At 39.0% G+C, this 72,089-nt stretch overlaps 2 protein-coding genes across 3 annotated transcripts; both read right to left on the bottom strand.

The window, feature by feature from the left end:
• Positions 1-15,514: 15,514 nt before the first annotated feature.
• LOC139724432 (uncharacterized) lies at positions 15,515-19,930 on the bottom strand. Its single transcript, XM_071635576.1, has one exon. It carries the CDS (start codon positions 19,928-19,930, stop codon positions 15,515-15,517), a length of 4,416 nt encoding a protein of 1,471 aa, XP_071491677.1.
• Positions 19,931-24,704: 4,774 nt separating this feature from the next.
• LOC139724416 (ubiquitin-associated domain-containing protein 2-like) lies at positions 24,705-56,309 on the bottom strand. Of its 2 annotated transcripts, none has more exons than XM_071635560.1 (9): positions 56,268-56,309; positions 51,237-51,364; positions 50,191-50,310; positions 42,256-42,362; positions 38,227-38,350; positions 36,335-36,649; positions 34,503-34,584; positions 31,641-31,795; positions 24,705-26,169 (listed from the first exon to the last, which is right to left on the bottom strand). In XM_071635560.1, exons 1-9 carry the CDS (start codon positions 56,296-56,298, stop codon positions 26,062-26,064), a joined length of 1,170 nt encoding a protein of 389 aa, XP_071491661.1. In that variant the 5' UTR covers positions 56,299-56,309; the 3' UTR covers positions 24,705-26,061. The 2 variants fall into 2 exon arrangements, with proteins under 2 accessions (XP_071491661.1, XP_071491662.1); XM_071635561.1 differs by having other exon boundaries at positions 36,335-36,559.
• Positions 56,310-72,089: the final 15,780 nt, after the last annotated feature.

Raw genomic sequence — 72,089 nt, 5'->3', positions numbered from 1 at the left:
ACTGCTACAAGCGCCAGTGACAGTGGTGCGTGTAGTAGTCTTGGCGCGCGCAGACTTTTTAACGACCAACAAGGTCTTGGTCACAACTAACGTGGCCATTTTTACGTAGTGAGTTTTCTAATTTGAGACATTATAACTCCTGAACCGAAAATGGTACTGACCCCTAATTTTCTCCAAATATTAATTATATGTCAAACAAAACTCTTGAACCGTTTTAAGATAATCCTTCAGTCTTTCTCTGATTTATGTCGAATCAAGCATTTTCATGATTTTCCTTTTTTCAGAAAAATATCAAAAAATGAGTGTGTTTTTCTTAAAATCTCAATCCAATTTTCACAATAAACCACAAAAATGGTATCAACTTGTAGAAAATTTTATTCTCTTTCATATGACGTCACATTTGTTGAAATCTGATGTTTCTATCGAATTCTATCATTTAAATAACAAATTCAGTAAATATGGCGGCCATCTTGGACGCCATCTTGGATTTGGAGGCTTTCGCAACAAATTTTTTGAGGTAGACCAGTGGAATGTTGTTTGTTACAATTAAAACTTGAAAATAAGCATGATCTACTTAGTTTGTAGAGAGAGTGCAACTCGACCTCTGTTTTTAGCTTTTGGCCCCCCGGTTATAATTGAAGATGACCCACTCAAGGGCAATCAGGAAAAAGCCTACTTATTCCTTCTTCATTCTGTGTTATTCCAGAAATATATCAAGCAAACCTTAAGTGTGTAAATTTAAGGCCAACAAACAAGCTTGTGAATAGTATGCCTGGTAGGGTGACCGTAGCATTTCTTGCCATTGCGAGACTTTTCCTTGTTTGTCTTCATTCTCTTGAGGCAGCATGAAGTTTTTGAAGATCACCTTCAATTGCATCAATGCTTTTGTACAAATATTCATTGACTGGGATTATATATAATCATTAACGAGGTTCCACAACGAAAAATAACGTGTTGCCTGAGAGGCAAAAACGAATCGTATTAGCGCGCATTTTGCGAACCGCATACCCGCATGGCTATATGGGATGTAACGCTAACACGCTTACCCACACTATCGGACAGTGGTATGCCCCCTCCCCCCCTCCTCCCCCCCCCCCCCACGCAGTTTTTGCCCCTCAGCATCTCTTGATGACGTAATTAGAACTTCATCCTTACATTTTGAATTGAGAGATGGCTGTCATTCTGCTTGAACTGGAAATAAATTCAGTCTAACTAGGACAATCTTTGACACATTCATCCAGAAGGTGCTTACCACAGTATACTGTAGTAGTCCGGGAGCCAGCGGGGGTCAGCCTAGCTGAAAAGGTTACCAATTTTTATGTATATAGCAATTTAGTACATATGCCCCTAAGTATGGAAATGCACGTCTGGCTGGTCATCGGTGGTGGGTGTGGCCAGGAGGGCCAAAAAAAGGACCCCTCAAAATTAGGCTAGCTTAGCTGGAAAAGTAACCCCATGAAAACAACTGGAACTTGTTCGTTACACTTACAGGATAAATGAATGACCATTGCCAGACGTTTTAAGTGGTGGGGGGTAGCCGCCAGACGCTCTTAAAGGCCCAACTCCAGCTATAGTCTAGCCTAGCTGAAAAAGTAACCTAATGAAACCAACTGGAACTTGTTCGTTACACTTACAGGATAAATGAATGACCATTGCCAGACGTTTTAAGTGGTGGGGGATAGCCGCCAGACGCCCTCAAAGACCCAACTTTTTCCAGCTAGGCTGGCCTAGCTGAAAAAGTAACCTAATGAAACCCACTGGAACTTGTTCGTTACACTTACAGGATAAATGAATGACCACTGCCAGACGTTTTAAGTGGTGGGGGTAGCCGCCAGACGCCCTTAAAGACCCAACTTTTTCCAGCTAGGCTAGCCTAGCTGAAAATTTAACCTAATGAAACCCACTGGAACTTGTTATTTACACTTACAGGATATATGCATGGCCGTTGCCAGACGTTTTAAGAAGTGGGGGGGGGGGGGTAGCCGCCAGATGCCCTCAAAGACCCAATTTTACCAGCTAGACTATAGCCCTGGCTGGAAAAGTAACCTCCTGAAACCCACTGGAACTTGTTCTATGTTTGTATCTCACCTGATAAACACTGTCGACATAGTATTCTGGTGTTCTTTCTATAACTTTCCACACTTTTGAGCTATATGACCACCAAATTCACTCCTCAGATCATCTAATGATTGCTGTCAAGTGTTAATATTGGTGAAGTCCGACTACGTCAACGGTCAAAAAGTCAATGAACTAGGCCTATGCCATTTGAAAATCTCTGTAATCACAAAGTCGATACGTGGACGAGACATCACTTCGCTTTTGCCTTGTTAGATGGTGAATATTTGTAAGCTTCCGTTTCTAATTCATACAGCACCGGCATACATGTCTGAGAATAGCTGTAAAGAAGATTAGAGTCTTTGGCAACAAGTGCAAAATTGAATTCTGTGCCTTATTTGCTAAACAAACGTGGTAGGAGGACAACGACCTGTTAGGCAATATGGCGGACCAATAGCTCTATATTATTAGTATTATAGAATAAATGACAATGCAGGGGCGGATCCAGGAATTCCGTAAAGAGGGGGCGCGTGTACAAAAAGGGGGCGCACGCACCCCTCCCCCATTTTTTTCTTTGTATTTCTTTTGTTTCAACAAAAAATAAAGGGGGCGTGCGCCGGTTGCGGTCCTCCCTGGATCCGCCACTGCAATGATGTATATAGTTCTGAAGCATACTTTTCATTAGATGCTTTTGCAATGACTCAATGTATACTTTTAATCGAACTAAGTATATATCCATGACTTGCTCATGAATTACGGCAGAATGATTCGGTGAGGAAAGTTTTCTGTCATGTCATTACGGAAGAAGTGAACGTGTCAATATTTTGCTATTTGTTCCATTATCATTTCTGAAGTGGTTAAATGTATTTTCCTAAAACATTTTTTCTTTTATATAATACCTACATCCAAATGCCTATTCGTTGAAAAAATGCGGGCCATGTATTCAAAGGTCAAAGATCATAGGTTAATGGAAGTAGGGCATACATTGTACAACATTTCACTAAGTTGTTGGTTGTTTTTTTGTGTGTGTTTTTTTGTTTTGTTTTGTTTTGTTTGTTTGTTTGTTGGTTGGTTTTTTGTTTTTTTTTTTTGGGGGGGGGGACATGATTCAAAGTGTCCTAAAACCTTGTATAATACATGTATTTAGTTTTGTAGTCACGACTCTTGCTATGTATGATGCCAAACTCTTCCCGCTCATACAAATGCAGCCGTTTCAGGGAAATAATTATGATAATGATTGGTAATGCTGAAGTGGTTCATAACATCCCATTGATACTATGTATAGAACAGAAAGTGAATTTGACAATGGTATATGATATCCGCAATTTACTCTTTGAGAGGTTCTATCATCCGATTAATAATGTATAAATTGAATATACAGTAGTCCCCTATTCAGTAACTACAGGTTAAGTTAGATAAGCTGCATTCATTTTGCTCGCGACCATGGCGTTATAGCCAAAGATGATTGAATTCTGTAAATCTTTGTGCGCCTGCACAGGATTGCAAAACGAAACAACTTTCTGTGTAAACAGAAACTGGTGCATGCATTATTCTTAGTCACTTTGTTATGCATAATGATGGTTTGCTCATTGCAGTTCCGGAATCTCAGCTCGAGGGACTCGAATTGATCCCAAATCAGGCGGCATGCGTGTATCACCCAAAACAATATCTGAGCACAATTATAACTACAGTCCTCCATAGTCTGTATTGGTTGCCGATAAGGGCTGGTATCAAGTTTGATTTTCATATTATTTACAGTACCTTGTATTTAAATGTTTTCATCGAAATGCCCGTACGGTATGCGTATCTCAGTTAACTCTTTAAACCATAGTTGTAATCTACGTGCCAAGAATCTCATGTTTTCAATAAGCGTGAACTCCAAGACATGTCGTGATTAAGACTTTAAGACAATTGGCATCGTCATTATAAAACGAATTCCCCTTTTACAAGACACGTTTTAGATTTTAGATAGAAATATGGATGCGTTTGAATGCATACAAACAGCTTCTTAAATCCTCTTACATTTTGTTTTTAAGATATGGTGTATACTTTAGAAGTGTAAGAAGCATGCTCTTGTTTTAGAGGCTTTGAGTACTGGTAAGAAGCATATGTTATTCTTATAGATTATGTGAATAAGTACGCATTCAAGAACGTTTTGAATAAAACGTATCCAGACAACTGCATAATCATATTTTCACCTCTTCCTTCATGCAGACGTATACTCTTGCCGAGAAGGTTAACTGTTTGATAGATATAGTGCTCACCTTATTGAAAAGGTAACTGGGTAAATTTTTGGTTTCAGTATATTATTCAAACACAACTAAGTTAACTTTTACATTAACATTTTCACAACTCACAAATTCCACACGCACACACATTTTTTCATGATTCACAAGATCCACGTTACACTAATCCTATTTACTTTGCAGAGTGCAACAACAACATAAGTTATATACTGAGCAAATAGGCTTACATCAGTTCGCACTATTCAAGGTTTAGAGTAGTTAAGGAACTAAATCGTACCCGATTATGTGATGCTAAGTTGCACCTTGAGATGACGGGCAATGTTACCCCTATAAAGGAGCAGACAGTGACACTGACTTGCTCCTTTAAAGGAGCAATTTTGCAGCAGTCATGGAGCAAATAAGCACCACATAGGGGCAACATCATACCAATAAGGCACAAGATTGCACCCTCAACAGAGGGTGCATTCTTGCATCCTTCGGGCATAAAGTTGCACCTAAAGGTACGAGGTTGCGCCTTTTTCAAGGGGGCAAAGTTGCTCCCGAGGGTGTAACTTTCACCCTTTCTTGCGGGTACAAAGTAGCACCCAAAGTTCCAAGATTGCACCCTCAAAACAAGGCACAATCTTGGAACTTTGGGTGTTTCTTTGCACCCTCACGAAAGGATGTAAAGTTGCACCAAGATGTAAAGGCTACACGGGGTGCAAAGGTGCGCCGAAAGGTAAAGGGCGCAAGATCGCACCCTCAAGAAAGGTGCAACCTTAGCACCACTTAGTGTGGGTGGAAAGATGCACCCTCAAGAAGGGGTGCAATCTAGCACCACTTAGTGTGGGTGGAAAGATGTACCCAAGGGAACATTTTCGCACCCTCAATAAAGGGTTCAACTTTGCACCCTCTCTGCAGTATTATTTCATACACACGTGAATTCCTTGTTCCTGTGAGCTACGTTTAATATGAGCGTGACCCAGTATTAGAAACGTGTCAAGCCTTTGCAGACAAGTAATTTTTTTCTTCATATTGTTTAAAGGTCATTTAAAACAAATTTAAATATATATTTATTTCTTTTAAGTTAAGAGGAGCAAATGTGGAGATCATGACCTGTGATACATGTTACGGGAAGTCTATATTTTTATGTGTACTCGTTTTTTTTTTTTTCAACTACAAGGAATTACCTATGAGCTAATTGGATAGAGAAGCTGAGCATTCCTTTTTTTTTCATCAGTTAATGTCAGTGCTGGTGTATTATTCTTGAAAAGTTGGCATCTAAATGTCCTCCAAACCAAGTACTTACTGTATGAAATTATATTCCTGTGAGTTACGTTTCTTATGAGCATGACAGATCTGTAGACACGTGTCATAGTGGTTACAAACACTAAATTTCCTTTGCTTTCATCGTTATCAAGAAGCGATTTTGAACAATTTCAGATGTTCTGGTTTTTTCAATTTCGTTACGAGAAGGCAATAATGATTTCATGTAAAACATGTTAAGGAAAGTTGATAGTTTGGTTATTTTATCATTACTCATCTTCGTCTTCTAAACAAGAAGATGATACACATGAGCTCATTCGCTAAAGAAGTTGAAGGATGTTTAATTGCTGGTAGCCACGTAGGGGCTTTTGTCATAACATTTTGCATCTTAACCCCTCGAAACTAAGTACATTTGTACATGCAGTATTAGTTTATAGATAACATATTTTTGTTGTTGCTGTGAGCTTTAATATTCATATGAATTTTAGACATGTTTCTCATATGTTTCTGTCATATGCTTTACTGAAGAACAGCAAATGTTGAGTTTATTGGCAAGAGAGGTTGATCATTACGTTACATTTAAGTTCATTGAAGTGCCGGAGCATAAACTTGTCTTGAAATATTAGCATCCAAAACCCTCCAAACCAAAAACGTGCAATACTAGACACGACAGGAATTCCTTGTTGTTGTGATTTATGTTTCTTAAAAACACTGATTTTTCTGCTTTTGCAATGTACTATGTTCAAAAACACTCTTGAACAATTTTCAGATTTCGTTTCTCTCTTAAGAGAAGAAAACGGTGAGGTCATGTGAAGCATGTTCCTATACGTTTTATTTCGTTAATAATTTTTCTTTACCCATCTCCTCAACCGTAAGGTGATACTGTACCTAAAAAGTCATAGGCCAAAGGTGTTGAGCTTTACTTCCCCTTTTTAAAGTAAATTTAAGAGCTGGGGCATTATCTTTAAAAAGTTGGCATTTTAAGCTATGTACACCGAGGACGAGTCTTACTGAATGGATTTCTTGTTGCAGTAGAATTGTATTTTTTATGAGCTTGATGGAGTATTAGACAATTGTATAAAGTGTTTGCAAAAACTGTTAATGTATTCCCTTTTGCTAATGTCCAAAGAGTTCATTTGCCAAGTTTTGATTGTCTTTTGTTTTAATCATCAGGGGTTTGCTTTATCATGGTCATAGAGGAAAGAAACTTAATTATAAAAAAAGCCTTCACATAAGAAGAGATACTGTAGGACACAATTTCATCAAAAGTTGTGATTTTCAACATTTCCAAAATGCAATTGATGAATATTTCTCCCCAGGGCACAGAAAGAAAGTAGTTTTTGGTCTTGTTTTTTTTTTTTTTTTTTTTTTCACGTCAGTATGTTATAATACCCGCGGGTTTACGCCCATCCCACCAATTTCCATCCGGATACTGTACCCGGCCCTGTTTTTTGTTTTTTGTTTTTTATTTTTGTTTTACACTGCAAAGAAAATGAGAACACTGATGTTTGAGAAAAATCCCGACATGTTTGATTGGGCAATTCTTTTTTGATGTCTATTATTCTTTCCAAATAAGTTTTTTGGTTATCACTGAGGACAAATACAGATACCCTATTTTTTCTACCAAAACCACAGCACTGTATATTTTCATATTTCTATTTCGTCTCAACACTTGCCCTATTGATATTTCAAAGCATGTTTCCCTGTGCGCTCAAGAAACTCCCCCATTAAAGGAGACCTCCGGGTGATTCTCAGATTTTTACATTTGTACAACTATGAATTAGTTATACTGAGGACAGAGTTTCAGAATTTGTGATAACATTTGGGATGAAGAATAAGAATATTTTCAAAAAATAGAACAAATTGCAATGAACAAGGATGATGACATGGGAGAGTCACCATAAGAATGCATGAGTTGGGGCTCAAGGAAGCAGAACAAAAGAATAAGTTGGGCCTTTAAGAGCGTCTGGCGGCTACTCCCCCACCACTTAAAACGTCTGGCAATGGTCATTCATTTATCCTGTAAGTGTAACGAACAAGTTCCAGTTGTTTTCATGGGGTTACTTTTCCAGCTAAGCTAGCCTAATTTTGGGGGGTTCTTTTTGTGGCCCTCCTGGCCACACCCACCACCGATGACCAGCCAGACGTGCATTTCCATACTCAGGGGCATATGTACTAAATTGCTATACACATAAAAATTGGTAACCTTTTCAGCTAGGCTAACCCCCGCTGGCTCCCGGACTATAGGCCCTAATCATGTTTGCTATGGTGGCCATCTTGAATTTCAACATGGTGGCCTATCTAATGATCCACAATTAGGAAACAGCTGTACTGGACCGTTGGACACCACAAGCAAGTGCATTCTTGAAAATTTGATGCTTCTGCAATAATTGCAAACTGAGATATGGGTAAAAACGTTATGGCGGCCATTTTGAATTTCAAGATGGCGGCCTACAAACTGTACAAAGCAATCCACAATATCAGAAAATGATGTATCAGAGTGTCTGACATTATAACGATGTATTTTGCACCAAATTTGATGTTTCTACAATGCTCACTTTATGAGATATGGGTAAAAATACAGCTTGCTATGGCAGCCATTTTCAAATTCAAAATGGCAGCATACAAATTGTATCAAAACAATCCACAATATCAGACAAAGATTTATCAGAGTGTCTGACATCACACTCATGCATTTTGCACCGAATTTTAAGCTTCTACAATGCTCACTTTATGAAATATGGGTCAAAATACAGTCTGCTTGGGCGGCCATTCTGAAATTCAAAATGGCGGCTGAAGACGTGGTCAGAAAAAAAGGAACCAAAGTTTTTTGGATTCAGCACCCCCAAATTGACAAAGTTAGCGAGAAAAAAAAATCAATTTTGGCACGAAAATCTCACGGGATTACATGGTAGCCTCTACTATATGCTGAATCTTATATTATGCCCTTCAAACATCGTTTAGCAAGGGGTATCATGATGATAATACATATGATAATCTATTCCCTTCCATTGCTTGGTACATGTCTAAAATTCCTGGGCATAAAGAATTTTTGTGAAATATTTGAGAACAGTTTTTGACTGTGCATTACATGTATCTTCCTCTCTCTCTCTCTCTCTCTCTGCCTCTCACGCAGAGACTTACTTGATCATTTGTGGTACAGTATGTAATGTCAACTTCCAACAAATGCTTGGTGTAAAAAGAACTTGGACTACAAAATCACCCTGGTAGGTCTTTAAGTACATGTACTTCTGTCATCTTATCAGATTTATTACAACTCATATCAGATCATATCAGATTTATTACAACTCATATCAGATCATATCAGATTTATTACAATTCACACAAGAGTCATTTCCATTAAAAATCTTATACATGTACCCGGCATGCTTCTCTTAGTTCTACTGATTCTACATGTACTGTGAAGCCCACATGAATGTACAGTGTATTTGCACCATGGACTCATTGAGTTTAGATCATATCAGATTTATTACAACTCACACAAGAGTCATTTCCGCTAAAAATCTTATACATGTACCCGGCATGCCTCTCTTAGTTCTACTGATTCTACATGTACTGTGAAGCCCACATGAATGTACAGTGTATTTGCACCACGGACTCATTGAGTTTAGATCATATCAGATTTATTACAACTCACACAAGAGTCATTTCCGCTAAAAATCTTATACATGTACCCGGCATGCCTCTCTTAGTTCTACTGATTCTACATGTACTGTGAAGCCCACATGAATGTACAGTGTATTTGCACCATGGACTCATTGAGTTTAGAGTCAGTACAATAAAAATGTATTTAAAATTACATAAAAATCATCAAAGCAACTATACACATCATCACATAGGCTGGTGTTTAGACTGATAAATGTTAATTCATAATTATATTAGTCAACTGACCTCGCATCATAACGTCCTCTTCTCTTTAGATTCTTTTGATTTTAATCCCTCAATAAGTCAAATTTTCTCTAAGTCAAAGCTATTTCTTCAGTCCAAATAGATTTGACTTAGGCAAGACTGACTGTAATTGCTATCCCAAAATTGTTTTGACTGCATGCCACTCCATCATCAGACAGCCCAAGATTGAGAGACAGAATTTTTCATAGAGTTGGGAAGTGACTTAGGATGGTTCATGACAACTTATGCTAAAAAAAATAAAATAAAATAAAATAAGACTCTAAAATGCTCTCACAACTTCACGTATAACAACTTGTGTCAAAAAGCTTTGCACTCCCCCCCCCCCCCCCCAATGTTTCATTAGAACATCTGCAAAATTTGTCAACCCATTGAATTCCAGTGAGCACCTACAGAAAGCCATCGAGGTGTAGTAACACATATTATACTGCCTGCTAGTGTTGGATGGAAACTTGTTTTTGATTCCATGATCTCTCAGAAGAAAAAGACAAACTGGTCAATAATTATGATATACATCTAACATGCTCTGCCTGTGCATATTGAACAATCGCGCTCACCTGAGTGTCGAAAGTTCACCTTCCATGCATTCTTGCAGACTCTTACCTGAGAAAATTGGAAACTTGGAGTGGGGGCAGCTTTGTGAGTTGGGGGAATGGTGTCCATTTGCATATTTCATCACACTGGTAAGAATAACTGCAAAAATACTCTGTACATAATGTACTTTTAGAAAGTTGGACAATGCAGTTCGGAAAAAAAAAAAGTTCTATCACTTACGATTCTAGAGAAGAAAATTATTGAATATTCCTAAATTTAGGTTTGGGGCCCCTGAGGCCCCCAAGGGAGCATGATGCCCATTCAAACACATTGAGATCCTATCCCCCTTGGAATGCTACAGTATTTGTCAAGTTTAGTGGTAATCTGTTCTGTTGTTTTCAAGAAGAAGATGAAAATGTACAATTTAGGCCCACATTTGGATCCCTCTTCCACCCCATGACTCCAAGGGGGGAGGGGGCACCCCTGGATCGCCAATGAACAAACTTGGACCTACAGTCAATGTAGAACTCATGGTATTAACTTTGCTTTATCACTTCTGGTTCTAGAAAAGAAGATTTATACAAATTGTATTCCTCAAGGAGAGCATGGTGCCTAGTTGAACAAATTGAGATTCTAACCCCCTAGGCATGCTACCGGCTACATTTGGTGAAAATTCATCAAGGGGTTTTCAAGAAGAATATGAACATGTACAATGTAAGTCCCCATTTGGACCCATCCCACCAACCCTATCCCCCCCCCCTCCCCCCCCCCCCCCCCCCCCCCCCCCCCCGCCCCAGGTCCCAAACGGGCATCCCCGATTCAGCCATGAACAAACTTGAAACTAAAGTTATCAGTGTACTAAGTTATAGTATTAACTTAGCTCTATCGCTTCTGGTTCTAGAGAAGAAATTTTTTAAAAGATTCCTATATTTTTTTTTTTTTTGGGGGGGGGGGGGGGGTTGGGCCCCCCAAGGGAGCACGGTGCCCATTCAAACACTTTGAGATCCTATCCCCTAGGAATGCTACTTGTCAAGTTTAGTGGTTATCCATACTGTTATTTCCAAGAAAAAGATGAAAATGTACAATTTAGGCCCGCATTTGGATCCCTCCCCCCCCCCCCCACCCCTGGATGTCTAATGAACAAACTTGGAAATACAGTCATCAATGTACAACTCATGGTATTCACTTTGCTTTATCACTTCTGGTTCTAGAACAGATGATTTGTAAATATTCCTTAATTGGGGTGGGGGGGTGGGGATGGGCCCCCTTGGGGATCCCAAGGGGAGCATGGTGCCCATTTGAACAAATTGAGATTCTAACCCCCTAGGCAGGCTACCTGTTACGTTTGGTAAAAATTCATTAAGGGGTTTTCTCGAAGAATATGAACATGTACAATTAAGGCCCCTATTAAGACCCCTCCCACCCCTCTCCCTGGATTCCAAGGGGGGCACCCCTAATTCCACTATGAACAAACTTGAAACTACAGTCATAATGTACTAACTCATCACGTCTGGTTCTAGAGAAGAAGATTTTTTAAGATTCCTTAATTTTTTTAATTTTTTTTTTTTTTTTTTTGGGGGGGGGGGGGTTTGGGCCCCCCTGGGGCCCCCCAGGTGGGGCATGGTGCCCATTTGAATAAACTGAGATCCTATCCCCCTAGGGAGGCTACCTGTCTCGTTTGGTGAAATTCATTTCTGGGGTTTTCAAGAAGAAGATAAAAATGCAAAAAGTTTACTCACAACAGACGACGGACGACGGAAGAAGAGCAATCGCAATAGCTCACTTGGGCCTTCGGCTCAGGTGAGCTAAAAACAGAAAAAAGGGTAGGTTAATTTCTTTTGTAACAATTACACAAATGCAGTATCTTGGTACTATAACATGTCAAAGTGAATTTCATGTCACAGATGATTTTTAATCAAAGCTGCACCAATCTTTCATTTTATGTTGCTAAAATACAAAAAAAAAAATATACAGTGCATCACATCATGGAATTGTGTACATATGAATATCTTTATTTATAATGTAGCAAATTGAAAGACTCTGCAAAATAGTATAAATACATGTACATGCAATACTGGAAATAGAGAGCATTTAAATAAAATGGCACACATGCAAACCTCACTGTATGCAAATCCTACTATCTGTTAAATTGGCATATTACGTTTTGCTATAGCATGTACTTAGCTTGGGAATTGTTAAAAAAAGCATTTGTTCATGCAGGGATTTTTCCATCCTTGTCTACATAACACGGTATCCACTGTGATAGCCACATCACAAATATTACAGCATTGGCCAATAGGCATCACTGACTTTGAGTGCTTCACTTTTAGGTTTGATATATGATTTCCAATGTTGTCTGCACATAAAATAGTTGCCATGCATGGTGTAATCAGATCTCATGAGCTTCCAGTATTGCAACATTTACAGAAATCTTTTTATAAACAAGTTTCTGCCCTCGCAATATGTTTGAAATTTGCTGCATAACCCTGTGGCATGTTTTTATTATTTATTTTTCATAATCAAACATTTCTCCAGGCTTTTGTGACAGAAACCAGTATTGCAACTGATTGACAAACTGCCCTACATCGATGTAAATAAGCACTGAATTGATCAGTGTTTTAGTAGTAGCCATGATAAAAAATCATGGGCGTACGTACTCGAGCAGGATTTGAACCTATGACCTCCTGATCACCGGACAGGCGTCATCTCCACTAGACCATCGAGCTTCCGCCCAACAGCGAGTGTTTATTGCCTGTGTGATAAAATATACAACTTGTTATGTCGATGTAGGGCAAGTTGTCAATCAGTTGCAAAAAACAAACATAAGAATTTCAAGAATTTGGAGAAACAAGTATATTTTGCACAATGCATAGGTGAGAAGATCAGGGGTTCAAACCTTGTTCTAACACTCACACGATCAAGCAGAACACTTCATAAGGGCATGATGCTCCTCAATACCCACATATGTGCAGCATTTGGATATGGCATGTGTGTGCGTGAAATAGCAGCTCGGGTGGAAATGCTCCAGGGAATGAAGTAAATTCACTGTGGTTGGATTCAAGTTAATAAAGGATAATGATACATTGCACCAACTCTAAATGGGAAAGCACAATACAGTGCATAAATAATAATTATCATGTTCATTATCATTTCAGCTTTTGTATCACACAAAGTGGACTACTGTATAATGGCGTCGTGTACAGACATACATACAGTCGACAGACTTTTCAGGGAACAAACAAGAAATAAACAAACATACACAGTATGCATCTCTTCAAATTAAATCTAAAATCAAACATATGAAATGAAAATTTTCATTGCACTTATCATGCTCTGAGTACACTAAATGTACTAGCATCTGGAACATGAGACCTAGTGGGTCAAGTGTTCATGTGAGTATTGCAAGTTCACCATACACACATTCAGAATGTCATGGGCGTCAACAGGGGGGGTGCGTTGGGTGCGAACGCACCCCCCTTCAGATCAAAAAATTAAAAAAAATAAAAAAAAAAAATCAGTCTACGAGCGACCTCAACGCCGGACACTAAATAAATATTCTTTTCTATCTTTTTTATATCTTACACCAGGGACAAAAAAAAGAAAAAAAAAATCGTCGGCAAAAACAATTCGCACCCATGGTTCTGGCAGCACTGATTTTATACATAATATCTACTAGTATTCTACAGTGTTTGAAAGAAAACAAAAATGTTGCCCCTATAAAAATATTGGAAGGCAAGCACACCATTTGCCCCACCCCACATAATCATAATTCCCGCGATGAAAAGATTTTCTTGCTTTTTTGTTAGAATTCAAGAAATCTGTCCAATTATTTCACCCGAAAGCAGTGGCGTAACTACGGGGGGGGGGGGGGGGGGGGGGGGGGGGGGGGGGGGGAGTGCGCCCCCTCCCAATCCGCTGGTAAAAAAAAAAAAAAGACTTACTGAAATAGTATAATGCAAGTGTTAGTAAACTGCTTTTGAATGAAAGGATGATTGTCACGACCAATGGAAGAGAGCTATGACATAGCCAGTTGAATTATCACAAAATTACATTTATTATAACTAAATTCTGTATCACAATTAAATGGTTGCCATTGCAACTGCATTATCATCACATTGACATCAATTTCCGAAAATTAAATTATCTCATGAGTTCCAACGAATATAAGTGCACTTCCCTGTGTTAATCGACGACTGAAGTCTAGTCCATTCAGCGATTATAATTGACTGCGTTATAACATCATTGAAGCGGCTCGTAGGATGGCAGCTCGTGCGTTGACGGCGGCCCAAAAGGAACATCCGGCGTTCAGGAGGCAGCATGCATGCTGCATCCCCAGTGTGGGTAGATACTGTGGTGCTCGGCTTATCAACGCTGCGTTGACGGCACCATGGCATTAAAACATGTTGACCCCTCCTTCTCTGCGATGTGGAGTACGAACTCAATATTATGTAGTGCGACTCGAAGTGAAGCACGAACTCGGCTCGGAGTAGGTGCGGCACAGGGACTCGGGGTAGGAGTATGAACTCAGAATAAAACCCTTAAGAAATTGGAACAAATTTCCACTAGCTGAAAATCGTACCCAAATTCCATATATATAATAACTCCATATTTTCAATCCATGCTTCATAAATCTCATATACATTTGCCATAAATTAACCTATGACAAAGTCAATTTACCGCTGGATAAGTTATCACTTACCCTGACACAAATCCCCATTTCAATTATCCGTTCCACGTCAGCATACATATATCATAATTGTCAAATATCTCTGTAAAATAACATTTACTGATAGACTTTCTTCAGATTCTATCACAACCATAGTTATTAAAAATCAAATTCACTTATTCTTCAATTTCTGCCACACATCTATCTCAACTTCCTCAGATTTTCTGACATTCAGATAATATTCTCAAAATGCAAAATAATGCTATCACTTGCTTAAGCGCTGACTGTAAAACTGATAGAAAAACTATTCAACTCACCACCATTGTGGGCTCACAACTCCTCCCAAAATTAACGGTACTCGAACTCGAGGGCCATAGCCTGTTGGCTCCTCAAAACACAAACTCGAGGGCCCTAGCCTGTTGGCTCCTCCGAACACAACTTGACTCTCTGCTGCCAAAATGAAGAGTGACTCTCTCCTACACTGTGGCAATGCAACCTGTAGCGTCGGGCGGGTCTTGGCATTCAAAGTATCCCTGACATTCGCCCTTGCCTGGAGGCGATTACGTAATACTACCTGTCTCCCTCTCTGAGTGGAGTCAATACATTTCCACTAAGCTACTTATTTTTTCCCTTTACAAGCACAATTATAGCAAACGCATTTTCTCTTGGCAACATCTTCCCGTCAAAAATATACATAAACAAATGAGAGAACTTTCTTTTTCAAATTTCTGATACTACATTATTTTTGATACTTATTTTCCAAATTTCAGAATATTGCTGTTGGAAAAAACTACTTGTGACAAATATCCCCCTCCTTCAAAACAACTGCTATATTTTGAAATTAAGGACATCTACTTAAGTAATCTGCTCCTACGTTCTCCGATCCTTTGATCACTTGCACTCTGTAGTCGTACGCTTGCAAAGCTAGCGCCCAACGCAGAACTCTCGCATTTTTGTGCTGCGCTTTGGACAGATAGGCAAGTGGGTAGTGGTCTGTCTGGTACGTGAACTTCCTTCCATACAAGTAGTACGAAAACTTTTTGACAGCCCATGCCAATGCCAGACATTCGCGCTCAACTATTGCGTACTTCCGCTCGCGATCAAGCAGTTTGCGGCTCGCATAGCTGACCGGAAACAAGTCGCTGTCTTGTTTTTGCATCAGGACAGCTCCTATGCCTATGTCTGACGCGTCTGTCCTTACCACATACTCTTCGTCTCTGTTTGGCAGGCGTAAGATAGGATACTTACAGAGCCTGTCTTGCAGTGTTTGAAATGCATGCTCCTGTACTTCTCCCCATCTTACCTTTTCTGGTTGGTTCTTCTTTGTTAGATCGGTCAAAGGTGCTGCGATCGCGGCCATGTTGGGAATGAACTTTCTATAGTACCCGACCAATCCTAAGAGCGATCTCACCTCCCTTTTCGTTGTCGGCCTCGACATCGACTTCACCTTGGCCAGCTTCTCTGGAGTTGGCTTCACTCTACCTCCTTCCACGATGTGTCCTAGAAATTCGACTGATCGACAGCCGAGATGACACTTACTTGGTCGTGCTGTGAGATGAGCTTCTCGTAGTCGTTGGAAGACCCGTCGGAGATCGTCCACGTGTTCCTCCCATGTCTTGCTGTACACCAATACGTCATCTATGTAGTGTACGACATGAGGCAAACCTGCAAGCAACTTCCTCATCATGCGTGTGAATACCGCAGGGGCGTTCACCATTCCGAATGGTAGCACTCGAAATTGATACTGACCTTCTGGTGTGACGAAAGCAGTCTTTTCTCTGTCTCTCTCGTCCACGGGGATTTGCCAATATCCTTTCGACAAGTCAATTTTCGAAAAGTATTTGGCCTCTCCGATTTCTGACATGATCTCTTCTACATTTGGGATCGGTTCATTATCGATGACAGTCACCGAGTTAAGTTTCCTGTAGTCTACGCAGAATCTTACCTTCCCGTCCTTCTTCGGTACTAGTACAACAGGGGCTGCATACGGTGACGTCGATGGTTCGATTACCTTCATGTCCAGCATCGTGTTCACCTCCTCTTGTATTGTCTCCTTCATACTCTGTGGAACAGGAAATGGTCTAGAACGAATTGGTTCTTCTGTTTTCAACTGAACTGTGTGTTGTGCCAGATTTGTGTGACCTGGTACATCAGTCATCACGTCAGCGAAACCCTTCACTAATCCTACGAGTTCCTTACGTTCAGCATCGCTCAACTCATCACTGATGTGAACATCACTCACACCTTCAGTTTGCACAACGGATGGGCATTCAATGGACACAGCTTCATCCTCACTACCCTGTTCATCGATCACACGCAAGTGGTTAGCCTCTCTCACAGACTCCTCACGTGCTCTCTCCTGATACTTCTTCATCAGATTCGCATGATAAGTCTTTTCCTTACCTTTCACCCGTAGCTTGTAGTTGTGTCGTGCAACTCGTCCTACCACTTCGAACGGCCCTTGCCATTGCATCTCAAGTTTGTTTGAGCTGGTGGGCAACAGCAGTAAGGCTTTGTCCCCCTTTTCAAACCTTCTCTCTCTTGCCCTTACGTCAAAGTGTTTCTTGTACCTGAGAGAGGACTTCTCAAGTACGCTCCTCGCGACTTCGCAAGTGGACTGTAACCTATCCCTAAGGTCTAAGACGTACTGATAGGTGGTCTTTACCTCTTCCTCAGGAATTTCCTCCGTCCATAACTCCCTGAGTATCGTCATTGGCCCTCGCACTATTCTACCATACATCAATTCAAAGGGTGAATAACCTGTACTCTCATGTGGGACTTCGCGATATGAGAATAGTAGCGCAGGTAGATAGCGATCCCAATCTTTGGGTCTCTCTTGACACATGCGCCTAAGCATCTGTTTGAGCGTCCCATTGAAACGCTCGCATGCGCCGTTTGCCATGGGATGATACGGCGTAGTGTAGAATTGCTTAATTCCTACTAGACGCGCTGCTTCCCTCATGACCCCGGCAGTGAATTGGGTGCCGTTGTCTGAAAGCATTTCATTTGGAAAGCCTAGTCTAGAGAAGACCTCCATGAGACCTTCAGCTACGCGTTCAGCTTCGATAGATGGAAGAGCTATCGCCTCGGGGTAACGAGTAGCTAGATCTACAAGTGTAAGTATGTACCGGTTACCTTTGTCGGTGATAGGTTGAAGTGGACCTATGATATCCACCGCAACACGTCGAAAGCATGTGTCGATCAACTGAGGGGTAACTAAGGGAACCTTACCTACCCTACCTTTTGGTGTAGTTCTTTGGCATGCGTCACATGAAGCACAGTAGCGCTTTACATCCGACTGGATACCTGGCCAATAGAACTGTGACATCACTCTATCAAGTGTTTTCCTTGTTTGGAGATGACCAGCTAGCGGCATATCATGTGCAAGGTGTAGTACTGATTCTCGCAGTGCTTTGGGGACTACGAGCTGTTTGAAAACTTTTCCGTTCTCAACATGAGGTGACTCATATTGACGATATAGGAGTGAGTTATCGTAGAAGTATCGAACTCGTCCCCCCTTACCTACGATCTTGTTCTCACCACTCACCGCCAACCTTTTCACCTTCTCCAGCGTCACGTCCCTCTCCTGCTCCCTCAGCATCTCGTCTCGGGTGGCTGCAATCTCGATGCCGTCCGGCGTCTTCAGCCGCCTCCACGGTTGCTCCTTCCTCCTCCTCATCCCCCTAGTCTCAACACTAGCCCCGATACCTGTGTTGTGGGTGGTGTCCGTCGTTTGCTCCCGTCTCTCCGTGACGACTCCAGTCCCCTTGGCACCGCCATCTGACCCAGCATCAGTCTGTGTCTCCATGTCGACTCCTCTCCCTTGCGTCTCCATGTCGACCTCAGACGCAGTCTCCCCGTAAGAGCCCGATGCCTCCTCAGTCCTTCCTTCGACTCCAACTGGCATCTGCACTCCGTTGACGTTACCTACAATCAAGTCATAGACTGGATTATCCATACAAAGTGCTTTCACATTGCCTGAAAGGTATGGTGTATGAATATCTACAAAGGCAAGCGGGAACCTCCGTATGGTACCATCCATGAGCACGCATGGCTGGAGCTCACCTGACATTTGAGAGTACCCAACTAGACTTCTGCGGACCACAATCGCGTTGCACCCCGTGTCCCGCAGCACCGTGACACTCTTACCATTCACTCTACCCTGACAGGTAGGCACATTGTCAGGACCTAACTCATGACCACTATTGAGCACGAGTAACTCATGCCCGCAAATCAGCTTGGCAGTGCGTATTGCGTCTGCTTTACCTGACTCTACCTCGCTGGCCGGTGCATCCGGACATAGCCCTGTGAGACAACTTCCCCCTGTCTTAGCCTTTCCAGAGGTAGGCTGTTTGGGAGGGTATTTGGTAGCTACCTCCCCTTTTGTAGGGCACTTAGGCGCAATATGACCCCATCTACCACATGAATGACACCTAGGACCTTTAGGCTGGTTAGCCCTAAATGCCGCCTGACACTTTTGATCGCTAAGACCACGCGCTTCAAAGTACAGCTCAGCGTGTTTAACGAAGTCCTGCACACTACCTGGAGTGCGCTCACGAATGAATATCGCCAGCTCGCGTGTGCAGCTTGCGAACAATTGCTCTTGTACGCACAAGTCTAATAGTGCTTCTGCAGAGTCACTACATTCCGAACGCTCAACCCAGCTTTTTGCGTACCCAGACACGCGCGCAGCAAATTGTGCAAAAGATTCGCCATCCTTTTGCTTCGCTTCCCGAAATCGCTTCCGGAAGCCTTCTGCATTTAGTGCAAAGTGCTGCAGCAGTGCATGCTTAAGGCTATCGTAATGCTCAGCTTCACTGGTGGGCAGGCGCGTATAGCACTCTAGCGCACGGCCTGTCAACAAGTTTCCTAGGGCAGGAGCCCATGCTCCCTTGGGCCACTTGCTCAAGGTAGCATGCCTTTCAAAACGCAATATGTATGCATCCAAATCGTCAGAGTTCTCGTTGAACGCTTGCATGAGTGGTAGCGCACTCTGAAACCCTTGAGAGTCAGAATCCGAACTTGAACTATGCCTATCCTTGTTACACTCAGCAATCTCCAACTCTAATTGCTTTTGCTTAGTAGCCTCTTCTGCAAGCTTCAACTGTTCTTCCCTTTGCTTCTGGCGCTCATCCCTAGCTGCATTAGCTTCACGCCGACTAACTTCCTTATCCCTTTCTTCACGAGCAAAGGTAAGTAACTTCTCACCCTGAAGCCCATACTTCTCTCCTAACTCAATGTATTCAGACAAATCCATACTTGCGTTAAAGTAACAATGTGGAACAACTTATAAACCTGAAGTGACCTCACTGTTAAACTCTAACTCAACCTTCAACAGTTAGAAATTTTCTATACCACTCCTGAGATCACTGCAGTACAAATACCTTTGTGAAGATTGTACTTCTGGCTAATCACTTTCTACACTTCACTGGTTGACAAAACAGACTCCTCTCCCGGACGTGCCCCCATTTGTCACGACCAATGGAAGAGAGCTATGACATAGCCAGTTGAATTATCACAAAATTACATTTATTATAACTAAATTCTGTATCACAATTAAATGGTTGCCATTGCAACTGCATTATCATCACCTTGACATCAATTTCCGAAAATTAAATTATCTCATGAGTTCCAACGAATATAAGTGCACTTCCCTGTGTTAATCGACGACTGAAGTCTAGTCCATTCAGCGATTATAATTGACTGCGTTATAACATCATTGAAGCGGCTCGTAGGATGGCAGCTCGTGCGTTGACGGCGGCCCAAAAGGAACATCCGGCGTTCAGGAGGCAGCATGCATGCTGCATCCCCAGTGTGGGTAGATACTGTGGTGCTCGGCTTATCAACGCTGCGTTGACGGCACCATGGCATTAAAACATGTTGACCCCTCCTTCTCTGCGATGTGGAGTACGAACTCAATATTATGTAGTGCGACTCGAAGTGAAGCACGAACTCGGCTCGGAGTAGGTGCGGCACAGGGACTCGGGGTAGGAGTATGAACTCAGAATAAAACCCTTAAGAAATTGGAACAAATTCCACTAGCTGAAAATCGTACCCAAATTCCATATATATAATAACTCCATATTTTCAATCCATGCTTCATAAATCTCATATACATTTGCCATAAATTAACCTATGACAAAGTCAATTTACCGCTGGATAAGTTATCACTTACCCTGACACAAATCCCCATTTCAATTATCCGTTCCACGTCAGCATACATATATCATAATTGTCAAATATCTCTGTAAAATAACATTTACTGATAGACTTTCTTCAGATTCTATCACAACCATAGTTATTAAAAATCAAATTCACTTATTCTTCAATTTCTGCCACACATCTATCTCAACTTCCTCAGATTTTCTGACATTCAGATAATATTCTCAAAATGCAAAATAATGCTATCACTTGCTTAAGCGCTGACTGTAAAACTGATAGAAAAACTATTCAACTCACCACCATTGTGGGCTCACAACTCCTCCCAAAATTAACGGTACTCGAACTCGAGGGCCATAGCCTGTTGGCTCCTCAAAACACAAACTCGAGGGCCCTAGCCTGTTGGCTCCTCCGAACACAACTTGACTCTCTGCTGCCAAAATGAAGAGTGACTCTCTCCTACACTGTGGCAATGCAACCTGTAGCGTCGGGCGGGTCTTGGCATTCAAAGTATCCCTGACATTCGCCCTTGCCTGGAGGCGATTACGTAATACTACCTGTCTCCCTCTCTGAGTGGAGTCAATACATTTCCACTAAGCTACTTATTTTTTCCCTTTACAAGCACAATTATAGCAAACGCATTTTCTCTTGGCAACATCTTCCCGTCAAAAATATACATAAACAAATGAGAGAACTTTCTTTTTCAAATTTCTGATACTACATTATTTTTGATACTTATTTTCCAAATTTCAGAATATTGCTGTTGGAAAAAACTACTTGTGACAATGATCAAGAGATAAGATATTTTTCTATGATTTCTTTTAACCATAATTGAATAGGTATATAATGTGAAACATTGTTCAAAAAGCCCGGACCCGACAAAAGATTGTGATTCAGCGTGATTCCTGGTTGGCATTCTACATATAAGCAGGATGTGCGCAGTGTACTCAGTACATCCGAACGAAGAGTCGCTACAATGTTGCGCAATGTGATGTAGAATGTACACCTGTGTACCTTACGCTTCGTTTTTATTATCAAAGCTAGATCATTGATTTTGCAGTGTTGCTTTACATACTAGTCTATATAAAAATGTCTTGCATTGCCAATAAAAAGACTTGACCTGGGCTAATTCCTAACTTTTCCATGTATATAATACACACACACAGTCACAAACAAACACGCACAATTAGTTTAGGGATGCTCTAAAGTGCAGATTTTGGACATCCTTCCCCCGCTTGGTCACTTCGACGCCACCTCGCTGGTCATCACCTCCCCCAGTCATGAACATAAACCCACACCTTTGACTTTCAGTGGCGGATCCAGGGGAGGGGCGCACCGGGCGTCCCCCTCCCCTTTAATTTCCAAAGAGAAAAAATAATAATATAGCTTCAAACGGCAGTTTTCGGACAGTAAAATGTCAAACTTTTCAAGCTCGCTCGCTCCGCTCGCTCGCATTTAGTCGTAATGCCATTTTCCTGAAGTTGCTGCCAGTAATTGCCGGCACTTGCGCCTGGTGCGCCCCCCCCCCCTTAATTTCCCAGGCGAAAAAATATAGCTACAAACGGCAGTTTTGTGGACTGTAAAATGTCAAATTTTTCAAGCTCGCTCGCTTTTGATCTTTATTCCATTCTTCTGATGTTACTGCCAGTAATTGTCAGCAGTTGCGCCCGGTGCGCCCCCCCCCCCTTAATTTCAAAAGCGAAAAAATATAGCTATAAACGGCAGGTTTTTTTTACTGTAAAATTTCAAAATTTTCAAGCTCGCTCGCTCGCATTTAAATTCTCCTGATATTGCTGCCAGTAATTGTCAGCAGTTGCGCCCGGTGCGCCCCCTTAATTTCGAAAGCAAAAAAGCTATAGTTTCAAATGGCAGTTTTTGGACTGTAAGATGTCAAAATTTTCAAGCTCGCACGCTTTTGATCTTTATGCCATTCTTCTGATGTTACTGCCAGTAATTGTCAGCAGTTGGCCCCGGTGCGCCCCCCCCCCTTTAATTTCCAAAGCGAAAAAATATAGCTACAAACTGCAGTATTTTTTTACTGTAAAATGTCAAAATTTTCAAGCTCGCTCTCTTCGCTCGCTCGCATTGAATCGTAATGCAATTCACCTGATGTTGCTGCCAGTAATTGCCTGCAGTTGCGCCCGGTGCGCCCCCCCCCCTCCTTAATTTACAAAGCGAAAAAATATGGCTAAGAACAGCAGTTTTTGGACTGTAAAATGTAAAATTTTCAAGCTCGCTCTCTTCGCTCGCTCGCATTTAATCGTTATGCAGTTCACCTGATGTTGCTGCCAGTAATTGCCTGCAGTTGGGCCCGGTGCGCCCCCCACCCCCCTCCTTAATTTCCAAAGCGAAAAAATATGGCTAAGAACGGCAGTTTTTGGACGGTAAAATGTAAAATTTTCAAGCTCGCTCGTTCCGCTCGCTCGAATGTAATCATTATGCTCACCTGATATTGCTGCTGCCAGTATTTGCCAGCAGTTCCGCCCGATGCGCCCCCCTTAAATTCTAAAGCGAAGAAATATAGCTTAGTTTTTTTTTTTTAATGTAAAATGTCAAAATTTTCAAGCTCGCTCGCTCGCTCGCTCGCATTTAAATTGTTATGCAATTCTCCTGATGTTGCTGCCAGTAATTGCCGGCAGTTGCGCCCGGTGCGCCCCCCCCCCCCCCTCCTTTACTTCCAAAGCGAAAAAATATGGCTCCAAATGGCAGTTTTGGGACTGTAAAATGTCAAAATTTTCAAGCTCGCTCTCTTCGCTCGCTCGCATTTACTGTTATGCCATTCACCTGATGTTGCTGCCAGTAATTGCCAGCAGTTGCGCCCGGTGCGCCCCCCCCCCCCCCTTAATTTCCAAAGCAAAAAAAATATGGCTACTAAACGGCAATTTTGGGACTGTAAAATGTCCAAATTTTCAAGCTCGCTCGCTCGCTCGCATTTAATTGTTATGCAATTCTCCTGATGTTGCTGCCAGTAATTGCCAGCAGATGCGCCCAGTGCGCCCCCCTTAATTCACAAAGCAAAAAAATATGGCTACAAACGGCAGTTTCTGGACTGTAAAATGTCAAAATTTTCAAGCTCGCTCACTCCGCTCGCTCGCATGTAATTATTATGCCATTCACCTGATGTTGCTGCCAGTAATTGCCAGCAGATGCGCCCGGTGCGCCCCCCTTAATTCACAAAGCAAAAAAATATGGCTACAAACGGCAGTTTCTGGACTGTAAAATGTCAAAATTTTCAAGCTCGCTCGCTCCGCTCGCTCGCATGTAGTCGTTATGCCATTCTCCTGATATCGCTGCCAGTAATTTGTCGTTTCACACCGTCATTCCATAATCCATTTATAGGGGGTACAACCCCTTTCCGGCACTTCCACCCCCCCCCCCCTCCCCTTGCTCGCTCCCTCCCTCGCTACGCCGGTGCCCTTTCCCCGCTTGGTTTCCCTCAAAAAACAGTAAAAGTCTTGGGATTGAGAGCTTCCTATATTCCAAATGTCTGTCCAAAAAATCTCGTAAACATTTAGTGTCAAAACGCACCCCCCTTGAAAAAAAGCTGGTGACGCCCCTGATTCTTGTGCACCATTATCTATATAAGAAGACTTTGAAGGGCTTTGTGGGCCTCCAAAGAGCATGGCTTCCAGTTGTATATATTTTATCAGGCAATAATACAACCTGCCAAATTTGGAGATATTAGAACCTGTATTTCCAATAAGGAGATCAAAAGCTGAAAACTAGAACTCAATTTAGTCCCAAGGGAGCCATCCCTGGATCTGCCATAATAAAGAGGGAAAAAACCCACAATGTACACTCATTACTGAATTTACTCAGCATCTCTTGCTGTGTACATGGAGGGTTTTTACTGATTCTCTATTTGTGGGATCTGGGGTCCCCTGGAGGCCTCCGAGGGGGTATGGTGCACATCTGTATGAATAAACATTCCATCACTCTAGCATTTATACCAATCAAGCTTTGCAACAAACATGACCATACATTTTAAAGGGAATACATAGTTCTCATACGTCTGCAGAGCTGTCAATTCCCCCCCCCCCCCCACCAAAAATAAAAAATGTACACATACATGCATCAGAAATGTGTGAGTAATGCTGTAATAACATGATTTCAGTTCGCAAATGTGAAAATGGGAAATATCAAATGAAAAGTTTCAACAAAAGTACTACAGTCTCAGAGCATACCTGATCATGGTTGCTACGTAATATTTCTTATAAACGATTATCAATACAGTAGTCGACAAAAGTTGCATCCACTGACCTCCTGCACTAGTCTTGATCACATGCAGGTCTACCATGAACAAAAAATTAAACTTCAATCACCAAATGTACATAATCATATTACTAACTTTACTGCTCTATCACTTCTGGTTCTAGAGAAAAGTTTTAAAGATTCCTACATTTCAGGACTTCGGGGTCCCCTGGGGGCTTAGGGGGAGGGGGCATTGTTGTAGATATTAATACTGATGGGTTAATAGCATAGATATCACAATCCACATCACAGATATTGTAGATATTACAAAATCCATAGGTAACCCTGGGACCTTTCTGTATGCTTGCACGTGGCTATAATTCCTTCCCTTGTATGATTTCATACTGTCAACCTTGCTACGTCCAATCCACAGAGACTAAAGGGAGGAACCTTTATCGCAGAGTCAATTGATGGAGCAGGTTAATCTGTAGCCTTCTTCACAAAGAGAAAGAGCAGGAAAAATTTACATTTTACATTTACAAGTACACATTTATGAGTACACAGATACACCAGACGCAACAATACTCTTTCGATAGTTAACCCGTTCCTCCCACAATTCTGCAATACTCCAATACCCCCAAATAAAATTCTTTTTGCCCATCCACAGAGCCATCAAACAATGCAAGGTACGAATAGAGCGTGCACTGATGGCCTCACAAACTCTTTTGTTCTACACAAAAGAGGCACCAGAACGGGGTCAGCAAACATGAAAATCTACTGAGCTCAGTCTTGATAGTTATGTACATTTTCATACGATTTTTCTAGCAAAATAAGCGCACGCTATAATTGGAAAAAGGGCAATTAATACTGTCATACACAAATACACAAATAGAGATGAATTTAGGCCATGAATGCAGGTACTCTTGTCTACATTTTGGGAACCTGGTATACCAACTTCCCGTATATCAGTTGGCACCACAGGAACCTAGTATACCAGGTTCCCATAAGGAACGGGCTAAAGTACAAACCGACATAGTGTCACTCTTGCAAGAGAACTGAGGTCGCCATGGAAACGTCATTGTTTGATAGTTGCAGTGCCTGCATCACAGCTGCTCTGTTGAAACCCATGTCCACAAGTTGTTTGATCTGAAAGGGTATAAACATTGATAAGACTTTCTTTGAATAACTATTTGCCTCCTTTATGGAGCACATAGTGATATTCAAGTATAGAACATAACCCCTTTATGTATACTGTATATATATATAACAAGTGCATTTTCCATTAAAGATTTAATGTGGCTAATTGCTATTTTTACAAAACTTGTATTCAAGATTTATGGCTGAAAGGCAGCTAGAAGACCTACACCTTTGATAATGTCTCTGGCATGAGTGTCAGAAATTAATTCATTTTATATTACATCTGCATAGAGAGTTAAATGTACGTACCTTTTAACTTGTAAAATCTGTACAGCTTTATCCAAAGTATCCATAAAGTGTCATTTCTCGAAGAGCACCTGTAGAGCCCACTAATGTCAAAATCGACCACTAATGTCATAACCACTAATGTCATAACACATCGACAACAAATGTCATAACGATCACTAATGTCATAACATGTCGACGACAAATGTCATAATGACCACTAATGTCATGACACGTCGACGACAAATGTCAAAATTTCAATTTTTACTGCAAGTGTCATTACACGTCGACGACAAATGTCAAAATTGGATTAACCACAAATGTCCTAACACGTCGACCACAAATGTCAAAATTTCCAAATTTACTGCAAATGTCATAACGCGTCACAGGGGCGGATCCAGGAATTCCGTAAAGGGGAGGTGCCTTTACAAAATCAAAGGCTGGCGCGACCCCCCCCCCCCCCCATTTTCTTCTTTTTATTTCTGTTGTTTTAACGAAATATAGAGAGGGGCACCAAAGGGGGATGCGCCCCCTCTCGAACCGCGATTGCGTCCACCACAAATGTCATAACATGTCGACCACAAATGTCAAAATTTCCAAATTTACTGCAAATGTCATAACGTGTCACAGAGGCGGATCCAGGAATTCCGAAAAGGGGAGGCGCCTTTACAAAATCAAAGGCTGGCGCAACCCCATCCCCTTTTTTCATTTATTATTTTGTTTTTAAAAAATAGAGACAAGGACAAGTTAATGTCAAAACCCATTGCTTGCATTACAGGGGCGGATCCAGGAATTCCGTAAAAGGGAGGCACCGTTACAAAATTAAAGGCTGCCACACCCCCCCCCCCCCCATTTTTGATTTCTTTTTATTTCTGTTGTTTTCACCACACAAAAAAAAAATAGAAGGGGCACCAGAGAGAGATGCGCCCCCCTTTGATCCATGATTGCGTCAACCACAAATGTCAAAACTCATTGCTTGCATAACAGGGGTGGATCCAGGAATTCCATGGAGGGGAGGCGCCTTTACAAAATTAAAGCTACCGTACCCCCATTTTTTCCCATTTTATTTCTGTTGTTTAAACAAAACCAAAAAAAAAATAAGAGAGGGGGCTACAGAGGGGGATGCGCCCCCTTCTTGATCCGTAATTACGTCAACCACAAATGTCAAAACTCATTGTTTGCATTACAGGGGCGGATCCAGGAATTCCGTAAAGTGGAGGCGCCTTTACAAAGTTAAAGGCTGCCGCACCCCCCCCCCCCCCCCATTTTTTCTTTTTATTTCTGAAAGGGGGGCACCAGAGAGGGATGCGCCCCCTCTCAATCCATGATTGCATCAACCACAACGTCAAAACTCATTGCTTGTATTACAGGGGGATCCAGGAATTTAGTAAAGGGTGGGGGGGAGAACCTTTACAAAATTAAAGCCTGGCGCATCCCCCTTTTTTCTTTTTATATCTTTTGTTTTAACAAAAAATAGAGAGGGGGGCACCAGAGGGGAGTGCGCCCCCTATGGATTGAGAGAGGACGCATCCCCCTCTGGTGCCCCCCCCCCCTCTCTTTTTTGTTTGTTAAAACAGCATAAATAAAAAGATAAAAAATTGGGGGTGGGTGCGGCAGCTTTAATTTTGTAAAGACTCCTCCCCTTTACGGAATTCCTGAATCCACCCCTGTAAAGCAAGCAACGAGTTTTGACATTTGTGGTTGACGTAATTTCGGATCGAGAGGGGGGCGCATACCCTCTGGTGCCCCCTCTCTTATTTTGTTTTTTGTTTAAACAACAGAAATAAAATGAAAAAAAAAATGGGGGTGCGGTAGCTTTAATTTTGTAAAGGCCCCTCCCCTTCACGGAACTCCTGGATCCGCCCCTGTAATGTAAGTAATGAGTTTTGACATTTGTGGTAGACGCAATCATGGATCGAGAGGGGGGAAGCATCCCCCTCTGGTGCCCCCTCTCTATATTTTGTTAAAACAACAGAAATAAAAAGAAGAAAATGGGGAGGGGGTCGCGCCAGCCTTTTATTTTGTAAAGGCGCTTCCCCTTTACGGAATTCCTGGATCCGCCCCTGTGACGTGTTATGACATTTGCGGTAAATTTGGAAATTTTGACATTTGTGGTCGACGTCTTATAAGATTTGTGGTTAATCCAATTTTGACATTTGTCGTAGACGTGTTATGACATTTGCAGTAAAAATTGAAATTTTGACATTTGTCGTCGACGTGTTATGACATTTGTCGTCAAAGTGTTATGACATTAGTGGGTCATTATGACTTTTGTTGTCAACGTGTTATGACATTAGTGGTCGTTATGACATTTGTCGTCGATGTGTTATGACATTAGTGGTTATTATGACCTTTGTCATTGTGTTATGACATTAGTGCTTGCTTTGACATTAGTGGGCTCTACAGTACCTTTAGTCCCTTCCTGATTTATTCCAAAGAAACATGAGGCATTTTTCTCCATGATATATTCTTAAAACTGCTGTATAGGTAACAGTATGTAATACTTTAAAGGGTGTGTACAGTTCTGGTCGAGGTGAGGATTTAGCTTTTCACATTTTGCGAGATATTCAGAAATCACTCTATGAGATGTCAAAGAGCATGCAATGCTAAGGGGTATCAAAAGTTTATTTGATGAAAATCGGTTCTGAAATGGCCGAGATATCCAAAAACAAAGTGAAACAAAGAGATCCTCATAAAGTTGTGGCATGTAGTCTTTTATTATTATCACTTTTTTGGATATCTCAGCCATTTGAAAACTAATTTTCATCAAATAAACATTGAATCCTTCTTAAAATTACATGCTCTTTCATATTTCATAAGAGGTTCTCATTATCTCACTTACACGTAGGAATGTAAAAAACATGAATCCCCACCTCAACCAGTACTGAACAGCCCCTATAAGCAAGAGGGTATTTTGGTCACGCTCTACAGGGCCCCTCTTGGTACATCATTGTTTGTATCATTTGTATTATCGTTGGTGTATCATTGTTAGAATATATCTGCCCCACAGAACAATACTTCTCTGTTTCATCAGTACACTCCCACAAGATCACTCTGTTCTTGTAATACTGGCCTCCTCATAGTTCCCAAAACAAAAAACATGTTGGGTGACAGGTCTTTTGTTCACGCAGGATCCTCTCTCTGGAACAAGCTTCTTTTACACAATGACACTATCTCCTTAGTGGATTCTTCTAAGACAGCATTGAGAACACACCTATTACATTTAGTATGATTAGTCAAATTTCTGTATTTTTTCTTTCTTTCCCCTATTTCTTTCTCTCTTTTATGCAGTGTGAGAGATTTTATGCTGCGTGAGAAATATTTCAAGCCCCTTGAGGACTGAGACAGAGTGGTAAAGGGCATATTAATACCCATTATTTTATTATTATCATCACCACCCTATTGTACAAACTATGATGCATTCTCCCAACTGATGTTTCTTGCTAATTTTGATCAAAATCATGATACTAGTTTTCAATTAGAAGATAAAAGAGACCCAGTAGGTCTGGTGCTACATTTACCTTCTACACATTTTCTTAGACTATTTCCCAAGAAGAACATATCAAACTTGGGGGACTTAATGGGTCCTCCAGGGAGAATTGAGTCCATTTGTATATATTCTATCACAGTGGCAGACGTAACTGTCAAGTTTGTAGAAAAATCTAAAAATGTGTTTTCTAAAATAGGATTAATTTGTGAAAACTAGCCCTGACTGTGCTTCTGGCCACAACAAGACCACCCCTGGATTCTGGCATAAACAAATTTTGGAACATGTTAAAAAAAAAAATAAAAAAAAAAAAGTTCCAGCATATCTCTGTGAATCTCTACAAATAAGATAATGAATACGAAAAACATCAAACATGGTAAAAAACTATTCTAGTATTAGCAAAGGATGTGAATGTATCTTAAACTCTTCAAATTTGTTGGCCATTAGTTGGCACAATAAGCTCTAGTGTGATGGTGCCTCCATTCGCTAGAAAGGATGATGACATAAAAGGCTCATGTAGCAATGTAATTTCATTACAATGCCATTAACATAACAAAGCTCATGTCATGTAGAATTTATGCATTCTTTCTTCTTTTGTTCTGCTTCCTTGAGCACCCAATCATGCATTCTTATGTGAAGCTGCTCTGAAATCATCCTTGTTTCATTGTGATTTGTGATGAATTCTGAAAGCATTCTTATTCCTCATCCCAGTCGCTATAAATTCTGAAAGTCCATACCCATTATAACCAATTTATTTATGTTCAAATGCAAAAGTCTGAAAATCATTCGGAGGTCTCATTTGGATGAGACTTTGAGATCCATTGATTGAAATACAGTGTATGTAGAAACAATTCAGCTACAGTAATTATCAATGCATGCATTATGAGTGTACTCCTGCATTAGTTTATTTATACACACCTCTCTACAAGAGCACATACAGATGTCAGTGGCAGATACAGAGGGGGGCGCACCGAGCGCGTGCCCCCTCTTTATTTTTTGTTAAAACAAGAAATAAAAAGAAAACAAATGGGGGGGGGGCATGTGCACCCCCCTTTAATTTTGTTAAGGCGCCTCCCCTTTACAGAATTCCTGGATCCACTCCTGGATGTCAGTGTCAACTCTATAATAAGCTGCACAAACTTATCTCTAATTTTCGCAAGATTATATACAACTGCACGCCGAAATCACATGCGAGTTTGCACTATGATTACATCATTGTAGTACTTCATGAAAGGTTTCTTAGGTAAATTGGCATGTGCTGGTTGTCTTACTAAAGTTGGAGTTGGGCTAGCGTGACATGCTCAATTTTTGTGGATCAGTCAATGGCTCCTTTTTTGTAACATTTTGTTGTAAAAACTATGACAAACTTATCTTGGGTTTCAACATCTTTTCTTTCCCTCTTTTCCATCAGGGGGGTCTTCAATAATAAACATTTAATCATAAGGCAATTGTAAAGTGACAGTACAGACACATTCAAATAAATGGACACAACACTAATTTTGATATGCATAAGATCCAGGTCTACTGTTCCCACACTCCATAAACCACACCTTATGAAACAAATGTCAAATATTAATTGTCACTGCAATCAGTTAACTGCCAGAGCTGCAAAGAGAGGAGAATATCTGCATAACTTACCTGTACAAAAAGATTTCACACAGAATTAGAATACAGTGTATTTGCATATAGACTATAAAGCATGCCTCACCCTGTCTTCTGGCACACTGGTCTGTGCCTCACCAACATTGTCGTTGCTAGTACTGGGTGTATCAGAGGAATCCTGGGGAGGAGGTTGAGGGGATGTGGATGATACCTCAGGTAAATAGGTTGACATTGAGTTGGTTCCTGGTGAAGAGGTTGTCTCTGCAAAAAAAAAAAAAAAAAAAAAAAAAAAGCAGCAAGTAAGCAAGCTATGAATTCCACATACTTTTACAACATACTTGCAAATGTCACCTGCACATCTTCAGGCAAACTTATACTACATCATCTACAATATTATTACAATTGTACAGTCGATAAAAAAAAATATATATATATAAATAAATAAATAAATAAAATAAAAATCAGTAGCGCAGGATTTCTGTGTTGGAAAGTGTTAAGTTCCAGGGTATGTCTACCAATAGTATTTACAAAACATCAAAGAGAAGCAAAGAAAAAAGATGGTGAGACGATGACACCCACCTTAACAATCAGAAGGGGGTTAGAAGATAAGCTTTCTTTCTCATTTAACCCTTTCTGAGCCAGGGACTTTTTGGACAGTGTGTATATTGTGATGAGGTTTTCTGTGCCAATCACTGCTCACAGCACACAGAGGGTTAGTCAGGGCTCTCGTTTAAGCAGTATCTGATATTGACCTGTCCCAAGCAACCTACACATAACTCGGTGTGTAGGCATGTCACCATAAACCATGTGAAAACATCACTCAACTTGATGCAACAGGTACACATACGTGTAATGCTCTACAACACCAACAGATCTATAGACAAAATGGCAAAGAAAAAAGAAATGAAGCGGCAGTCTCATAGTTTGGGTAAATGCATTAATTCAACAAAACTTTTTTTTCTTCCATTTGTTATCCAAAGTACCCCTAAAATTCTTCAGATTCAAATACATATAGTGTATCACATCAAGTAACTGACAATGACTCTGCCAATGCCGAGAAATGTAGGCAACATTTTTCATCCAACCATTTCAAGTGAACAACACATTGTACACTATGATACTTGAAGTGACAAGAACACTTTTTTTTCTTATTCTGTTCATAATCATTCCTCTTCCTCTGCCTGTCTCACACATCCATACTTCCCAATACAGACAAACACATACACACACATATCATACTTGATGATTCATATCACTTCCCCAACTGATCCTTTGATAGTACACTGTAGCCTGGATATGCCAGCTTCAAAAGCCCTCTCCCTCAACATTTTTCGTGATAATTTTTTAAAGTGGATATTTTTTTGCTAAAACTTCATGGCTTTTTTGTTCACATCTTGCGCACATTTTGAGACCCTATTTGCAAAATTCAGGGGTAGGCTTGCCAAGATAAAGCACATCTTCCTGACTAATGTCACTGAAAATGGCCGTTTCTGGACGTTTGCGTGTATAATGTATGGCTTTTGTAAGAAGTGTAAGATGAATGTTTTTCCCTGGTTTTTCTCAGAAAGCATCCTTTTTGGTTATCATCAAGGTAAAGGTAAAGAGAAACAGTGAAAAACAAAAATAAAAAACAAAGAAATACATAACAAATCAAAAACAAAAAATACACAATTAAAAAAACAATTAAATATTTACGAAATTCATCTTGATACCACTAATTTTGATTTGTTAACGATACTACAAAAAAAGTATTAAGACAAAAAAATCGCTCATTTGAAGCTTTATCTAGGGATTAAGAGCTTAAAAATCTGACACTAAAAAAATCATGCATTAATTAGCATAATCGAGAAAATGATAATGTTTTTGGTAAAATTTATGATTCATTCCTGGAGATTACGTGATGGGCAATGTTCACGCTGATTTTCACCACAACTATGTGATCGACAGCCGAGATCTTGGAGGTACACAGAAAAAAAAAATGGAAATTTCAAGATTTTGTGAATAAATCACACTGTATCCAAAGTTCAGGATCAAACACCGTTGAAATAACCTTCACGAAAAACAAATTTAACCCATTCCTTTGAACAGAAAACTGGTATACCAGGTTCCCGTGGCATCAACTGATCTATGGGAACCTGGTAGACAATATACCAGGTTCCAAAATGTACACAAGAGAGCCTACATTTATGGTTTTAATTCATGTTTATTTGCATTTTTCTGCCCAGAAAAAATGGCTCTGATAAAAAGATTTGAGTTTCTTCCATCAATATCTGTTTTCTTTCTGTACCAAAAATGCATGTATTGCAGTATTATTTGCCATTCCGTTTTTCTAAAGTAGTGTGCACTTGCTTCACAATAAGACTCCGGCATCCAGCCCAGTATTTCTCTGGTAGGCTGTTGTGGAAACAAAATTTCTAAAATTCTCTGCAAATTCTATTCAGAATGAAAAAGAAAAAAAAAATCTGTTGAAGGTTGGTCATACAATGTAAATGAGACCAATCATATCAAAAGCAGCCACAAGTCAAATTCTTCGAATTTTCTGTTAAAAAGATAGTTAGAACAGTTTCTAGGCTTTAATTTGATGCATAATCCATTAAAAGAAGTGCTTTACATCCAGAGATATTTCAAATCAAATGTGGTGAACCTGGGAATTTTGTGACAACAAAATACAGAGAAATTTGCAGAACTTATGAAATAGCCATGCAAAGCCCTTGCTCAAGCTGTGCAGCAGAAATTGACAAGTGAAAAAGATGAATACTTTCACACTTCTCTCTTCTGCTAGACACATTGAAATTTGAGCTAGTGGTAGATAAAATCCTACTGTTTCCAATCCGCAAAAAATCAAAATTTTGATTTTTTTATCGGTACCTCAACTAAAACCTGATTTTTTTTTTCTCGGTTGTGGTGCCGGCAACTTGTGGCTGCTTTAGATGTGACGGGTCACATATGTAAGATTTAAGGCACTAACCTCCATCTTGAGTTCTGGTAGGCACACCATCCAACACTCTGGGCACTGCACCTTCTGCCATTGGTCTCATCCTTGGGAAAGTCTAAAAGCAGAACACAAGCAAAGGAGGGATGTCAATGACATAAAGGATTATCACTTTGGGTATTAAATCTTTAATGATGCATTGTTTGCCCAGTTCCATTTGGAAAGCATGTTTTGTTTGCCAATCAACACACACATTCAGTTCTTAAACTACATGTAACTGTCCTGAAATAACCTTGTTTGCTTTGAAGTCACCTTGATGAACAAAAAGTTGTAGGGATGTGGCAACAAATTGATATTTGAATTCACATCAATGTCAAAATTTAAACTGCATACCAATAATGCATGGGGAATGCATGCATTTCACACAATAAGAAATAACACAACACTGAAACATAAACAAAAAAAAAAAGGTTTTGGTGCAGTTGAGGTGTATCATCCCGATCTGGGTATGTAATAATTTGTTTCCTAGTCAAGAATAACAAAGCTTGTTATAAATCATTGTTATCACTGTTGATGGTATTGATACAGACTGAAGAAAAACTAGAAATGTTGCTGTGGCAACTGGTATGCTCTGCCATAATGCATGGTTCTCCTAATAGTACAATGTCTTGGCAATGTGTGATGATAGTTTCGCATATAGGCAAAATTTTAAAATGACAGACTCGTCACAAATGTGTTGAATGTTCACTTTCCTTGAACTAGGTATAATTGGATGAATGGCTATATTGTTTAAAGGGAATAACACTGTTGTTACTCCATCTCTTGAACCTCCCTGGTATAACTAATTTACAGTTGTTCAAATGTACAAGTATGAAAATCATCTGGAGGTCTCCTTTAACCCTAACCAGGCCGGGCTTTTTTGCCTGTTCTGTTGCTGGGGGAGGGTTGATTAAACCCCCCCCCCCCCCCCCCCCCCCCCCGAGATCTTGGCCGTCGATCGCACAGTAGCCCTGGTACCTCTCGCGTAATCTACCATACTATAAAAGAAAAAATGGAATTTTTCATTTTTTATATTTTACATTAATCAATATGTGTGAAATCATAAATTTTGCTCTAATTCAGAAAATAAAGCTAATGGCATCCTAATTTTTGGTGACATTATGCCTTGTAGCATTCCAAACAATTAACTTGAAAAAAAATCTGGTATAAAAATTAATGTCTTATGTATTCTATTGTTTATGAATTTCCTATGCATTTCTATGTTTTTTAACATTTTGTTTTCTTTGTGTTTTCTACAAAATTTATTACAGAGCCTATTCTAAGCATAATTATGCTAAAATTAGTTGATTTCAGCCATGGAAAGTGAAAATAATCATATCTTTTTGAATAAGGTAAAAAAAACTCTATTTGCATTATACTTTGTACACAAAATCACGTTTTTGAGCCATTTTGTGTCTGACAAGCACGTACAAAAGGTCGTGCAGCATCGTAATGGTATGTCCGATTTTCGCAAAAATGGTGTCATAAGATGTGCTAGACTTGAAAGTAAAAAGTCAGCGAGTGGCGTGGTCAAAAAAATTTGCGCAGCAGAATGGTAGCGGAAAATGTCGATGGGGGATTGATTCAACCCCCCCAGCCCTTTTAAAGTGAACACTCAACACATTTGTGACACATATGTCTTTTCAATTTCTTGCCAATTATGTGAAACTGTCATCACACATTGTCAAGACATACTAAAGACCTACTGGGAGAACCATTAATTACCAGTCACTGTAGTGTCATTTTCAGTTTTGTTATGTTTTCATTTTGTTTGTATTGTTTTTTGTTTTGTGTTTTTTCATTTCAGGGTTATGCACAGATTCTATCACCTGTCTAACAGGTCGCCTGAAAGCATTTTGCCGCTGCAAGTGCCTATAGCGTTGTGCCTGGGCAAGGAGCATCCGCTGCTCAAGGTATTCCACACGCTGCTGCCTCTGGATCTCCAGCGTGGCACCCATAGGCACAGTACCCTCGCTAGGTGGTCGGGAAGAAAGCAGCCATCCCAGGGTCCTTCGACACACCGATGACATAAAGCTGGGGAAGCGTGCCCATGACTGGACGAAGAGAAAGTTTGCACGACAGAGGGTACCAGCCAAAATTCCATAGGCGACAGCCATTGGGCTTGTGTGTGTCAGAGTTGTCAACTTAAGAAAATAAAAATAAAAATTGAACACTTGTTTTTATAAACTGAATACAAATCAAATTGATGTCAATGTACTTTCATTTCTGGAATCCACATTACTACTTGGATATTCTACATACTTGTATCATACAATTGTAGTAAGAATCAAAAGTCAACAGCAAAGAAATGTGCTCTTAAACTACTGAAACTAGAAATGTTGCTATGGCGACAGGGCATACCTCCTCCATGATGCATGCTTCTCTTACTTTGTCTATGGTACATCTTGACAATGTGTGATGACAGTTTCACAGATACAAATTAAAATGACATGTTTGACACAAAAATGTTGACTGTTCACTGTCCTTGAACTAGGTTTAATTGGATCAATGGCTATATTGTCTGTTATTTAAAGAGATTAGGTATTTGGGGATTTGAGGATTTTTAATGGACCTTTACCCTTTTCATAAGCTTAAAAAGAATTGCGTAATTTCAAAGGCATAGAGAAAGAGTGTAATTTCAATATAAAATAGTAAAATTTAAGCATTTTAACCTGACTTTTGACCTCATGACCCTAAAATTCCCAAGAGAATCACTGTCAGGCAGTACATGCATAAATATGTACATGTAGTTCAATTTCATAATGATGATACCTTGAGCCACTTCCGAGATATGGACGAAAAAGGATCTTTGACTTTTGACCTTTGACCTTTTGGCCAAAAAAAAGAACCTTTCACAGAGAATCTCTATTGGGTAATACATGTATACACTAAAATTCAAGAAAATTCCTTCACGCATTGCATAGATATGGGGGAAATAGTGAAAGTTTGAGTGAACCTTGTCCTCTGACCCTTGACCTTTGACTCCATAATTCCCAGGATAATTACTGTCAGTCAGTACATGCATATGTCCTAAGTTCCATGAATATACATTGAACAATTTCCGAGATATGGACAAAAACAGTGAAATTTTAACACTTGACCTTCGACCTTTGACCTTTGACCTCATGGCCTAAAATTTTCTCAAGAGAATCTTTATTAGGTTACAAGTAAACACTAAGTTTAAAGAAAATATCTTCCGGCACTATATAAACATGGGGGAAATAGTGAAATTTTGAGCATTTGACCTTGAGCATGTGCACTCAAGGTTGATAGGCACAACTTTGTCCACTCATACATGCCAAGTTTCATTAGGATACCTTAATTGTTTTTGTGTTTTGTTTTTTTTTTTTGCTTTTTGCTATCCACAAAATTGATTACGGAGGGAAGGATGGATGGAAGGACAGATGGACAACCCGAAAACATAATGCCTCCAGCTCCACTTCGTGGCAGAGGCTTAAAAATGAGATAGAGAGAGAGAGAGAGATAAAACAAGAAATAATGATTATTTGGATGACTCACATGACAATGACTTACAGTTGTAAAAGACTTAAAAGATAGAAGTAACTTACTAAAAAGAAGGAGAAGAAGAAGGGTTAAATAATGTCATAACCATCATATCTGGTCACAATGTCATGGAAACAAAAGGTGACTTCAACTGGGCTAGCCAGAAAGCCTTCTATTCCATGTTATCAGATGGTATTGTGATGCTGGGAGTACTCACATAGATGCCCAGGACATACGAGAACCACTTCCCAGCCACTGCCTCTGCCACCAAGTTGTTCTGTGTTGCAATATTAGGAATATCCATGAAGTATGGTACAAAGAGGGCAAACACCAGACTTTGCCTGTAAGAAAAAAAGAAAGACAAAATGTACAAGGTCTGCCTTGCGATGCTTGCAGATATACAATGATCTGTTATAGTACGCTTGTTAAAGATGGTTAACACTGCATTTTTTTTAGTACAAATGTCCCACTTGGCACAGATGTTCCCTGGAGCAATTTCAAAATTTCATCCAGAGAGATACTCCAGTATCTATACAAATAAGCCTTAATTTGAATCATTTATGCAAAGTAATTTATAAAAATATCTAAAAACACTTACACATGCATTCTAAAGAAATGACTTATAGAATATGTAGAAGCAATTCCTAAAACATTCAACGTTATATCTATGCAAATAAAATGAAAATATGCATAATTATCCAGGTTAGTGTGTAAAATTTTGCATTTTTGAAAGAATTTCTATTATTCTATTTTTAAAGCACTGCATTTTGTAGTTCCTTCTTGGGGTGCATGTTCCTTCGGTCAAAAGAAAAAGATCCATACAAAGAAACAAACTTTCTCAATGCAAATAACATGTAATTTGCATGTTATACATAATGATACCTATACAAAGATAATCAGGAAAAAAAGAGATAAATGTCTTAATCACTTTAAATTTAATATCCAAAAAAGCCAAAAATGTAATATTTAGACGATTCCAGTAATAACACAACATTCTAGCAACAACACTATTCAGATGTTTAAAATTGTCCTATAGTATTTTCATCAATTAGATATTCTATGCACAAATCATGTAAGTAAGTGTACAAGAAGTGAAATTTCAAAACATATTTTCCTTTAAAATCATCTTAATATCAATTTTTCCTCATAATTGCACAAATGCTTTGAAGGTTGAGAAATATAGCAATTGACGATGACACTCTTGATCAATGCATATAAGTTTGTTGTATGCCATTAAATAAAGTAAATGAGGCCCTAATATTAAGCTCAGCTTCCTAGCGATCCTCCTGGCACTTTGATTTTTGTTTTTCCTGTTATCATACAGTTGTATCTCTGTTCTCTGTCACAATGATTTCATTGATTATTTGTACCATGCAGAAACAATATTTGTGACCCACTACAACAAAAGGATCCTAAAGTCGCTGACGGCTAAGCCGAGAAAATCAAGTTTGAAGTCACATCATAAAAATTGGTCAAAACAATTGGATTTTTATTTTCGGCATAATTTTGTAGTCAAATGTTTTGTCTATCATCTGCCGAAATTTCGAAGCTAAATGATCAAAGGAAAGGCAGGAAATCAGCATTTTTCTGGGCCATGATTTTCCGACTTTCCGCGTAACAGAAATGTGTCCGAAGATTTGGATTTAGCGCCGCAGCTAGACTCCGCCCCTAGCAACGAGGGAGTGATCTTATTGGTCAGTGCGTGGCATCCTGATTACTTATTGGTCGTGCCTAGACTGCTGGCGCTGAGCTTGAATGAACATCGGGGAGGTCACTAGGAGCATGCCTTCTATTGTCAAGCGGTGAAAACTGTCTCGCCTCCCTTTAATCATGATAGCGTCAGAAAGAAAACTTTGAAGGCATTTTTCTCGAAATTCTGATTTCCTCAACCCCTTGACATGTGGTAATAAAATCATGGATATCTCCGCAACAAAGTACTCTTATGAGTTGTGCTATATATGAAATTAAAGGAGAAGAGTAAGGGAATAATGTCATGCCATTTTCAGAAAATTGTCCTCCCCCGATTTTCAGATCCTTTTGTTGTAGCGGGTCACATCTTTTAATGAAATGAAAACATGTGTATAACAGTGCACTGGAATCAGCTTTAATCTATGCAGTTGAGAAAAATTGTTTACAGAGTGAACTTTCTTGCTTGCAAACGATACAAAATTGAGGTCATGATCTAACAATCATTACAAATAAACAAGCCTTAGGGGAAAGTGAAAGCATTTTGGAAAGCCCTTAAATCTGGGCTATTTGAGACCAGGTTTTTATGGGGAGTGTCAATTATACCCCCCCCCCCCCTTTCCCTTCAGATCTCAGCCCCTGATTTTGCTTGAACATACAGCCAGATGTTAACTACAAGAAAATATGAATAAAGATAATGATTTTCAGTTTTTAGTTAATCATTTATGCAAATTTATGCAAGAAATCATATTTTACACCTGTCACTCCATTAAAAAGGCTGAAGGATTATCATTTTTTGTGTCAGAATTTCTCAAGACACATCAAACAATTTTCTTGCAAAAAAAGCACAATCAAAATCTTTGCGCGTTGCAAAATCATCGCGTGCAATCTCAAGGGAGAGGGGTCAATTTCTTGAAGTGCTTGAACTGTGACAAAAATGTCAAAATTTACGTTTTCCTTTATTTGAACAATATATCACTATGCAAATTAGGTAGTAATGATTATTTTCTCCTGGTGTTTCTTACAATGTTTCATCAGAGTTGCATATTTGTCTGAGATGAAATATTTAACCCTATTTTAACTGGGCTATTTGAGACCAAGTTTTTACTGGGGGTGGTTCAATTTGACCCCCCCTTCAGATCTCGGCCACCGTTCGCACGATCGCCGCAAAATTTTGCCTGGACATAGAGCCGGATGTCAACTACAAGATTACATGGTCATACAATAGAAAAATGTTGATTTTATATTTTTTAATGAATCAATTATGCAAATTTATGCATGAAATCATAATTTCATCTATAATTCCATCAAAAAGAATGAAGGATTGCTAAATTTATGTGTCAGAGTTCCTCAAGACACATCAAATATTTTATTGTAAAAAAATAACGCAATCAAAATCAGTTTCTTTTGTTTTTTATTGTTTTGTTAATTTCTTATGTATTTTACTGTTTTTTCGACCTATTGTTTTCTTTTGGGTTTTTTTGCCAAAATTTGTTGCAGGCACTTTTCAAGCTTATCTAGATTAGAATTGATTAATTTCAATGTTCAAAAGTTGAAATAATCTAATTTACATCAATTAAACAAAAAAAACACAATTTGCATTGGATTTGCACACGAAATCATGAATTTGAGCTGTTTTCGGGTTGACATGCATATAGTATATGTAAAACATTGCGTAACTTCAGAACGGTGTGCCCAGACGTTGCAAATTTGGTCTCAAAATATGTGGGAGACTTCAATGAAAAAAGTCATGAAACGATGCGGCAAAATATTTGCGCGTTGCGGAATCGTGGCACGAAATATCGAGGGGGGGTCAATTTGACCCCTCCCCCTAGTTAAAATAGGGTTAAGGGTTTTTCTCATTTTACAAATTAATTACATATGTGGTATGCAAATAAGCAATTATTTGCATAGGTACAGATTGTTTCTTTGGATTAAAAAAAAAAGAAATCCATTTGCCCTAAGGATCATGTGTGCCACACAGGACATTTGTACTACAAAATGCAGCCTACTATTAGGTAAAGAGGCAAACTGTGCAAGTCTGCTTTAAATATAAATGATTACATAATGAGGACTCTCCTAATGATTTCATACACCTGGTTCAACACAACATATCCTATCACTAACTTTCAAAAGGAAAAGAGAGAAGTAGAAGATTCTACAAGTCCTTTCCAATATACTGTAATACAATTTGTACAGAAGCTACCTTGTACAGCAATTGATTGCATCATAGCAGTTGCTTTCATCTTTCTTGGCAATGTACATATTAAACATGAATACTTTTAATTAAAATATATCTGTATCAGGGGCAGATCCAGGAATTCCATAAGGGGAAGCGCTTTTAAAAAATTAAAGGGGGCACATGCACTCCCTCCCCATTTTGTTTCTTTTTATTCTTTTTGTTTTAACCAAAAATAAAGAGGGGGCGAGTGTCTGGTGCACCCTCAAATTGTCAAACTAAAAAAGATCAAAGAATTTTCTTCTTTCTTTCATTCCTTTTTTTTTTTGGGGGGGGGGGGGGGGGGGGGGGGTAGGGGAGTGTCCCTGGTCACGAACTCACGGTCCAGAGAGAGTACGGGGAAGCCAAGTGTACTCCATGTGATGGCTCACAAAGACTGCAGCTACTTCTATTCCGATGCACAGCAGCAAGTTTGCCAAGATGAAAGACTAGTATAAATCAAGCAAAGTTGTGATAGAGCATTACCTGATGTGAGTGGAAAGAGAGAGTGGTAAGCCAAAGAAGCATGGATCCAAATTTGGTACTAACTTTGAAGTGACTGGTGAAGAGGTAAGAAGGACAGGAAAATATTTTAAAAAACAAACAAACAAAAAACAGTGAATATCAGAGGTTGGAAGCCCTAATCTGCAAATATCCCAGCTTTAAAGGGACTGTACAGTACTGGTTGAGGTGAGGATTCAGCTTGTAACATTTTGTGAAACATTCAGAAACCACTCTATGAAATGTCAAAGCGCATACAATTCTATTAAGGGGAATCAAATATTCATTTGATAAAATCAGTTTTGAAATGACTGAGATTTCTAAACACAAGGTAAAACAAAGAGATCCTAAATAAAGGTGTGGCCTGTCAATTTTATAAGGATCGCTTTTTTGGATATATCAACCATTTCAAGGGCAATTTTCATCAAATAAACGTTGAATCTTTCTTAAAATTAAATGCTCTTTCATATTTCATCAGACGTTTCTCATTATCTCACCATAAAAATGTTATATACCTGAAAGTAACATGCATTTCATGTTGTGGAAATGCTATATATTTTCTTTCATTGTATTTATTGTAAGGAACCTTGCAATCTATAAATAAATTCACATATTAATGATATCTGCTTTTCAGCCAAATCACTATTCTTAACAGTTTTCTCAGCACCATCTTTTTAAAAACTTTATCAGGATGATGGGTCACAGCTGAAAGTGTAGTTGAAGGAATAGTTGATGGTAATCATCATCCATTGCTGTAATGAAACATTATAAACTTTTTAAGAACTTTTTTTTTCTACTATGTCAGGCCAGGTGTGCAAAAGATGCTCTAGAATAAGGTGACTTGTTGGGCCATCAGTATCAGCCTTATTACTTGTTGAAATACAAGCTGAGATCAGTGTAACCTCCTCCCAACAAAGCATTTACCAACATTCCAGGGAAATCCAGGGGTTAAATCAAAAGGAAGTGCTTGTTGAAAGTGTGGGCAGACTACTTTAAGAGCTTCAGGTTATAATTGGGTCAAGGGCAATGGACCTTGAACCAGCCTGACTCCAGGGATCATAGCTGACCTTGACCTCCATAGAGAATCACATTCTGTCACCCTTGAAGCAAGTCACATGCTTGGGATGGTATTCAACAAACATGCTGATAGGCTAGGGTAATATCAAGAGTACATGAACGCATTTATTAGGTCATGACTATATACAATGTAAATGTCAAATATGATGTGGAGGAATGTTCATATTCTTCAGTGTACACGGATTTGGCTTTTTAAAATCTGCTGTGGAAGGAAATGTTATGTACATATAATTAGGGAACAAAATAGTTACAGATGATCATTACCAAAGAGGTAGAGACATCTCAGAACTTTTTATACACCACAGTATTACCTCCCCCCCCCCCCCCCCCCCCCCCCCACAGTCTATCAACAACAATACATCTCCATTAGTTCATCACGGAAAACAATTTGAGTACCATTAATTGTTTTAATGATTACTTTTTGTTGATTGATGCCTTCTGAAACATGGAAAGCATTATCCACTATAAAGACTCCCTAACCCAATTTCTTTCCACTTGGCTTTCCTGCTTGTTTCTTAGTCCAATCAGCATCACCAAGGCCCTTCTTCAATGATAATTCCAGAGGAGGGAACAATTCCTGCTTTGGGATGCTTTCACACTGGTCTCAGAGCCTATCAGAAAACACTAACTATGAGGAGTGTCTCCTCCACTTTCTGCATTTGAACACTTGGAGAGTCTCCCTTGTGCCTGTAATACATGTTGCAGTTACAAATATTGTAGGAATAAATGTGACAGAAGAGAAGTGTGTTGCTTAAACAAAATCATCTACGTCGTGTACGCACACAATAATGGTGAAGGGCAATGAACCACTTCCCCAGCCCATGAGTTATAGTGCGGGCTGAATTCTCTCTATCACATATTTCATCAAGCGATATCACCTCGCCATTCTAAAATCTGATTGATCGCTCTTGGTAAGTACACTTCTGGTTTTGCGGTTTACCCACGTCACGTCCTTCATCTCTGGATATTTTCCATAATTTGTTGTTTTGCATCATTGGCCCAGCATTGCGACACTTCGCAGAAGAATCCCATTCACCAACTATGTAAAGTTACAGATTAGAAAATAACTCTATTATTCAACAGATTATAAGACTTATCATAGGATATGTGAATACCAGTTCTTCGGCATTCAATGTGCATAAAAGAGTACATAACACATCACACGTTCATATACACCGAAAGTTGATATCCCAAGAATTAAAGGTAAAAAAATTGGAGCGCCACACGCGTTCAGATTAGGAGATTCCATAATTAAACACTTGGGATGAATACAGTGCACTCCCGTTACAACGAACACGGTTATAACGAAATTTCGTTATTACGAAGTAAATCTTCTGGTCCCAAAATTATCACCATTAAGTCTATGGTACAAAATTTGCTTATAACGAACACGGTTATAGCGAAATTTCCATTATAACGAAGCCTTTTCTAAGCGCCACAGACAAAGAAAAACAAAAGAAATGTGCTCCGTTATAAATAACGAAATGCGAATTGCTTTCGAAAATACGTAGCGGAACAAGCATTTATAGCGTCTCTGCATGGGTGAACGCTTCACACCACTGTGTGTTCGCTCCTTGTGTCACGCACAGTTTCTGAGGGGAACTTGCGTTTATTATTGTAATACAGTTATCCCATCACATTTTACATAGCTTTCCAGTGTATAGTGAGTATTCAGCAAACATAATATGATAAATATACGTGGTTCCTTGTTTTCGTTATATATTGTATTTGTTCGGTTATAACGAAATTTCGTTAAATCGAAAGAAAACCGCCGGTCCCGAGCATTTCGTTATAACGGGAGTGCACTGTATCTGGCAGAAGGTCCTAAACATGTAAAGCAGCTGTGTATAAAGTTTCCATTGTACTAGGTGTTTCAAAAAACATTTCCCACTTTTGATTCTTAACAATTCAAAAACTATATATCAGATAACACTGTCATTGATATGAGTGATAGCTGAATAGTGTACAATTTTGTTGGAGGTGGTTCAAATATGAAAGCATAAATCAGTTTCATGAAATCCATGATTAATTTCACAGTTAGGTTCCAGATTTTGCTCTATTTTCAACCTTCTGTACAAAACTTTCACTCTGCACAGGGGTCAATGGGTGTGTATGGGAGTGTGTGGTCAACACCCTGACAATGGTCCTGAACAATGGCCAGGGTTTGAATGCTTCATTACTTACATGACGTATTCATGAGAAATTCCACTAACACAACTAGTCTTTATTCAGCCTCAGGCAGTATCTGTGTAAAGTCAAACCAAGGAGGTACTAGGCTTGCCTAGTACCTCCTTGGTCAAACGCCTGCCGATACTGTCGTTGAGTGGCGACAGTGCTCTACCTACTTCTGGGCCCTGTTGCATAAAACCCTTACTGCTGGACTTACCACTCCTTTCTAGCGGTAAGTCTTCAAATTAGCGGTAAATGTTATGATCCTTGATGCCGATTGGCTGTGACGTCTAATTTTGACGGTAGTTACCATTGAAATTCAACGGGAAGTTTTATGCAACAGGCCCCTGAAAAACGAAAAATTACAACAAATACCTTCTGTTCTGTCGTAAAACATGGTGACAGGAAGCAAAGAAAATCAATTAGAGTATACACTTGTGTATATGGAGCCTTAAATAAATCTACTGTGAAACAAATCGCCCCAATGAAAAATGTTGCTGAACTCTTTACCAAAAATGATCTCTTTTTATCGAAAAAGCGACAAATTTGTCAGACAATTAGTAGACAGTTGTATTAAAATGAAAAACTTTAGATCTGGTTCTGGTTCTGGTTCTGGTTGGATTCTGCGCAATCACTGCCTGAAGGCTCATATCCCGCGCAGTCGGTGTGAATGGATTTATTTCTTAAGATCTTAAATTTTGAAATGAGCTTTTTTGACCAGCTCTTCTACATTGATTGCGTCAAGCATAATTTTTAAGTCCTTTAACTTGGTAACACTTCTTATCTCTGGTGGTAAGAAGTTCCATTCTCTGGTTGTCCTTGGGTAGAATGAGTGCTGGTAACATGTCTTGTTGAATGAAGGCATCTCTAAAACGTTGGGACCTGTTTGTCGCCGTGTTGAACCGGGTCTCTGACGTAGATGAACATTTGATGGGGTAATACTGTGTACTTCTTTAAAGATGGCAATCAATCGGAACTTGGTGCGGCAATTTTCCCAGGTTTCCCATTGGAGTTTGGATAGGATGGATGTGACACTGGATTGATTGTCATAATTGTTTATGACAAAATGAGCAGCCCGGTGTTGAATGGCCTCAATGCTCTTCTTTCTTGTAGCTTGATGAGGGTCCCAAATGGAAGCACAATACTCAAGCCTTGGGCGAACCAGCGTTTTGTAGGCTGTTTCTTTGACTGATTTATTACACGAATGGAGATTTCTTCTGATGATACCCAGCATTTGGTTTGCCTTTGTAGTAATCCTGTTAATGTGGTGTGATCAATTGAGATCTTTGCTTATTTCAACACCTAAGTACGGTTGGTGGCTTATTTGTTGTAGCTGTTTCCCTTTCATTGTATATGGCGTGATAATAGGTTTGACTTTGTGGCTGACATGCACAGTAAAGCATTTTGACGGGTTGAAGGACATCTGCCATTGTGACTCCCACAAGCATAACAAGTTGATGTCTTTCTGAAGAGCTTTGCCATCCTGATCATTGCATATTTCCCGTTATATTATGCAGTCGTCTGCGAAAAGTCGTACCTTGGACTTAACCACGTTTGGCAGGTCGTTAATGTATATATATGAGAAACAATAAAGGCCCCAGAACCGTTCCCTGTGGTACCCCTGATGTCACCTGAGATTCCTGGGATTCTGCTCCCTCCTGGAGAACGCGCTGATGTCTGTTAGTAAGGAACATGTTCAGCCAGTGAAGGAGGTTGTTGTTGTTGTTGTTAATACCAACATGTTCAAGCTTGAGTAGTAATCTCCCATGGGGGACCTTGTCAAACGCCTTGCTGAAATCAAGTATGATGAGATCGGCTTGACTCCTAGCATCAAGGGTTCTTGCTAGGTCATTAATTAAACCTGCAAGTTGCGTTTCACATGATCTGCCTTGTCGGAATCCATGTTGATGGTGAGTGATGACATCATGGGCATCCAAATGGTCCTTGATGTGACGGAAGATAATATGCTCCAAAATTTTACATGGGATGGAAGTGAGTGAGACCGGCCTATAGTTCTCAGGATTTGTACGTTCCCCTTTCTTGTAGACTGGGACGACATTGGCTTTAAGCCATCCTTCTGGGAGAGTTCCTGTATCGACAGATTTCTGGAAGATCTTTTGCAAGACCAGAGATAAACTTGAGGCACAACTCTTGAGTAGTTTGGGTGGAATTTGATCTGGTCCGGTTGCTTTATTCGGTTGTAGATCCTCTAGAAGTTTCTGAACTCCTGCTACTGATATGGTGAGTTTTGGTAGATCTGGTATGTTATGGTGATCTATATCAGGATATTCTTCTGGGATTTCCTTGGTGAAAACTGAACAGAATTGTTGATTGAGTGCTTGTGCTTTGTCTCTTGCAGTTGATACCATTCTATCCCCAGAACGAAGAGAGGAGATTCCAAAAACCTTTTGTCTAGTGTTCTTGATAAACTTCCAAAAGGGTTTGATGTTGTCACTCTTGAGACTTTCCCCTATGACATCATTCATATACCGATTGTGGGCTTTCCTAATGTTTCTATCAATTAAACGGCGGAGTGATTGAAAACTTTCCCAAACCTTGCTACTTCCAGATTTCCTAGCCTTATTATACAGCCTCGGTTTCCTTCGTATTTCACGTCGGATGGACTGGTCTACCCATGGTAAGTTGTATCTGGTAGAACTTAGTTTGGATGGAACATATTCATCTATAGCTGCTTGAAGGGTTCTTTGAAAATCAGCCCATAAGACTATTAACGTCTGAAGCTTGAAGATGTTCCTCAGTTTGAGATCTATCAAACTCTTTCATAAGTTCAGAAATTTCTTCAAATTCTGCCTTTTTATATAAAAATATTTTCCGCCTGGGAGGTTTAATTAATCTGGCAGTTAGGTTTATATCAACTTCTACTATGTCATGATCACTAATTCCAGCAATGACCTTGTGATTTGATACTAAATCAGGATGTGATGCAAAGCATAAATCCAAAATATTTTCTTCTCTGGTAGGTTGATTAATGACTTGAGTTAAGTTGAAATCAGCGGCAATGTCGAGCATTAGCTTACATACTGCTGCGTAGTTGCCCCCTTGGCGTACAGAGTTGGTACTCCAGTCTACACTAGGCATGTTGAAATCTCCAAGTAACCATATAACTGCAGATTTAGGTATTTTAGATAATGATAAGTCCAGTTCATTCAAATAATCAGTATCAGTTGTTGGGGGACAATAAAATACTCCTACATACACTGGTTTTTGGCCTGAAATGTGGATGATGACCCATTTATATGCTTAGTGCGTTATCCCAGATTTAGTGATACGTGAAGCAAAATTTGAAAATGATTGCAAGCTGGAATGAAATGTGGTGTTTGCAAGCACATGGAAACATGTGCTTACTTTTTCCACGTGCATGCATTTTACCCTTTACCGTGCATGAATTCAGACTAGCAGTGCCCAAGGCAATCCACATGAATTACTGACTATTATATACCTCATCATATAGAATCCTCTCATCTGACTGGTTAAAAATGGAGTCATGGAAATAGCTGTGCCCCATTTTTGATTTACTGTGCCCAGGGCCGGGGCACAGTAAATCAACTGTGCCCTGTAAATAGGTTTGGAGACAGTCGCGACCCATACACATAGCATAGATCGCTCATATGAACGCACCAATGATCAATGATATGACTGCTGCGCATTTGATCAGCGTGCTGTAAAGGAGACTAGCGGTCACTGTGCCCTGTAAATAGGTTTGGAGACAGTCGCAACCCCGTACACATAGATGATCACTCATATGTACGCACCAATGATAAGACCGTCGCGCTGTCTATCAGCGTTGATTACAAGTGCTGTAAAAAAGGCTAGAATCTACCGGTATATTTTCGGTATCTATATTTCGGAATCTATATTTTCGGTATAGGAAATAAATAATGACAGCTTGATATTCGGGGCACAGTTAAAATTATGTAGGCCCTCGGTGATGTGAAAACCGTAACTATGCTCTCAGCTTCGCTTCGGGCATAGTTATGGTTTTCACATCACCTTGGGCCCATAATTTTAACTGTGCCCCTCATACACTGTAGCAGTCATTATTTGTATTCTAAGCATTCATGTGCCTGGGAGTGCCAGACTGACGCCTAGTCAACAGGTGGTTCAGGCATGTCCATTGTTCAGGGCCATTGTCAGCACACACTCACATACACATCATTGGTTCCTGGGCAAAGTTCATTTTTGTACAGAGGGTTAAAATTTGAGAAAAATCTGAAACATTACTTCAAAATCAATCTTAGATTTAATGAAACTGATTTATGCTTTCACATCCAAATTACCTCCAACAAAATTGTACACTATTCAGCTATCACTCATATCAATGACAGTTTTATCACATGAATAGTTTTTGAACTATTAATGATCAAAAGTGGGAAATGTTTTTTGAAACACCTAATACTTTGGGGTAGAGAGAGACAGATCCATGTAATGATACACATTTCTCCAGACTGTCTCTGAGTTTCGTACAGAGACTGCTGTAAATACTGGGAGGATGGTAGGGCTATCACTCACTGAAAATTTCAAGGACCCATATCTCCTTTCAAGAATTCTGAAGTGATAGAGTAGGGACGCTCCAAGTAACAAGGAGTGGAGTTCATGGAAGGACAGCTTGCAGCTGGCTAGTCGCCAGAGCTGAAAGGAAAAACAGAGAAATACTTAAAGTATGATCGGGGGAGACCATCAGAGGCACAAAAAAAGAGAAAGAAAAAGAAAGAAAACTGCATAGTATCATGACTGTGAGGTACATCAAATGTACAGGGAAGCTTCAAAATGGAAATTAATCTCTTAACCACTGAGGACAAACTGATTTTGCTGAGTCTCAGATGCTTCTTTTCATTATACAACTTAACAAAAGAATAATATGGTCTTCTGAAGCTTTAAATACAATTTTGTACTGATGATGCTGCATCACACAGTAACAAATAAAATGTGGACCATGCATATTTTCACTCAGGAGAAAATATTAATTTTGTTGCAATAATACATGAAGCTTAAAATTGTACTCTTCATTCAACACAGGCATTGCAGGGCTTTGCTGTTTCATGACAAGTTTTCTGCATTTATGGGTGTGGTCATTTCCTGTTAATGTGAGAGAGGTAGCTGCAATATATTCAAAGTGAATTCTTTCCACAGTACAAGCAAAGTCAATGACTTATTCAGATCTTTTCATTTTCTAACTGCTTTGATAGTGTGAACATGAAACATGACACCAAAAGGAGGAACATATTAGCGTAAAGAAAAATGCAATTAACAAACTGAGTTGACAATGTGAAAACTGTTCTTGGGGATACTGACAATATTGAATTCATGTGAATAATGCACAAAATGAATATCAAAATTTGGCAAAGGCATTTTGTGATCCTAGGATTATGAAATACCGGTAATCAATTTACTATGTCTTATCAAATGAATCTGGAATCTGAGAACACAAACAATCTATTCAACTGAAAGCAACTTATCTATCATTAAGATATCATAAAACCCAAGAAACCTTTTTGTTTATAAGACAAATTTTAATAGTGAAGACTTGAAAGACATGTGTTGTCCTGCATATTTACCTCTTGCCCAGATAGAAGATAGTCTGTTGAGTAGACAAAAAGGTTCTGGTACCTCAGACCCAGCAGAATGAGTGAGCTGGAGAGGGCACTGGTTAGTATAATGAGAGCCTTGGAGACAGGGGCCATATCTGTACCACAGTATGCAAAACATTACATCAGGAATAACAACTTTGTCACATCATTATGGTCAGAAAGCACTTTACATTATAATGTACATCAAAGAGAATCCATAAAGATCTTGCGAGGTGTCCCCGATCCCACAGCAAGGAACTACAGTGCGCTCCTGTTACAACGAACACGGTTATAATGAAATTCCGGTTACAATGAAGTACAAATTCAGGCCCCAACATCATCAGCTCTATATTCTTTATTATTTGTTCCGTTATAACAAAATTTCATAACAACAAACGAAAGCTGCCAGTCCCAGGGATTCCATTATAATGGAAGTCAATTGTTAAGTATTTCTATTTAAAGTGCACTTAGTAAATCCGTAAAATTAAGCTTCAAATTGAATAAAATATTTTGACTTATTCTGAAAAAGAAAAAAATTCAGGTGTGGTAGTGATTATGAGCTAATATGTAACGTGAGTAGTAAACGTGTAACGTGAGTAACGACGATTTTGCTATTGCTGTCAAATATTTCCAATGCTCTCAAAAATTTGACCCCTTATATTTGAGTACCACAACATGAGTTATATAAATCATACAACAGTTGTTTGAAATACTACCCAGTATGAGGACACTTTTTGAATAAAGGCATGTTGGCTTTTTATGTCGTCCCAAAAAATGTAACGCGAGTAACGAAAGTGTTTTGTCTTTATTTCCGGTATGGATGTGGTTAGTAAAATTCTATTAATATTGCATGGTAGACTAAGTAAGGACTTGTGCATCTATTGTAGAACAAAGAGTATGTCAAACCTTCCAGTACAAAAAATATGACAATTACAATATGCAGAGATGCCTAAAAAGTGTAACGTGAGTAACATGGAATTGCCCATATGATGATAAGGAAGTCTTTCCAACTTTATTGGGCAAGTCCAAGATAATGCGCGCGTTACGTATGGGACATTCAGAGACTTTTATGACCTGAAAAATAGTGTTAATGGCCTTTGATCATATTGAACTTCATCATGGTGATTGATATCTAGAAGAAGTATAAACATGTGAAAAATTGAGAAAAATGACCTTGACAATTATATTCTAGAAGAGAAAATATGTGCCGTTACGTATGGGACCAGAAAACTTTTGTTTTTTTGAACATTTTTTTCAACCTCAAAACTCACTGAAAGTATTTCATTCTACAACATGAAACTCACTGTGATGAAAGTCACAACACTCAAGATTATCACAGGTAAGTTTCATGTCATTAGGCAAAAAGCTCTAATTACAGGTTCTAATTAAAGACAGACATGACGTGTTACGTATGGGACAGTTACGTACATTGTATGGGACAGTTTGTCCCCCATTCATTTAGTGTGTGACGAACCATGTGTATGGGTATTTTGCATAATTATTGTAGTAAAATCAGTTGAAACTACTCAAATACTGATCCAGATTGTCAAGGAAACATTATTCCCCGAATATTCACCATCATAATCATAGTCAATCATATTTTTATATTTTTATGACCAACCTGAGTATGCATGCCCTTTGTCCCCCATTTGTTTAGTGTGTGGAGAATCAAGTTTATATGGGTATTTTGTAAAATAATTTTGCAAAATACCCATAAACAAATTGTTGCATAATCATTGAGGTAGAAGCAGTTGAAATTACTCAAATACTGTTCCAGATTGACAAGGGAACAATATTCCCCATATTTACCATCATAATCATATTTAATCATATTCTATATTTTTTATGACCAACCCGAGTGTGTATGCCCTATTTTTATCAGGATAGTTACTACTGAAAAATTGAATAGTTTAAAGTGTCTACTTCCATCAATTGATGAAGGGCAGTTTGCCATTTAGTTTCAATAAAAAATGACTTGACATAAGAAATATTAATTTCAATAAATAAGCAATACCTGCTGCGTGGAACCCCAGTGATCGAGTAGATGATGTCTGTCTAGCAGTCAGGTCATTGATTCGAGTCACACCTCAGTATGAATACCCATGAATTTTGTCGTGGCTACTATTGAAACTGAATAAGGACAATTTGTGTATCACTTCCAATAAAAAGGAATCATGTTTAATACTTGATATATTTTTTGTATATATCACAACCATTTCAAATTGGATCTCCGTCACAAACACTTTGAATTCCTCTAGTCTTAGGATTGTATGCTCTTTAGTATTAATTCATATGGAATTGGTTTCCAATCATCTCATTAAAGGGGAAGGCTAGTAACTGATCAGTGGGAATCAGTGGAAATGCTGGGAGATGATTGTTCCAATCCTTATGGGATTCATTCAAGAGTACATTATCATATCTATTGTTGTGTGAAAACTATTTGCTTCAGAATGGTCTCATATTCAAGTAATGTGCAGTTTAATGTTTCCAGGTAAGCGTCCCTGGTCAGTGATGGGGCATTAATCTGCACATTACTTGAATATGAGACCGTTCTGAAGCAAATGATTTTCACACAACAGTAGATATATAACGTACTCTTAAATGAATTCCACAAGGATTGGAACAATCATCCCCCAGCATTCGCACTGATTCCCACTGATCAGGTACTAGCCTTCCCCTTTAAATGTTGAAAACTGAATCCCCATTTCTACAAAAACTATACCATCCCTTTAATGCTGATTTTTCATTGTGTATTTTGCCATTTTCCCCTCCCCCTTTCTGAAATTTGTTCAGTCAAGTACATGCATTGTTTCAAGTGTCTAAAACTCAAAAAGTAGCTACAATGTTGGGATGCTTTCTTCAGGATGATTGACCATTTGTGTACTGAGAGACCTTCCCAGCTAGCTACATGCATTCACATGCAATATGTATGAGGATGTCCCATACGCAACGCATTTGTCCCATACGTAACATTATTTCAATGCCTAATAGAATGTATTTCTTTTACTGTTTTTTTCTTTTTTCTATGGTGTTTAATTCTTCTAAACAATGAATTAGAACTTTCCAAAAGGGCATTAAAATATCCTCAGCAATTTCAGAAAAAAACCTAAAAAAATGACCTCAATTTGTTACGTATGGGACATCTCATGATAGGACACGAGCTAATTTGCATAATCATTTGCATAATCCCTAAATTTTTATACCAAGTTAAACTATTTGATGAACTTCTTATGTCCACATATTAATCAAATATCATTTGCTTTCCTTTGAATTAATATGAATTTTTATAAATGTCCCATACGTAACGCTGTGTTTCACATTGAAATGAAGCCCTTGAAATTTGCGTAAACTTACATAATATCATTTTTTCCTCCATGGAAATCAAAACTTCAACTCATAAGCTTCAACATGATACCAAACATGTCAATATTGAGCAAAGATGAAATTTTGCATTCTGAGGGGACCTTATCTTGGACTTGCCCTATTAAGAAACTAAAAAAACATGCAAAATTATTTCTAGAAAGAATCAGGACACAGTCCTATGATCAAAAAGGACAAAAAGATACAAACCTTTTGGTAGATTTGAATAAGGGAGATTCCTAAGCCTTGCATAATGATTGTTGCTATGGCCCAACTGATATAGAATACCCATGGAATGTATGCTTATAAAAAAAGAAATAACACTTTAAATAAAGAGAAGTTAAAAAAAAATCATGCCTATTTGATGTATATTGTGCATTGATCATTTGATAGATTACAGAAATGTCAAACTTCCGTAATTTACAGGCATTGTAATTAAAAGTACTTGTAATTATGTCTCATCTGATAGTGATACTGATTGTATTACAATCAATATCATATTGATGACACATGTTCGATGAAGCATATTATGAAGACTCTAGTGTACTTGTACATTGATGGTTTTGGTCTCACAGGAACAGGTGGGGAGCATTGACAGTGTAATTGTAGCTACTCTATGAAAATAAAAATTGTCTGGAACCTTTGACCTTGAACCTTGATGTAATCCCTGAAGCTGCTCTTTCCGAACTAAAGTGGGATGGGATGTACTGTGACAGTACGTGATGGTACAGTCAGTATGTTTATTGTAGCATATATTCATAAAAATAAAAACAGTGTTGTGTGCACTAAAAATAATGAAAGATTTACAGCACCATGGAACCACAGGAGGTTTCAACCCTCTGATGAAGGTTGTTGTAGTTAGGGCAGCTTTGTGTAATTTGTGTTGTGGTTCCCCACTTTGAAGGTGCATGTTCCGTTTGTCAGACGCTGTATTCGCACTGCGTACGTGAACACTAACACTAACAGCGTCTGGTCGGGCTGTATTCGCACTGCATGTGTAATAAGAGCGTCTGGTCGGGCTACATTATAGACTCTACCTCTAGCAGTTTTATTTTTAGTGCCACTAAACAAGCATTGGCTACTACTACTAGTAAAAGTTTATTACATATCGGATATCTCGTAACCTACTATTCCGGGGATTGTATACTAACGTTGTCGTTTAACTAGGCCTAAAATTAGGCCTAGACATGCCGAATGGCAATAGTCGCCAATACAGTTACACTTAAATTACACTGACAGTCCTGTCTATACGATCAAGTGAGCCCTCTTACTCTGCTAGCAGAAACGGACACGAGTTAACTCGTGGGACAGCTAGCTCTAAACTTGAAATGACTTTTGGATTGTAATGTGTTGAGTGCCTATCCGTCTTTCAAATGCCGTCTGTCCATGGCATCTATCATCTGATCATTATGTTTGAGCTTTTTTTCAACGTTACACAGTTATAAAGGGGCGGGGCTACGTATATTATTGGGTTATTACTATTCGACTAAATATGGTCTAGTCCTAACTCTAGTATTATCAATGTCATGTTATATAGACCGTCTAGACGCTACAGTCATTTGTAGTTTACAGACCAAACCTATCGGCACGATTTTGTAGCGCACATAAACTAGAAAGTAAAAAGAAGGCATAACAGAAATGTTTCCAGATCTAACTTACAGAATCCCGATGAGGTGTATGGTTGAGACATGACTGTTTCGATGCATGCTCCCCACTTAAAAGCACGTAGCCTCTGCCTTGGCCTTTAGTCTTTAGTAGCGCGACGGTGTATACGTCTAGTAAGAAACCTCCCGGGCCGGGCGCGATTTTTTTTTCCGTAACCCTAACGCGTCGAAATTGCCAATTGTGTCACTTGAGCAAAGACTATCGGTGAACAAGTTGGTTTTTGTACGCATGTGCGTGGACTTCGCATGACTTGGGCAGTTTCGTAGCTCCATGGTAAGGCCAAGGAGGTACTAGGCGTTGAGTTTGTACTGTATATCTACAGTACCACTGGCATGGTCGTCTGCTAACTACAGAATCAAATTACAATGTGAGAATGGGACGCCGTCCTTCAAACAGAAACATAACAACGGGTTTATGGGTATATGGGTATGTGATGCGTGTGTTTGTGTGTGTGTGTGTGTGTGTGCGTGTGCCAGGGGCGGATCTAGCTTTTTTCCAAGGAGGGGGTTTAAGGGTTGAGCTGGGTATTGCAAAGTGAGTGAGAGCAAAGCAAGTGGGGGGGGGGGGGAGGGTGTGGGAGGGGGGTATCCCCCCTCCCACAGTAGGGAGATTTTCAATTTTTAGGATTGCCAGCTTGCAATTTTAAGCATATTAATTACTTTGCATGCTCTATTTTCTCTCTCTCTCTCTTTTTTTGCCAAACATATATACAATGTATATATATATATATATATATATTTTTTTTTTTGGGAGGGGGGGGGGGTTGGTGCAGCCCCACCCGCGCCCCAAGCGCAGTGGAACATGTCTGGTTTGGGGGGGGGGGAGGGCAAAATTTCGACGGGGATGGGCACATTGACGTGATGGTTTGAGATCCTCGGCGAGGGAGCGAAGCGACCGAGCGGGGGGAGGGGGAGTACAAAAGTCGCGTTTATAGAGCATTTAAAAGCAAATTTCTAGGAAATTAAAAAGTGGATAGAATCATTTGCAAATGACTATGATTATACGGGGGTATAACATTATTTCATGAGACGGTGTGAGATCCGCGGCGAGAGCGAAGCGACAGAGCGGGGGAGGGTGTGGGAGGGGGATATACCTCTTCCCATGTCCCACGCATAGGGACTTTTTGTAAAAACAGAGTATAAAAGTCGCGTTTCTAGAGAATTTAAATCAAATTCCTAGGGAACTAAACACAGTAAAAAAAATCCCCGCGAAGGACTATGATCATAAATTATGCAAACTATTCATTCTATTATAAGTATGGACAGAGCGAGCGAGCCACTCTCACTTTGCCATTCGTCTGAAATGTATTCATTAAAAGCTAAAACGTAATCGCATTGTTTGAGCAATAAAAATTATTCTTGTATTACAAGAAAGCATAGAAGAAAAGAAAAAAAGTAGGCTTTACTAAAGGTATGTTCCACGGGGCACACTCGAGGACGCGAGGCTACCATCTATACACTAAATTTACTCATAAAGTAAATATTAGTGTATAAAGATATGATAATGTATATTGATAGTGTATTATGATTTTCGCCCCGTTAGGGGCGACAATTTTGCATATTCAGTTTTAAAATTGACAGCTTTTACGCAAGAAAAGTGCCTTTATTGTTGATTTTGGTCTTCAAATAATTGACTAATTAGTTGTTGTTTGTTTGTATGTTCTTTTTTTTTTTTACTTGGCAGCCCAAGAGGGGGGTTTAAACCCCCTAAACCCCCCTGTAGATCCGCCACTGTGTGCGTGGTTTCCACTTCACATGTCATCGGCATCGCGTTCGCCTTTGCCTTAGCTTACGTGGTATTTCTGTGGTTTTGTTCGCCGTCTGCTGACACTTTTCCTGTATCTCGCAAGACTTGCGTTTCTAGGATGCATGCAAACTCGACGTTGTCATCAATATCTTGCAAAAAGTAAATTTGAAATCTAATTGAAGCTTGGACTAAATTAAAATCAATATCTTGCAAAAAGTAAATTGGAAATCGTATTGAAGCTTGGAATAAATTATAATCAGAGTATCATATTTAGGCCAACAGCTGCAGCATTGCTATTGTTATCAACATTGATCATGTTTATTAAGCCCCACAAAATCAGATTCAAAGTGGGCATTGGGTCTTGGGTAACATGGATGAACTACTGGGTTAATTTGGGTTTATCCTCCGACTTCACGATGATTCAGAAAGCCGTAGTATAGGCTCCTAGTATTTTAGTTCAGGTTCATGTATATCAAGATATATGATTACATTCTCAATAATATAACATCCAAGATGAAGATGGGGGAGGGAAGAGAAACTGTGTGGGGGGGGGGAGCTATAGTAATCATCGATTTTGATCGATAATCTCTCTATAAATAGTTTCATTTAATCAGCTTTAAAAGGGCATTTTGGATCGGCCAAAAATCAAAAGATGTGCTATTTCCAACAAATTCTATTCATTTTCCCAGTCCATACATGTACAAAATTGTTCTAGTATCACGGTTTGAATTGCTCTATCAATATTTTTTTTTTGATTTTCACTTTATCATTGCCAACCCTATAGTCCTTCTCATCACGTACCATCGTCACCTCTACCACCATTGAAGGAAACCAAAACCCAAAAAGAAATGTGGATTGAGTGAAAGCAGCAACATTAGTAGAACACATCACTGAAAGTTTAAGGAAAAGCGGGCAATCAATGCAAAAGTTATAAATTTTTAACGTTTTGATGTTGGAACCACTGGCTGCATGACATCAGGGGTGGGCAACAACATAAAGAAAATATAAAGAAAACAAACATGTTTTCACTTTTCTTGAGTAATGGAAGAGCATTTGATTAACCACTTTCAGAAAGTAGGGGGAATGATTACTACCCTCAACATAAATTATGTCAGTATCAATTAAGTGAGGGAATGTGTAATTTTATTGATTTTTTTTTTTTTTTGGTGTGGAATTCTCTTCATATTTTCTTTACATTGTTGTCCACTAAAGACGTCATGGTCTCTAGTAGTCTCTTTATTAAGTGATTACAACACCAAAATATAAAAACGAATAACTTTTGATTGTCCGATTTTTCCTCAAACTTTCACTGATGTGTACTGCTAATGTTGCTGCGTTCACTCAATCCATATTGCTCTTTGGGTTTGGTTTCCTTTCCCAGGTCAAAAAACCAGTAGAAACCAGTAGAAACTAGCCAGCATTTTTAACTGGTCGTTACTGGTTTTAACTGGTCTTAACTGGTTTCAACTGGTTCCAGTTGAAACCAGCAAGGTAACTCTAACTTTCCAGTAACAAAATGAGCAATTCTAATTGAAACCAGTTGAAGACGTACTGGTACCAGTTGATACCAGTTTAAACATACTGGTACGAGTTTATACCAGTTGAAACCAGTAAAAGTCTACTGATGGCCAGTTGTAATACCAGTTCAAGCCTCACTGTACCAGTTGGTAACAGTTTCTGTCGGTTAAAGTTTTACTGCATGGTATACTAGTTGATATATTACCAGGGGGGGGGGGGGGCGTTTCATCAACGAGTTCGTTGGAGGTTTTCACCGACAAATTTGCTATCAGCCAATCAGACGCAAGGATTTCAGTAGCTTTTAACAGTTGTCGGAAAAACGTTTCATGAAACACCCCCCAGTTCAAGTGTCATTTTGTACCAGTTGATACCAAATGAAGGCTACTGGTCTATTATAAGTTAATACGAGTTGAAGTTCCCAGTTGATACCAGTTCAAGTCTTAATGTGTACAACGGTACCACTTGATATATTAACCAATCATCACTATACCATCATTGCTTTTATTCGATTACCATGCACGACCATAAACATCATTACTATCATTTCATCTTATCATCATCACCACGATTATCACTCGTATTACCATCGTATACATATCACCACAAGCAATGAATCTTCCACCACTATCAATATTTTTTTTTCATGTCATCAATCCATCAACAACAACTTCACGAAATCTCTTTCAAAGTTTTCAGCATCTTCATCATTATCCTCAGTCTAAATAAGCATTGCGACTGGCAATACATTCCTATACTCGATCCCTCCCTCCAATGCCCACAGTATATGGCCTAGCACCCTTTATTGAATTGATGAAGAGAAACGATTGAATATCAAAACACTGATTTTCTGTTTGTTTGTTTGTTTGTTTTTGTATGAGTACTAGCTGATTTATTCAAAAGTCTTAAATGGATGACACGACGTTTTGAGTTCAGTCGCCAGTGCGTCCATAACTTAGCACCTTCGTACCTTCAGGTGCACTTAGTTAAGCCTAGTGATGTACATGAACATCATATACAAGGCTAATAGACAGTGGAAATCTACATGTGCCAAGATTTCGCTCTGATTGTCACAAGTGCAGCCCAATCGTATCCTCCTTGAATGGAACAGGCTAGATCATTCAATTAGATCAGCTTCTTCCATATATTCATTTAAGAGATTGTTTAAGCAAAGTTGTTATTTGTAAGTAACACACGAAATTTATTCTGGGCTAGCTTAACATTCCTGTATAATAGTGTTTTAATTGTTATTTCGGCATTCTGGTGAACTCTTGCTGTGGCATGTACTTTTTTATGTTACTTTGCAATGTACAATATGCTGGTATGTATCTACACTGTATAATTATGTCATCTTCTGTATATACCTTTTGCTATTTAATGTACATATGTTCATCATTCAGGGCTCCATGGAAGACCAATATTTATTGGTGAATGGGCTACCCTGACAAAAGATTAGAAATAAATAAATAAGTAGATAAATAGATAGATAAAATAAATAAATAAACTAGCCGCATTCACACGTACAAAATAGCTGGTTACTGAGCGCGCTTCAAAACTCGAGTTCTTGTTATACTCGCAACTTTTTATGAACTTCATGATGATCGATATATTATAGAAACAAACACCTGGCTTTAACTGGTATCAGATTCCCAGGTGGGTTCATGACTTTAAATGTGTATAAACCATTTGTTGTCGACCGACACCCGAAAAAGGAAGCCATGAGTGATTTGTCGTCTCGAAGTCGTGCAGTATCGTACACATAAAAAGTGATGAGATATTAGAGCTGTGAAAGAAGTTTACCAGTATGAAGTTTATCAATATCAGCATAACCATTATGTCTACTATGTGAGAGAGAGAAAAAAAAAATCCAACCCACCAGCTGTTGTAAATTTAACGTCACGTCATTAATATGACGTGGTAAATAGGTTGCAAGGCAGCGTAAATTTTATTTCACTAATACGTCGTAAATATAAAGTGGATAATACGTCACAAAACTGACTTGAAATTTACGTCTTTACCCAGCTAACAAAAAGACGTTTTCTAAACGTTCTTGAAACATTCCAAGTTCGTTATTTGGACGTTTTGTCAAAACTCTTTTAGAACGTCTTCTTTCGGAAGGTTTTCGACGTATTTAAAACGTTTCAATTGGACGCTATGAACACTTCTTTTAAACATTAAGATAACACTAAAAAAAACCTTTCTAAATTTTTAGGACCGACAGAAAAACGTTTGGACGTTATAGACATCCAGATAACTTTTGAAAACCCTCTACAACGTTTAAAAAAGTTTTAACAACGTTCAAAAAGTCTCATGACCCGTTCCAGAACCCTGTTTGATTTTCGGATTAACGAACCTTCGGAATAACGAACCCTATTTCTTTTTTGAATAAACGAGCCTTCGGAGTAGCGAACCCTATTTTATTTTCGGACTAACGAACCTCCAGAATAACGTCACAAAATGTTCGGATTAACGAACCTTTCTTGATTTTCGGGTCAACAAATCTCTAGGTATAGGGGATTTGTGTGTTTCGGATATTCGTTATTCCAAAGGTTCGTTAATCCGAAAATCAAAAAGGGTATGTTAATCCGAATATTTGTGACGTTATTCCGCAGGTTAGTTATTCCGAAGGTTCGTTTATCCGAAAAAAAAACTAGGGTTCGCTTTCCGAAGGCTCGTTCATTCGAAAATAAAATACGGTTCGTTATTCCGAAGGTTCGCTAATCCGAAAATAAAACAGGGTTCGTTATTCCGAAGGTTTGTTGATCCGACAAGGAAATAGGGTCCGTAACGAACCTTCGGAATAACGAGCTTTGTTTCATTTTGTACTCTCTTTGCAACTTGTTCTGTGTTTGTTATTTGTTGTATATCATTGCATATGTTTGCATTTTCGCCGTGTGTTTGTATACTTTGTTATTCTATGTGAAACACGGCCTTGCTGAAAAACAAAAAATAAACTCAACTCAACTCAACTCATTTTCGGATTAACGAACCTTTGAAAAACGAAACTTCGGAATAGCGAACCTTCGGAATAAAGAACCCTCTGAATAACGAATCTTATGAATAACGAACCTTCGGAAAAAAGAATCTTCTGAATAACGAACCTTGTAGATAACGAACTGTAACCATAATAATGGGTACTATCATTGTTCAAACTTGTAGTTATCAGTTTCCTATGAATGTATTTCATAAAAACTCGAAAGTAGCCCCTGTGACTCTGAACTGATGCTCGTTGCGCCAACTTAATGAAAAGATCTTAAATTTGGCTAATATCTGGCAAAGTGATTTTCATTTGGTTATCGATTACCATTTTTGAAAATAAGGGAAATTATTTTGTGCCAAATAACACATTATAAAACGATCGTTTCAAATCTCGTCTACAAATGTGTTTTACTTGAGAATCGGAGCTGGTGGGTTGGATTTTTTTTTCTCTCTCTCTCACATAATATGGTTATGCTGATATTGATAAACTTCATACTGGTAAACTTCTATCACAGCTCTAATATCTCATCACTCTTTATGTGTACGATACTGCACGACTTCGAGACAACAAATCACGCATGGCTTCCCTTTTTGGGTGTCGGTCGACAACAAATGGTTTATACACATTTTTAAAGTCATGAACCCACCTGGGAATCTGATACCAGTTAAAGCCAGGTGTGTGTTTCTATGATATATCGATCATGAATTGTATAAAAAGTTGCGAGTATAACAAGAACTCGAGTTTTGGAGCGCGCTCGGTAACCAGCTATTGTGTACGTGTGAATGCGGCTAGTGTTCTTACAAACAAACAAGCAAACACACAAACAAACAAAAATCAGTGTTTTAATATTCAATCGTTTCTCTTCATCAATTCAATTAAGGGTGCTAGGCCATGTGGGCATTGGAGGAAGGGATCGAGTAGGAATATATTGCCAGTCGCAATGCTTATTTAGACTGAGGATAATGGTGATGATGCAGAAAACTCTGAAAGAGATTTCGTGAAGTTGTTGTTGATGGATTGATGACATGAAAAAAAAGTATTGATAGTGGTGGAAGATATATTGCTTGTGGTGATATGTATACGATGGTAATACGAGTGATAATCGTGGTGATGATGATAAGATGATATCCAGTTGTGAAATGATAGAAATGATGTTTATGGTCGTGCATGGTAATCTAATAAAAGCAATTATGGTATAAGTGATGAGTGCAGTTGTTAAGAAACCAAAACCCAAAGAACAATATGGATTGAGTGAACGCAACAATATTAGCGTTACACATCAGTGAAAGTTTGAGGAAAAATCGGACAATCGATGCAAGTTATTCGTTTTTATATTTTTGGTATTGTAATCACTGAAAAAAGAGATTACTATAGAGACCGTGACGTCTTTAGTGGACAACAATGTAAAGGAAATATAAAGAGAATTCCACACACAAAAAATCAATAAAATTACACATTCCCTCAACTTAATTGATACTGACAAAATTTTTGTTAAGGGTAGTAATCATTCCCCCTACTTTCTGAAAGTGGTTAATCAAATGCTCTTCCATTACTCAAGAAAAGTGAAATCATGCTTGTTTTCTTTTTTCTTTATGTTGTTGCCCACACATGATGTTATATGCAGCCAGTGGTTCAAACATCAAAACGTTAAATATTCATAACTTTTGCATCGATTGCCCGATATTCCTTATACTTTCAGTAATGTGTTCTACTAATGTGGCTGCTTTCACTCAATCCATATTTCTTTTTGGGTTTTGGTTTCCTTCAATGATGGTCGTGGTGGTAGAGGTGACGATGGTACGTGATGAGAAGGACTCGATAGGGTTGGCAATGCAAGTGAACGTCAAAAAAATTATTGATAGAGCAATTCAAATCGTGATACTAGAGCAATTTTGTACATGTATGGACTGGGAAAATAAATTGATTTTGTTGGACATAGGACTTTTTTTTTTAATTTTTAACTGCCGATTCAAAATGCCTTTGTAAAGCTGATTAAATTTATAGAGAGATTTTATCGATCAAAATCGATGATTACTAGCTCTACCCCAGTTTCTCTTCCCTCCCCCATCTTCATATTGGATGTTATTTCACGAGAATGTAATCACATATCTTGATTACATGAACCTGAACAATAGGCCTAAGGAGCCTATACTACGCCTTTCTGAATCATCGTGAAGTTGGAGGATAAACCCAAATTAACCCAGTAGTTCATCCATGTTACCCAAGACCAAATGCCCATGTTACCCAAGACCCAATGCCCACTTCAAATCTAGTTTGCAGGCACAAACCCTTGTTGGTCGTATTAGGAGTCTGCATGTGCCAAGACTAATACACGCACCACTGCACTGCAGCCTCTCCCAACAAGGGAGAAGCTACAACACAGGGCCTATATAGTCTGGGTGCCAAAGCCACTTTTTGGGCCTAACCTTGTTTTACCGTCCACCCAATGTTTTTTGATGGTTTTACCCTATTTCGAGGGTGCTGAATCCGAATCTGGATGATGCAACTCTTGCATCGTTGAGGGTTTTGAGATAATCAAGATGGCCGCCAAAATGGCCGCCAAAACCGGAAATTCCCACGTATTTCCTTCTGAATGGTGAGATATTGAAAACAATTAATGGTTTTACCCTGTTTCGAGGGTGCTGAATCCGAATCTGGATGATGCAACTCTTGCATCCTTGAGCGTTTTGAGATATTCAATATGGCCGCCAAAATGGCCGCCAAAACCGGAAATTCCCACGTATTTCCTTCTAAATGGTGAGATATTGAAAACAATTGATGGTTTTACCCTGTTTCGAGGGTGCTGAATCCGAATCTGGATGATGCAACTCTTGCATCCTTGAGCGTTTTGAGATATTCAAGATGGCCGCCGAAATGGCCGCCAAAAAACCGGAAATTCCCATGTATTTCCTTCTAATTGGTGAGAAATTGAAAACAATTGATGGTTTTACCCTGTTTCGAGGGTGCTGAATCCGAATCTGGATGATGCAACTCTTGCATCCTTGAGCGTTTTGAGATATTCAAGATGGCCGCCAAAACCGGAAATTCCCACGTATTTATTGGCCGCCAATTAAAACCGGAAATTCCCATGTATTTCCTTCTAATTGGTGAGAAATTGAAAACAATTGATGGATCTACCCTATTTCTAGGGTGTTGAATCCGAGTCTGGGTGATGCAAACTTTGCATCCTTGAGGGTATTGAGATATTCAAGATGGCCGCCAAAATGGCCGCCAGAATGGCCGCCAATTAAAACCGGAAATTTCTATGTATAAGCTTTTAAATGGTGAGAAATAGAAAACAATTGATGGTTTTACCCTATTTCGAGGGTGCTGAACCCGAATCTGGATGATGCACCTCGAGATAGTCAAGATGGCCGCCAAAATAGCCGCCGAAATGGAAACTCTAATGTATTTCCTTCTTATAAATGGTGGGAAATTGATAAGAATTGATGGCTTTACCCCAAAGATTTCAGGTATTCGTCAATGGCACAGTTTGAACTTGCTGTATATACAGTGAAACCAGCTCTATCTTTGAGTTGGTACGATACAAGTGTGCCAGCAATAGACCCTTCAAGACTACAAATGCGGTTGAATAATTGCAAGATTACACTGTTTCCTCTACATATAATGGATAAGTTTTGAACACTAACAACAAATGGACAAGACATGTTCATCTAAATCATATTGTGATAGTGATGCAAGAGAAGTGTACTGAAATTACCCAACATTACCTGTCTTAATCCATGAGCAGTTTTAATCTCTTCATTCATGAACACTCAAATTGGTTATTTGGTTTATATTGGTGGTCTTGATGACATTGTTGAAGACACGAGTGGGACATTTTTATAGTTATGATTCAATTTTTTTCTTCAATACGATGTAATATTATGTATGTGTATATGTATATATATATATATATATATATATATATATATGTATGTATATATATATATAATATATATGTATATATAGGCCTAATCTATTACAAACACACACGAGGGGACGGACAAATCACAGGTAACGCGCCGTGAAAAAAAAAACTGAATAAAAAAACAAACGACAACATGGAAGGTAATAGTTGATAATCCAGTACTTACGAATATCATAATCGCGCAGAGTGCTTTTGAAATTACCCTTATTGATATCTACTATAGTGGTCATTGATGCAACCATTTCCAGTGACCTAATCAGAATATGCGGCAAGTTTCATAAGAATACGAGGCGAGACTCGTCAGAATACAAGACAAGTTTCAACACCAAATACCAACATGCCATAATTTACTTTTACTCTATTGATAGCCGAAAAGGATTAACTTCACATCTGTGGAGCCATATTATTGGCGACCACAAGCATTATTTTCTAACAATTATGCATAAAGACATTTTCAGTCGTATCTTTCTTGTGTTTGTACGTTTCAGTATGATGTCAATATCACTTCTTTTTTTTTTCCAGTACGTGTTAAAGTTCCCTTTGAGACATATCAGAATATCTCAGCATATTGCAATACCATTGTGACAAGCATTTTGGATGTCAATAACTTTTGGCTGATTTGACAAATTCACTCAGCTGAGTTGAATTTAAGAATACGAATTATTGCTTTTCACCCTACATGGGTTTAATCCCCCGCTTCCCGTTAGAGCATAATACTTCACCATTTTAGTATAAGAAAATGTTAAGGAGTTTCCGTTCATACAGGACATTTATAGATGTCCGAAAACCTTCAAAGACCTTCAGCACCCTCGAAATAGGGTAAGACCATCAATTTATTTTTAATTTTTACCATTAAGAAAAAATATATTAACACTGGAATTTCTGCCACTTAATCTCGGACGTCTAAAAACCCTAAAGAATGGACGAATTTCAACAACCAAATTTCGAGGGTGCTGAATAGGGCCTAAAATTTACCAATTTTTGACAGTTATTTTGGCGGTCATCTTGGACATCTCAAACCCCTTAAAAAAAAGAACACGAAAGTTGCATCAACCAGGTTCGGATTCAGCACCCTCGAAATAAAGTAAAACCGCCAATTGTTTTCAATTTTACACCATTTAGAAGGTAATATAGGGCTTACATGGAACATTTCGTTTTTGACCATCTTTATTATCTCAAAACCTTCAAGGAAGTTAGAGCTGTATCCTGGAGCTTCAAATTCAGCAAACTCAAAATAGTGTAAAACCACCAACTGTTTTATATTTTACACCATTTAGAAGGAAATAGGGGGTCTACATATGAATTTCCGATTTTGGCGGTCATTTTTGGCGACCATCTTTATCATCTCAAAACCCTTAAGGATACAAGAGTTGTATCCTGAGCTTCGGATTCAGCACACTCAAAATAAGATAAAAACCACCAATTGCTTTCAAATTGTCACCATTTAGAAGGAAATACACGGGAACTTCCGTTTTGGGCAGCCATTTTAACGGCCATATTGAATATCTCAAAATCTTCAACAATGCAGGAGTTGCACCATCTAGATTCTGATTCAGCACCCTCGAAATAGGGTAAAACCATCAATTCTTTTTTAATTTCTCACCATTTAGAAGGAAATACGTGGGAAGTTTCGGTTTTGGTGGCCATTTTGGCGGCCATCTTGAATATCTCAAAATCCACAAGGGTGCAAGAGTTGCATCATCCAGATTCGGATTCAGCACCCTCGAAATAGGGTAAAACCATAAATTGTTTTCAACAGCTCACCATTTAGAAGGAAATACGTGAGAATTTTCGGTTTTAATTGGCGGCCATTTTGGCGGCCATCTTGAATGTCTCAAAAAGTTCATGGATGCAAGAGTTGCATCATCCAGATTCGGATTCAGCACCCTCGAAATAGGGTAAAACCATCAATTGTTTTTAATTTCTCAACAATTAGAAGGAAGTACATGGAAATTTCCAGTTTTAATTGGCGGCCATTTTGGCGGCCATCTTGAATATCTCAAAAACTTCATGGATGCACGAGTTGCATCATCCAGATTCGGATTCAGCACCTTCCAAATAGGGAGAATCACCAATTACTTTCAATTTCAAACCTTTTAGAAGGAAATACGTGGGAATTTTCGGTTTTGGCGGCCATTTTGGCGGCCATCTTGAATATCTCAAAACCCTCAAGGATGCAAGAGTTGCATCATCCAGATTCAGATTCAACACCCTCGAAATAGGGTAAAACCATCAATTGTTTTCAACATCTCACCATTTAGAATTAAATACGTGGGAATTTCCGGTTTTGGTGGCCATTTTGGCGGCCATCTTGAATATTTCAAAACCCTCAAGGATGCAAGAGTTGCATCATCCAGATTCGGATTCAACACCCCCGAAATAGGCTAAAACCATCAAAAAACATTGGGTGGACGGTAAAACAAGGTTCAGCCTCTGGCACCCAGACTAATAGGACAGTGCCGAAGTGGTGCATATAGTAGTCTTGGCGCAGACTCCTTTACGACCAACAAGGGTTTGTGCCTGCAAACTACTTCAAATCTGATTTTGTGGGGGTTAATAGACATGATTAATATTGATAACAATAGCAATCGCTGCAGCTGTAGACCTAGATATATAATACTTTGATTATATTTTATTCCAAGCTTCAATTGGATTTCCAATTTACTTTTTTTGCAAGATATTGATGACGACGTCGAGTTTGCATGCATCCTAATTGGGCTCACACCTGTACAAATAAAATGGAATGTCCCAGACCCCTTCACAAATTCGTACCAAAGATACCAAAATAAATGAAGAAGAATTAATTTAAAATCAATGATATAGTTTGGCAAAAACTGAATAGCTGTAAATATTGAGTATGAATTCTTCTACAAACTGCATTTTGGTTGGAAGATGAAAGCTTTTCTGATTGAATTTGAGGAGACTTTATTTCATTGGCTGCATGTACAGAAAAGATGTGATTTTTTGAGTGAAGAGAACTCGTAGTTTGGCTTTGCAGACCCTTGGACAGAATTTAAGCCGAAGAACCCACCTGGGAAATTTGATGGATGACAGGGTATATCTCACTTATCCAGGTTAGTGAAGATGAAACATCTCATTTCTTCCAGCTGTTTTACAGAATTTTTTCTAAGGGGAATTATTTACCCGTGTGAGCCCAGTAGACACAGGAAAAATGTCAGTAGACGGCGATCAAAACCACAGAAATACCTACAAAGGCGAACGCGATGCTGATGACATGTGAAGTGGAAACACACACATACACACACGCACACACACACACACACACACACACACACTCACACACACACACATACCCATACACACAAACCCGTTATGCTTCTGTTTGAAGGACGGCGTCTCATTCTCACATTGTAATCTGATTCTGTAGTTAGCAGACGACCATGCCAATGGTACTGTGTGTAACAGTACAAACTCAACGCCTAACTGCCCAAGTCATGCAGTCCACGCACATGCGTACAAAAACCAACTTGCACACTGATAGTCTTTGCTCAAGTGACACAATGGGCAATTTCGACGCGTTAGGGTTACGGAAAAAAAAGATCGCGGGCGGCGAGGGGGGGGGGGGGGGGGAGGAGTTGCGCCAGCTTGTAGTTTTGAAAAGTCGCCTCCCTGTAATGCAAGGACTGGGTTTTGCCATCAACTTGTGGTTGACGCAGTCGCGGTTCTGAGAGAGGCGGCGCAGCGCCCCTCTCCTACTTTTGCTATAACAAAAAGAAATAAAATGAAATAAAAGGAAGCTGGTTGCGCAAGCTTTTGATTTTGAAAAGGCGCCTTCCCTTTACGGAATTCCTGGATCTTCCCCTGTGAAACGTTATGACATTTGCAGTAAATTAGGAAATTTTGACATTTCTGGTCGAGGTGTTATGACATTTGTGATTAATCCGATTTTGACATTTGTGGCTGACGCAATCGCGGATCGAGAGGGGGAGCATCCCTCTCTTGTGCCCCGTCTCTATATTTTGTTCGCGTTATGACATTTGAAGTAAATTTGAAAAATTTGACATTTTACATATGTGGTCGACGCGTTATGACATTTGCGACGCATGACATTTTGTGATTAATTTGATTTCAACATTTTGTCGTCGACGTGTTATGACATTTGTGGTTAATCCGATTTTGACAGTTGTCGACGTGTTATGGCCATTATGACATTTGTCGTCGACGTGTTATGATGATATTAGTGGTTGTTATGACATTACATGCGATCCCAATTCAAATGAATTTATTAAGAATTTTCTGCATCGATTATGATATTACAAAAATGAAATACAGTCATTTCTTTTTGTTTACAAGAGAATGAAACATGCAGTGTGTACATCCGAATATAAAATTGAGATATACGTGTATCAACAGATTAAAGAAAAGAGTAAGAGAACGCGTCGATAGGGAACCACTCGGAATAAAGAAAATCAAATGATCTGACTGAATTAAGGGAGTGTAAATGCAGAAGACTGTCGTCAAGTGAGCATATAGCTTGACGATACGACAATCACATTAGTGGTTGTTATGACTCTATATACTGGTCGATTATTGTTGACATTAGTGGGCTCTACACATGGTGACAGCATATTTTGAAAGAAAATCATACAATGATATGAATTCACCTAACTCCCTCAGATTTTGAGCATTTGACTTGAAATTTGGCATATGTGACAGCTATGACATATACTTGTGCAAACTTCATTTTTTTATATATGTAAAACATTGTGTTGACATGGTAACAGTATTTTTTAATGAAAATCGTATAGAAATTGCTGATTTACTTACTTTACTAACTCAAGTTTTGAGCACTTGACGAGATATGGCACATGTGACTATCAGTGAGCAAAATAACACATTACTGTTAATTTTATTCAATGTTGAAAATTACATTGTCATGGTATTTTTTTTTCAAAGAAAAGCTTACAAAGTAATCATTGCCTGTTGAGCTAACTGCCTCATTGTTTAGTTTTAGGGATATTAAGAGGAAAATTGCATAATCGATGCAAAAGTTATGAATTTTTTAAATTTTTGTGTTGGAACCGCTGGATGAGGAGACTACTACAGCTTGTGAGTCATATGCGTACAACGTATAAAGAAAATGTAAAAGAAAATTCAACATATTTTCACTTTTTTTGGCATAATAAAAGTGCACTTGACTTGCCTCTTTCTAAAGGCAGGGGGAATAATATTACCCATAACATTTGTCGGTAACGAGTCAGGGGAATGTGTACTTTTTTCAAAAGATGGAATTTTGTGAAATTCTCTTTATATTTTCCTTATATTGTTGTACGCATGTGACATCTAAGTTATTCATACACTGCAGTAGTCTTCTCATCCAGCGGGTACTGCACAAAAACTTCAAAAATTCATAACTTTTGAACGGATTGTCTGATTTTCCTCAAACTTTCAATGACGTGTTCTACTAATATTGCTACATTCTCTCAATCCTTATGTTTATGAAGGTGAACTTGTCCTTTAATCACATCGAGTGATAGTTCTAGTTTGTATTACAATACTTCTTGGATATTGGAGGATCAGATTACATCTGTACCTTCATGAAAAGAAAAAGTGCTTGAACATAAAGAAGTGAATAAAGTGCATAATGACTTCATGCAACAGTGGTGTAATTTTCCTTCATAAC

This window comes from Diadema antillarum, unplaced genomic scaffold (assembly GCF_040938485.1).
Source record: "Diadema antillarum isolate AM-2024a unplaced genomic scaffold, OU_Dant_1.0 scf00000213, whole genome shotgun sequence".
NCBI classification, from domain to species: Eukaryota; Metazoa; Echinodermata; class Echinoidea; order Diadematoida; family Diadematidae; genus Diadema; species Diadema antillarum.
The sequence above is the reverse complement of the archived record's forward strand: the minus strand, read 5'-3'. Positions and strand labels throughout refer to the sequence as shown.

Coding starts and splice junctions, on each gene's coding strand:
- LOC139724416 (XM_071635560.1), bottom strand. CDS start 56,298: ATGTCTCAACCATACACCTCATCGGGATTCT. Junction 50,311..51,236: donor ATCTTCTATCTGGGCAAGAG/GTAAATATGCAG, acceptor TTTTCCTTTCAG/CTCTGGCGACTAGCCAGCTG. Junction 38,351..42,255: donor CCCCGTACTCTCTCTGGACC/GTGAGTTCGTGA, acceptor TTTTTCTTACAG/GCAAAGTCTGGTGTTTGCCC.
- LOC139724432 (XM_071635576.1), bottom strand. CDS start 19,930: ATGGATTTGTCTGAATACATTGAGTTAGGAGAGAAGTATGGGCTTCAG.